Below are 72,089 nucleotides of genomic sequence, written 5' to 3'. Positions count from 1 at the left end.
TTGTCCATTGGCAAGATTCATCCCATGGAGGTGAAGGAGAGTACTTCATCAACTTAAGTGGAAATTCTTACCTCCTGTCAAGGCGAACCACAAAACGACATGGAAGCATCCACAAGCGATACACAACATGATCAAGAAGAGGAAGAAGTACATCGTGATGATCCACCTCAACCTTCCTCGCCACCACCTCAAGGAGATGATAACATCAACGACAACGTGCAAGAATATGTTGATGAAGAAGAAGCTCCATCATCCAACAAGGAGAAGTTATCAAGAGTTTGAGCAAGAGTGGACCGAGATCATCCTTTGAATCAAATCTACGGTGACAAAAAACCGGGAGAATCGCTCGCTCTAAATCTCGCTTAGCTAACTTTTCTGAGGATTATTCTTTCATCTCTAGAATTGAACCTTTGAAGGTTTAAGAAGCCCTACAAGACCCGGATTGGGTGAATGCCATGCACGAAGAGCTACACAACTTCGAGAGGAACCAAGTACGGACACTTGTCGAAAAGCCCGAAGGCGAGCAAAACATCATTGGTACAAGATGGGTGTTTCAGAACAAGCAAGATGAAGATGGACAAGTTTTACGCAACAAGGCGCGTCTCGTAGCCAAATGATACACTTAAGTTGAAGGTATGGACTACGGTGAGACTTATGCACTTGTTGCTAGCCTTGAAGCCATTCACATTCTTCTAGCTTATGCCAATCACCATGATATTACTCTTTACCAAATGGATATCAAAAGTGCTTTTCTCAATGGAGAAATTGAGGAGGAAGTTTATGTTAAACAACCTCCCGGATTTGTGAACCCTAAGAAAGCTAATGATGTTTACAAACTTTGTAAAGATTTATATGGTCTTAAATAAGCCCCTAGAGCTTGGTACAAGTGTCTAGCAAAGTTCTCATTGAAAAGGGTTTTGAGGTTAGTAAAATTGATGCAACCTTATTCACTAAAAGAGTTAATGGAGAACTATTTGTATGCCAAATATATGTGGATGATATTATCTTTGGTTCTACTAACCCACATTTTAGTGAGAAGTTTGGAAAGTTGATGTCAGAGAAGTATGAGATGTCCATGATGTGTGAACTGAAATTCTTCCTTGGATTGCAAATCGAACAATCGAGAGAAGTTACATTTATCTCTCAAACTAAGTACACCAAGGACTTAATCAGGATGTTCAACATGCAAGAATGCAAAGGTATGAGAAACCCCATGCCTACTAGTGGGCATCTTGACCTCACTAAGAAGGACAAACCAATTGATCAAAAGGTTTATCGATCAATGATTGGTTCATTGCTATATTTATGTGCCTCCCGTCCTAACATCATGTTGAGTGTTTGCAGGTGTGCCCGAAACCAAGAAGCACCAAAAGAGTGTCATCTATTGGCTGTGAAAAGGATAGTGAGATACATCATACATACACCAAACTTTGGACTTTGGTATCCCAAGGGATCTTGTTTTGATCTTCTGGGCTATTCCGACTTGGACTATGCCAAAGACAGGGTTGATAGAAAATCCATCTCGAGTACATGTGAAGTTCTTGGGATATCTCTTGTGTCTTGGTCATCCAAGAAACAATACTCGGTATCCTTATATACAGCCGAAGCTGAATACATTGCCGCTGGATCATGCTGTGCACAATTACTTTGGATGAATCAAACTCTTAAGATTATGTCATTCATGTTAGAAAAGTTCCGCTGTTATGTGACAATGAAAGTGCTATTAAAATTGCCTATAATCCTATGCAACATTCTCAAACAAAGCATATCCAAGGGCGGCATCATTTCATTCATGATCATGTTGGTAAAGGAAATATAGATCTCAAGCATGTTCGTACTGACAAACAATTAGCTGATATCTTTATGAAACAACTTGATGAGAAAGTGTTTTGTCATTTGAGGAGTGAGTTGAACATCATTGATTCTTCAAACCTGATCTAGACTCACTCGGATGCATGCAAGGGCATGAGCTTGATTGCCTATTCCTTGATGCCATTTGATATGACTATTTTATATATTGGAAACTATGCTCCCTGTATTGCATCTAACCTTTTGTAGGTACTTGGAAGAAATACAATCCACAAGATTTCCATCAACTTACATCAAAAGCAATCTTGACATAGCCAAGTATTAAGAACCCCTTCTTCGGAGACGAAGGAAGAAGACAAAAAAATCATATCCTTGACTATCATTTGATGAAGTTATTCGCTGTTGTCATTTGGATATATTATGGCCTTCCTTGCATGGCTAACCATTTTAGGTGAAAAGTGAACCAAAACGACATGGATAGCTCCCAACTCAAGATGATCTTCGTCAACTTTGAGGATCCACAACAAGTTCACCTACATTCCACATCATCAACATCATTCGAAGGTATGTACTCATATCCTTGATAAAGTTCTACACCAATTCATGAGGTAAAGCAACTCAAGTGATATGAAGACATTGAAATGCTTAATCGAAAAATGGAACCCCATTTTTGTGCTTAACTATGAATATGACCTATGACCAAGCATCCTTGCTTGACTCCTCAAGTCAAATACTCTAATATAGGTGACCTAGTCACCACCCCACATCTATATGGAGATTATTGTATGGTTCACATTTATCATTTTATACTTACTTGGAACCATTCAACTCTCATCTATATTTAAGTATATTGTTTAACAAATTCTCTTATTTTCTTTCGCAATTGGTATCTCAAAACAATCTTTAGACTATTATGTGCCTAAATTCAGTTAAGGAGTTGATTTTCATTGCAACCCGGTCTTACCGATCTGGGAAACTCGGTCCAAACGATTTCTCCTAGAGGCCTGATTACCATTCTTGGTTTTACAAAACCAAATTGCCTCGATGACTCCGATATTATCACTACCTTCGTTTTCTGACATTTTCTGGAATTTTGTCTTAGGGGGAGAAAGATTATAAATGATCCCATGTTTCATTGCCTTCTAAGATTTATTGAACATTTTGGAAAACAAAACCAGTTTTAGCATCATTTTCTAGGGGGAGAAAACTTCTCTAAGGGGGAGAAACTCTCAATGATCCCACAATATAAGAGGGAGAATTATCCAGGATCCTTAACATAGGGGGAGATAGTTAAAGGAACTCTTATCCATATTAAAGGGGGAGAAAATTCAAATTCAAGGAGCCCTTATAAAAGAGAGAATTATCCAGGACCGCTTTATCTCAATGAGCCCTTACCCTCTGACATTTTTGGCAATTAGTGCGAAAGGGGGAGAAATATCAAAGCTTCCAATGAACCTATTTATAGGGGAGAAATATCACCAATAATCTTACATAAAGAGGGAGAAATATCGGTATGGGGAGATATTTGTTCCTATAGGAAGGTTTAACTTACCTAAGGGGAGATGTATCAAACCTTACATATTAAGGTGGGAGAGATAAATTTTTTTCACTTATCATTGTTATTGGTTTGAACTTGTCTTACCTGACCTACTCCCAATATCTACATGCTATGATTCAGGGGGAGATGAAATTCTTACATATTCATCCTTAGGGGAGAAAGTTCTTATTTCTTTTGGCGACATATCTACCATCAAATCTTATTTTCACTATGTCTTCAATATCTTGGTTCTTTTGAAACTCTTTGCATCTTTACAATATAATACTCTTGTGTTATCTAACATTTGTTTTCTCAAGTGTACCCCTACTGTTAAGATGCTCAAGATCCTCAAGGTAAGTATATGCATCATATCCTTGTTCATGATGATCTCTTGTTTCTTGCACATATTGATTGCAAGAGGGAGTCTTGAACATGGAAGCTCTTCATTCACTTATGTTTGATGCATATATCCAGGATGTACATGACTTGTATTGTCCTTTCTACCAAGTGTGTGCCCATGCATTTCAAAGCAACTATCACTTAAAGGAATTGCACACACTTAGGGGGAGCTTGTACTAGTCATGTATCTCTCAAAGCTGTCATTTTCTTATGTTTCTCCTTATTTGAAGCTTTGATTGTATGTTGTCATCATTTACCAAAAATGGGGAGATTGAAAGCACATATGCTCCCTTGGCGGTTTTGATAATTCATGACAACATACATTGTCTCTTGGACTAACACCTTTACCTAGATATTTCAGGAATAGTCCATAGAGAGCATTGGCTAAAGGAATATGTGGAGATGCCCCTTGATGCAAGAAAGGAATAAGATTGGCTCAAGCTTCAAGCTAGAAGACTCTTCATTTTTTATTTGCGAGAAATCACTTTTGAGTCCATAGGAAATCCAATACTATTAAAAGGGGGTGAGGTATTAAAATGAACTGGTTGCTCAAGTGCTCAAAGTTAGCCACCAAAATACTCATTTTTTCCATATAACCATTTTGTCCAATACCACACACTCAAAATCGGTGCCATCAACTTTCCCATTCCGCACCACCGAGTTTGATCTCAGACAGAACCCTAGTCATTCCCACCAAATTGGTGCAACCGAAACCATGTCGGTGCTATCGAGTTTGGGTGACCGGCTTTCTGTTGCCTCGGTACACAAAATCAGAATTTCCGAGTTTGAGTATCGATGTCACTGAGTTGTGTCATCTGATCGTTAGCCATATTTTCGGTGCAATAGAGTTGTGTATATTGGTTCCACCGAGATTCAAAAGTTTATGCCCTTAGTGCAAGTTGGTACCACCGATGTGAAGACTTTGGTATCGCCGAGTTTGCCACTTTAGGTGTAACGATTGGATTTTGGGGACAACCTATATATACCCCTCCACCTACCTCTCATTCGTAGAGGAAGCACTCAGAACACACACTTCATTGCCAGATCCATTTTCTGAGAGAGAGCCACCTACTCGTGTGTTGAGACCAAGATATTCCAATCCAATCATTTGAAACTTGATCTCTAGCCTCCCCAAGTTGCTTTCTACCAAATCAATCTCTCCTACCCATGTCTATTATGTGAGAGAGTGATTTTGTGTTGAGGAGACTATCTTTAGAAGCACAAGAGCAAGGAGTTCATCATTCTACCACATCTATTACCTTTTGGAGGGTGGTGCCTCCTAGATTGGTTTGGTGTTATTTGGGAGTCTCCTACTTCGTGTTGTGGAGTTGAACCAAGATGTTTGTAAGGGCAAGGAGATCGCCTACTTCGTGAAGATCTAACGTGAGTAAGGCTATTCCTTCATGGGTGGAAGCCATGGTGGAATAGACAAGGACGCTTCTTCGTGTACCCCTCATGGGTGGAGCCCTCCATGGACTCTCGCATCCTTTACCCTCCGTGGTTTGAAGTGTGCACTAACATCGATATACGATAGTGCCACCTATCAGAACCATGCCAAAAATCGCCTTGTCAACCGCTTTGCATTTGATCTCCTAAACTCTACTCCTTTACATGTGTAAAGTCTTTACTTTTTCGCTGCCATATATGTTTACTATCATGTGTAGGGTGTACTATACTTGTTAGTATTGCTAAAATTCTGCCTTCCATAAAATTGGGTAAGGCTAGGATTTTAATATTGACAAGCAGTCTATTCACCCCCTCTAGACACACCTTCTTTCGATCCTACAGTAAAATTTTGTTTTCACTTTTTTTCCAATTCTTGAGTGCTTGCACAATTATGCTAGTGTTATGATTGTGTTTTTATGTTTGAATTAGTGATTGTGACAAGTAAAGCATTTAGGATCATGTTGTGTGATAGTTGCTTTGATCCTGTTGAAAAACAGAATTTTTGCGTCCAGTAGCAGAAATTCTTAAAATCACGAAAGTGTAAAAAGTGTCTGATTTTTTTACAAAAGATTTATGTGTAAATTCCCTAAGTTTTCCTAATGTTTTAGAATTTTTTTGAGTTACATAAGTATGGGTAAAATTCGAATCTTTAGAGGTTGTTCTGTTTTTTTACAGATTATGTTTTCTTTGTGTTGTGTCCTTATTATGATGATTATGTGGTTTGTATCAGGGATTATAAGCCATGGTAAAGTTAGAATATAGTAGGTATAATGTAAAAACAAAATTCGAATAGGTTTTCAACAGAACCTAAAGTAAAGTTTGGTTTTCTTATACTAATGGATCTCACGAAAGTTTTGTTGAGTTTTGTGTGATTGAAGTTTTCAAGTTTTGGGTGAGATCACGATGTATGAAGGAATAGGGAGTGATAAATGCCTAAGCTTGGGGATGCCCCATGGCACCCCAAGTTAATATCCAAATAGTATGTGGCGCTCCACCTGATTACCACTGTAGCCAGACGCTTACCGTGCATACCAGCCCAGGAAATCACTCTGGCATGCACGTTTACAACAGGTATCAGGAACATAGGCATTTCTATTAATGAATATTAGAGTTTTACAAGATGAGCCACAAGGGTGATGGCAGCGTAAAAGCTCTATCTAAGGCAGCATGGTCTTGATGCAGCTCCAATCCACAGGGATCTGACTCGGTTACGGTCCTAGCCCGCGAACACTCTGTCTCCTCGTGTACGACAGATCCTTATGTGAACCTGGCCACGTTAAAAGCCGCTGAGTACTTTTGAATGTTCTTGCAAGAAAACCAAAACTAACATATACACTGAGCAAAGCAATCTATGGAATTCAAGCATGCATTTGTTATTAGAGCAATATTAATCATCATGACATTGCATACCTATCTAGCAAGATAACTTCTAAAGTAAATGCGATAAGGTAAAGCATATTAGGTAAATGATTTGTACTCTGACTATTCTCATGATCCAGTCTGAATCTGATCCAATCCAACTCATGTGATCATCGACCACTCATCTCATAGCCATCCCATGGCTAACATGTCATATACCGGACATCTTCCGATGTCTGCACAAGACGAGTTCTTCCATCATCATCATCGCTCTTACGGTTGATCACCTACTGAGGTCTGGTCGGGCTGTCCAATACCACGGACTCGGCTATTCGAATAGATTTGACACTCTACACAGGTTGCACACTTTACCCACACTATGGAGCACTGACCTTGTGATCCCATTCGGGTGGACCAGCATTACTCCAACGAAACTTGCCTGACCCGTGACTCTTTCATTGTACTCTCGGCAACCACTCTCCCTGGAGTCTTACCCTGGGTGGCCCTATATCCTCATGATACCTGCCACCGTCGTGGCCAAACTGAACTTTCCCACCTAGGGACGGGACCAACTCAACTCAACTGGGCTCACAGGATTATCACCGCCCACCTGATCAGGGTAGCATGCGTGCATAGTCCTCCCTCTTTGGGAGTACCGGTGAAAGGTCACGCGATCAGCCCAAGTGACGGCCGTCCCATATCGGCAAATGTGGTTGCACGGATAATCCCGGACAGGTGACTCGAGATCAACCCATTAGGTTTGGTTTAAACAACATATTTATCAAGCATGGTTGTTGTCAGCAATGACTTAACATAATGATGATTCTACATGAAATAACAACGGTAGAAACACCTCAACCTATCTCCATATTATGAGTCATTAATAAGACAGTATGTAAATGATAGGTTATTACCTTACAAGCTCTAACTGTACATTAGACCCTCGGAACGGTCGCATAAAACCGACAAATAAATCGGTAGCCACCAGAATGGTTTTTACAACACAAATCTGGGACGTTACCGGAATAACTCAACCCCGGCTCAAGACGTCTGGAAAGAGATGACCCACAAGTGTAGGGGATCTATCGTAGTCCTTTCGGTAAGTAAGAGTGTCGAACCCAACAAGGAGCAGAAGGATCTGACAAGTGGTTTTCAGCAAGGTATTCTCTGCAAGCACTGAATTATCGGTAACAGAAAGTTGTGTGGTAAGATGATTCGTAGCAAGTAGCAAGTAACAATAGTAACAACGGTGTAGAAAAGTGGCCCAATCCCTTTTGTAGCAAGGGACAAGCCTGGACAAACTCTTGTAGGAGGTAAAGCGCTCCCGAGGACACATGGGAATTTCTGTCAAGCTAGTTCTCATTATGTTCATATGATTCGCGTTCGCTACTTTGATAGTTTGATATGTGGGTGGACCGGTGCTTGGGTTCTGCCCTTACTTGAAGAAACCTCCCACTTATGATTAACCCCTCTCACAAGCATCCACAACTACGAAACAAGAATTAAGACAAATTCTAACCATAACATTAAACTAGTGGATCCAAATCAGCCCCTTACGAAGCAACACATAAACTAGGGTTTAAGCTTCTGTCACTCTAGCAACCCATCATCTACTTACTACTTCCCAATGCCTCCATCTAGGCCCAAATAACGGTGAAGTATTATGTAGTCAACGTTCACATAACACCACTAGAGGAAAAACAACATACAACGCAATCAAAATATCGAACGAATACCAAATTCACATGACTACTTATAGCATGACTTATCCCATGTCCTCAGGAAGAAAAGTAACTACTCACAAGGCATAATTATGTTCATGACCAGAGAGGTATTGAATAGCATGAAGGATCTGAACATATAATCTTCCACCGAGTAATCCAACTAGCATCAACTACAAAGAGTAATTAACACTACTAGCAACCTTACAAGTACCAATCGGAGTCGCGGGACGGAGATTGGTTACAAGATATGAACTAGGGTTTGGAGATTAGATGGTACTGATGAAGATGTTGATGGTGATGTGTCCCCTCCGATGAGAGGAGTGTTGGTCATGACGATGGGGATGATTTCCACCTCCGGGAGGGAAGTTTCCCCTGCAGGACGACCCTGTCGGAGCTCTAGATTGGTTCTGCTCAAGTTCCGCCTTGTGGCGGCGGCGATTCCTCCCGAAAGCATCCTCATGATTTTTTGTAGAACGAAACCCTCCTTATAGCAAAAGAGGCGAGCCAGAGGGCCAACAGGGAGCCCACAAGCCCCCTAGGAGCGGCCAGGGGGGTAGGCCGCGCCTAGCACGCTTGTGGCCTCCTAGTGGCTCCCCTCTGGTACTTCTTCCGCCCAGTATTTTTTATCAATTCCAAAATAATTCCTCGTTGATTTTCACGGCTTTTGGTGTTGCACAGAATAGGTATATCAAACTTGCTCCCTTTTCAGGCCAGAATTCCAGCTGCCGGCATTCTCCCTCTTCATGTAAACCTTGTAAAATAAGAGATAAAAGGCATAAGTATTGTAGCATGAAGTGTAATAACAACCCATAACGCGATAAATATCAACATAAAAGCATGATGCAAAATGGACGTATCAACTCCCCCAAGCTTAGAATTCGCTTGTCCTCAAGCGGAAACCGAGATCAATAAATATGCCCACATGTTTAGAGAGAGAGGTGTCGACAAAACAAAATACGGTAATGCAGGCATCATGATCATAATTAGAACAACAATATATCATCATATAATCTCGTATGCTAAAGTGATAATTCCTTCACAAAGTAAATTATGGATCAAGAACCTTATTGAGAATTAACAACCAATAGCCTTTAGTTATTGAAGCAATTGCAATTTATCTTAACATCGGAAAGAGTCAAATAAGAGCTTGTAAAGCAAATCCACATACTCAATCATCCTTTCGTCTTCTACAATTGCTACAACTCACGTGGTACTCATGAGATCAAAGTTTCAGTTGGACACAGAGAAAGATAGGGGCTTATAGTTTCGCCTCCCAACTATTTACCTCAAGGGTAATGTCAACAATAATATTTCATGAATACTTACTTCCAAGTTGACATATGAATATAGATCTTTCCCTAGCATATGACGTTAGCCGAGATAAAGGCGAAGTAAGGAATTGGTGTAGATCACCATGACTCTTTCAAGGGACAAAAGTAAAGGTACAAGATAGGCCCTTGGCAGAGGGAAGCAGAGGTTGTCATGCGCTTTTGAGGTTTGGATGTGTGTCCTCTTGATGTGAAGGAACGTCACTTTATATTGCCTCCTGTGATAAAGAACTTTATTATGCAGTCTGTCGCTTTTATATCTTCCTCATCACAGGTTCGTACAAAGCTTATTTTCTACACACTAATAGATCATACATATTTAGGGAGCAATTCTTATTGCTTGAACCGATGACAACTTACTTGAGGGATCTTATTTAATCCATAGGTAGGTATGGTGGACTCTCATGGCAAAACTGGGTTGAAGGTTTATGGATGCACAAGTAGTATCTCTACTTAGTGCGGAAGTTTTGGCTGATAGCAGGTGGAAGCAAGCGTCACATGCTAAGGGATCTCTAGTCATATAACATTGTTCGGAACCAAGCAAACATAATTCATCATGTTGTCTTCCTTGTCCAACATCTACTTCTAAGCATGTAATAGTTTAGTGAGTGTTCACAATCATAGATGGCGTCCAAGATGATATATTTATATGCGAACCTCTCTTTCTTTATTACTTCCTATTAATTGCAGCAATGACCAAGGTCTACGTTTGTCCACCCACGTCAAGTTTCAATCAACATTCTTTTTATATGCGAAGTCATCACTTCCCATAAGATCATTACATGATCTTTCATGCTTTTGTTCTTTTATCATTATTTTCTTTAGATCATGGCATGAATCAAGGCCCTTAACTAAAACACTCTTTATTATAAGACTCACGAACTCGAATACATCGGGGGTGACACAAAGCAAAACTCAAGCCTAAAACACTAAGAACTTTATTCTACTAGAGAAAGATAAAACCAAAAAGGATCGAACTAAGAAAAGGTAAAGGCAAAAGATGTGATGGTGATACGATACCGGGCAACTCCCCCAAGCTTGGCACAAGCCAAGGGGATTGCCCATACCTGTGCTTAGTTGTCTTCCTTTGAAGGTGATGGTGGTGGAGTTGTTGCTGAGTTCTTGAATTTGTTTAATTTCCTCTTGAGCACAAAGTTCTGCTCCATCAGATCGTTAATTTCCTCTTCAAGCCTCAACACCTTTTGGCATAATTCTTGATTGCTCTCCTGCAAAATACAAGAAGGGATAAACAAAATCTTAGGCTTGTTCCTTGAGTCAGGAAGGCTTGAATTTTTGAAATCCACATATTTGTCTCCAGGTTGGGGTAGTGGAGCCTCCTCTTCACCGGAACTTGTTCCTTCCTTCCCCTTGGGATCATAATCTTCTTCCTCGTCAGTGGTCCAACCATAGTGATCCAAGTCCCCATAGACCTTGGGATTAACAAGGTAATCGGCCACATAGCTCTCCCCCTCTGAATCTTGAGAAGACATCTGGTCCTAAATCCGCGGCAGAAATAGGCTCGAAACGAAAAGACAGGATAATGGCGTGATACGAGGGTCAAACCTTCGGGAGAATATATAATGAATTTTCCCGACCAGAAGGAGTACTCCACAAGAAAACAGAGTCCGGGAGGCACACGAGGTGGTCACAAGCCCCCCAGGCGTGGCCAGGGGGCTGGCCCGCGCCTGACAGGCTTGTTGCCTCCTCGTGCGCTTTCCGGACTGCTTTAAATTTTTCTAATTTTCTAAAAATTCTAAAACGGATAAAAATTTCTACTGGAAAAGTTTTGGAGTCGGTTTACTTACCGAATCACATACCTCTTCAATTTTGGAGTCTGAAATAGGCTGATAAATATCCCTTATGTACTCCTTCGGAGTTACGGTATTGATAATATTGCTTTCAACATTTATGGGAGTACCTGAGATATAGTGCTTGATTCTTTGCCCATTTATCATTCTCGGAAAATTACCTTCTATGTTGTTGATCTTGGTGGCACGGGAACGATATACTTTCTCAACAATGTAAGGACCTTCCCATTTAGAGAGAAGCTTGCCTATAAAAAATCTTAAACAAGAATTATATAGCAAGACATAATCACCTACATTGAATTCACGTTTTTGTATCCTTTTATCATGCCACCTCTTAATCTTTTCTTTAAACAACTTGGCATTTTCATATGCCTGAGCTCTCCACTCATCAAGTGAGCTAATATGAAATAACCTCTTCTCACCAGCAAGTTTGAAATCAAAGTTGAGCTCTTTGATTGCCCAATAAGCCTTATGCTCTAGCTCAAGAGGTAAATGACATGCTTTACCGTGAACCATTTTGTACGGAGACATGCCCATGGGATTCTTATAAGCAGTTCTATAAGCCCACAGTGCATCATCGAGCTTCTTAGACCAATTCTTTCTAGACCTATTAACAGTCTTTTGCAGAATTAGTTTAATCTCTCTATTACTTAACTCTACATGACCACTGGACTAAGGGTGATAGGGAGATGCAATTCTATGGTTGACATCATACTTGGCAAGCGTCTTACGGAAAGCACCATGAATAAAAATGTGAACCACCATCAGTCCTTATTTATCTAGGGACTCCAAATCTAGGGAAAATAACTTCTTTAAACATCCTGATAGAGGTGTTGTGATCAACACTACTAGTTGAGATAGCTTCTACCCACTTAGTAACGTAATCAACAGCAACGAGGATATGAGTATACTCGTTGGATTTTGGAAAAGGTCCCAGATAATCAAAACCCCAAACATAAAATGGTTCAATGACAAGTGAATAATTCATAGGCATTTCCTGATGTTTACCGATATTACCTATTCTTTGACATTCGTCACAAGACAAGACAAACTTACGTGCATCCTTGAAGAGAGTGGGCCAATAGAAACCTGATTGCAATACCTTGTGTGCAGTTCTATCTCCCGCATGGTGTCCTCCGTAAGCCTCGGAGTGACACTTTTGTAGGATCTGTCCTTGTTCATGTTCAGGTACACAACGTCTAATAACACCATCTACTCCTTCCTTATAAAGGTGAGGATCATCCCAAAAGTAATGTCTCAAATCAAAGAAGAATTTCTTCTTTTGCTGGTATGTGAAACTAGGTGGTATATATTTGGCAATGATATAATTTGCATAATCAACATACCATGGTGTACTACGTGAAGTATTGATGACATTCAATTGCTCATCAGGAAAGCTATCATCAATAGGTTGTGGGTCATCAAGAACATTGTCCAACCTAGACAAGTTATCTGCTATGGGGTTCTCAGCACCCTTCCTGTCGACAACATGCAAATCAAATTCTTGTAGCAAGATAACCCATCTGATAAGTCTAGGTTTAGCGTCTTTCTTTTCCATGAGGTACATAATAGCAGCGTGATTAGTGTGAATAGTGGCTTTGGAATCAACTATGTAAGATCTGAACTTTTCACATGCAAACACGACTCCTCAAAATTCCTTTTCAGTAGTAGCATAGTTTCTTTGGGCACTGTCTAGAGTTTTACTAGCATAGTGAATAACATTCAACTTCTTATCAACTATTTGTCCTAGAACAGTGCCAACAACATAATAACTAGCATCACGCATGATTTCAAAAGGTAAGTTCCAATCAGGTGGTTGAACAACAAGCATAGTTATCAAGGACTTTTTAAGTGTTTCGAAAGCTTCCTCACAATCATTGTCAAAAACAAAAGGAATATCCTTTTGCAAGAGATTGGTAAGAGGCCTAGAAATCTCAGAAAAGTCCTGAATGAACCTTCTATAGAAACCAATATGACCAAGGAAACTTCTTATACCTTTGATATTTGTAGGGCATGGCATTTTTTCGATCGCATCAACCTTAGCCTTATCGACTTCAATACTTCTTTCAGAAATTTTATGTCCTAAGACGATGCCTTCATTAACCATAAAGTGGCACTTCTCCCAATTCAAGACAAGGTTGGTATCTTTACATCTCTGCAAGACTCGATCAAGGTTGTTGAGGCAATCATCAAAAGAAGACCTGTAAACGGAGAAGTCATCCATGAAAACCTCAACAATCTTTTCACAAAAGTCAGAGAATATAGCCATCATACATCTTTGAAAGGTAGCAGGTGCATTACATAAGCCAAAAGGCATACGTATGTAAGCAAAGTTACCGAAAGGGCAGGTGAAAGTGGTTTTCTCCTGATCAGATTGTGCAACAGGTATTTGGGAGAAACCAGAATAACCATCTAGAAAGAAGAAGTGTGTGTGTTTAGACAGTCTTTCTAGCATTTGGTCGATAAAAGGCAAAGGGTAATGATCTTTCCTAGTGGCCTTATTCAATTTCCTAAAAACAATCACCATACTATAGCCAGTAATAATCCTCTGCGGGATCAATTCATACTTATCATTAGGGGCAACGATAATACCTCCCTTCTTAGGGACGCAATGCACCTGACTCACCCTATCACTTTGAGCAACATGATAGATAATACCTGCTTCCAGGAGCTTTAGCATTTCTTTTCTTACTACCTCTTTCATCTTAGAATTTAATCTCCGTTGATGATGGGCAACTGGTTTGAAATCAGGATCGGTTTTAATTTTGTGCTGGCATAGAGTGGGACTAATGCCCTTAAGATCATCAAGAGTATATCCAATAGCAGCACGGTGCTTCCTCATAGTTTTTAGTAACTTCTTTTCTTCATGCTCTGAGAGGCTAGCACTAATAATAACAGGATATATCTCTTTTTCATCAAGATAAGCATACTTAAGAGTATCAGGTTACTGCTTAAGCTCAAACACAGGATCACCCTTTGGTCGGGGTGGATCTCCAAGCAGTTCAACACGCAAATTATTCTTAAGGATAGCATGTTGCTCAAAGATAACTCTATCTATCTCATCCCTTTCATCCATATGCATATCATTTTCATGCTCAAGAAAGTATTGCTCTAAAGGATCAATAGGAGGAACATCAATAGAAGCTAGGGCAATAATTTCATCCTTACTAAGCAACTCTTTTTCATGAGGTTGTCTACCAAACTTGGAGAAATTGAACTCATGTGACACACCTTCAAAGCCAACAGTGAAAGTTTGCTTCTCACAGTCAATATGAGCATTGACATTATTGAGGAAAGGTCTGCCAAATATGATGGGACAAAAGCTATCTTGTGTGGTGTCAAGAACGAGAAAATCAGCAGGATACTTTGTTTTGCCACACAAGACTTCAACATCTCTAACAATTCCCAAAGGGCTGATAGTATCTCTATTGGCAAGCTGAATAGTGACATCAATAGGTTCCATCTGAACAGGTGCAATCTCATCTTTAATTTCATCATATAAAGATTGAGGTATTGCACTAACACTAGCACCCACGTCACATAAACGATGATAACAATGATCTCCTATCTTAACAGAAACAACAGTCGTGCCAACAACAACCCTATGTTTGTCTCTAGCATGTGGTTTAGCAATTCTAGCAGCATATTCACAGAAGTGAATATCATGGCCATCAACATTGTCAGACAGGAGATCTTTGATAATATCAATGCTAGGTTCAACTCTAATTTTCCCCTACGTATCACAGTTGAAACTTTGGAATGATCCTTTATCCTAATAGGGAAAGGTGGTTTCTCAATGTAAGCACTAGGAACTATAGGATCATTATAAGCGATGACTTTCTCTTCAACTGGATTGGGTTTAACTACATTGACTTCTAAGGGAGGATGATATTTAAACCATTTCTCTTTAGGGAGATCAATATGAGCAGCAAATGATTCACACAATGAAGCTACTATCTCAGAGTCAAGTCCAAATTTAGCGCTAAAATCACAAAAAGTATTTGTTTCAACAAAGGATTTAACGCAATCAAACTTGAGATTCATACCTGACTCCATACCTTCGTCAAACTCCCAATCTTCAGAGTTGTGTTTAATTCTTTCCAATAAATTCCATTGGAAGTCAATATCTCTCTTCATAAAATAACCGGTACAAGAAGTGTCAAACATGGTGCGATTATCATGAGAAAGCCGAGCATAGAAGTTCTGAATGATAATTTCTCTCGAGAGCTCATGGTTGGGGCATGAATATAACATTGGTTTAAGCCTCCAACAAGCTTGAGTTATACTTTCTCTGTCACGAGGCCAAAAAATTTAAATATAGTTACGATCACGATGTACCAAATGCATAGGATAAAACCTTTTATAAAATTCCAATTTCAATCAGTTGTAGTTCCATGATCCAGTATCATCACATAGCCTATACCATGTCAATTCTCTATCCCTCAAAGATAAGGGAAAGACATTCTTCTTGACATCATCCTCGGGAAACCTGCAAGCTTAAATAAACAACAAACTTCATCTACATAGATTAGATGCAAGTCGGGATGTGATGTTCCATCTCCTGTAAAAGGATTAGCCAGCAGTTTCTCAAGCATACCCAAAAGAAATTCATAGCAAATATTTTCAGTAGGTGCAGAAGGTTGAGGAGAAACCCCTTGTGCTTCCGTTCGAGACGAGGATACCCCGAACAAGCTCCTCAAAGGATTAGTTTGCATAGTAACAAGTGACAATAAATTTCAGCACACTATAAAAATATTTCCTTACCAAATTCCACTTACCAAAGGCGCTTCACTCCCCGGCAACGGCGCCAGAAAAGATTCTTGATGACCCACAAGTGTAGGGGATCTATGGTAGTCCTTTCGATAAGTAAGAGTGTCGAACCCAATGAGGAGCAGAAGGATCTGACAAGTGGTTTTCAGCAAGGTATTCTCTACAAGCACTGAAATTATCGATAACAGAAAGTTGTGTGGTAAGATGATTCGTAGCAAGTAGCATGTAACAATAGTAACAATGGTGCAGCAAAGTGGCCCAATCCCTTTTGTAGCAAGGGACAAGCCTGGACAAACTCTTTTAGGAGGTAAAGCGCTCCCGAGGACACATGGGAATTTCGGTCATGCTAGTTTTCATCATGTTCATATGATTCGCGTTCGCTACTTTGATAGTTTGATATGTGGGTGGACCGGTGCTTGGGTGCTGCCCTTACTTGGACAAACATCCCACTTATGATTAACCCCTCTCGCAAGCATCCACAACTGCGAAAGAAGAATTAAGACAAAGTCTAACCATATCATTAAACTAGTGGATCCAAATCAGCCCCTTACGAAGCAATGCATAAACTAGGGTTTAAGCTTTTGTCACTCTAGCAACCCATCATCTACTTACTACTTCCCAATGTCTTCCTCTAGGCCCAAATAATGGTGAAGTGTTATGTAGTCTACGTTCACATAACACCACTAGAGGAAAAACAACATACGACGCATCAAAATATCGAACGAATACCAAATTCACATGACTACTTATAACATGACTTATCCCATGTCCTCAGGAACAAAAGTAACTACTCACAAAGCATAATTATGTTAATGACCAGAGAGGTATTGAATAGCATCAAGGATCTGAACATATAATCTTCCACCGACTAATCCAACTAGCATCAACTACAAAGAGTAATTAACACTACTAGCAACCTTACAAGTACCAATCGGAGTCGTGAGACGGAGATTGGTTACAAGAGATGAACTAGGGTTTGGAAATGAGATGGTGCTGATGAAGATGTTGATGGTGATGAGTCCCCTCCATTGAGAGGAGTGTTGGTGATGACGATGGCGACGATTTCCCCCTCCGGGAGGGAAGTTTCCCCAGCAGGACGACCCTGACGGAGCTCTAGATTGGTTCTGCTCAAGTTCCGCCTCGTGGCGGTGGCTATTCCTGCCGAAAGCCTCCTCCTGATTTTTTTCTGGAAAGAAACCCTCCTTATAGCAAAAGAGGGGAGCTAGAGGGCCAACAGGGAGCCCATAAATCCCCTAGGCGCGGCCAGGGAGGTACGCCGCGCCTAGCAGGCTTGTGGCCTCCTGGTGGCTCCCCTCTGGTACTTCTTCTGCCCAGTATTTTTTATAAATTCCAAAATAATTCCTCGTTGATTTTCACGGCTTTTGGAGTTGCGTAGAATAGGTATCTCAAACTTGCTCCCTTTTTAGGCCAAAATTCCAGCTGCCGACATTCTCCCTCTTCATGTAAACCTTGTAAAATAAGAGAGAAAAGGCATAAATATTGTACCGTGAAATGTAATAACAGCCCATAAAGCAGTAAATATCAACATAAAAGCATGATGCAAAATGGACGTATCAGAAAGCAGCACACATCATGAGGCGGTGTTGATAAAAAGAATGTAGCAGTTCCCTAAGACGGCCGAAGAACAGCTCACAGCATAGGGTCACTGCCACGGAAAGAAATTCAACAGCTGGCCGCGACGGCCGAAAAGCAGCTCAGAACACGAGCTAGCTGTCGACGAGAGAGCTACAAAGTCGGCATCAACCCCGGACGTCCAAAAGCAGCTCAGACTCGGACGTGGTGCCGTCATTGAAGAAAATGCGAGCAAGGGTTCGTCAGAGTCACGTACCACACGTTACTATACATACAATCGTAAGCATATTAATTGAACATGCAAGAACAACACACAGCAAGCTCTAGGGCATATGCCAGGTGGTCGGCTTGGCTAGTGTCGAAGAATACTCCCGGAAGAGGTGCAGAGAGTCCGCAGAAAGGATCGCCGGATACCGCTCTCTCTCTCGAAGGGGGCTGATTGGAAACAAGGACAGAAGGGTCATTTTCACAGTGTAAACACCTTGTGAAATTTTTACCAACATGATGGGCTCGACGAGACGAAGATGTGAGCATTGGTTTCACCTCGATCGGAGTCATGGTTAAAAAGATACGGACGAAAGAAGATCAGGGACCAATCTGGAAAATATCCTCTCCAACAGGTCCCTGGGCTGAAAAATAGAAAACGTATTGCTGGAAATGCGCTTCTGCTTAAATGAAAGCGTATTTACCAAAATACGCTTCCACTTAACAGCTGGACCAGGTCTTCTCTCACCAACAGGTGGGGTCGGGGCCCACCTGTCGGGTCCCCTCTCTCTCTCTCCTCAGGCGACGCACGGGCCCCACTTTATCCACTCCTTTCTCTCTCTCTCTCTCTTACATGCGGGCCCCGCCCCAACTCCTGTCTCTCTCTCTCCTGCTTCTTCTTCAACCTCCCAACAGGGCTACACGTAAGATCTGGCGTCGGTCCTCGCCGTCGCTACGCTACTCTGGGAGGCCGGCCGACGGGCGCAGAAGAACCACCGCACCTCACCGCGCTCGAGGGTGGCCGCGGGGTCACGGGAGATGGACCACAGCGCCACCATCATGGGCTGGTGCACGGCGGGGCGAGGAGTTGCAGTGGGCGGCGGCGGCAGGGCCTTCCTTAGCGGGGTCGGCGATCACACATTTTCCAGAGGGGTCTCGGGCAGGGGCTAGGCAGGGAGGAAGGGGCCGATGTGCTCTAACTTGAGCCAGAGCCGAATGCGGCAATGGAGGCCATGGCGGGCAGAGAGCTCCTTGAGCTTGAGTGGGAGGGGCTTGGGGAGCTCTAGGCTTGGTAACGAGGAGGGGGGCTCGGCTTGCTCCTTAAATAGCCTCAAGGGAAGCTTCTGGACATCTCTCGCCAGCGTCCGAAGTTCCCGAAGGACCGGCATTGCTCCAGTAGTCGGCAGAGGTGTCCATGGCGAGGAACGGAGGGGGGGAGGCCCGCACGATCACGGGCTAGCTACTGTACATGGAGGGGACGCGAGAGGTAGAGGGAGTGGACAGGGCCGGGGTCCAAATGCACACAGCTTGCATATGGCGCGCTCTTCCGGTGATCACCACGTGCACAACTCGATTTGACACATTCTGCGTGTCCAATCATGTCCAACAACACCCTCACTGCTCCAGGAGATAAGAATGGAAGTTGGAATGAGTTGGGAGGCTTTGGGGAAGAAGGAACTTGCCAAAACAGATCCTGATATGAAGGAGTTTGTGGTTGTTTCTGGGGAAATGAGTGGATAATTGGAGTTGGATCTTTGTCAAAATGAAATAGGATAGGAAGAACTATAAGCTTGCAAAATTTGAAGTCTTTTGGACCCTGTTTGTATACACTTCCTTCACAAACCACAAAATGGTCTAGAAACTAGAATTTGAAGCTGGGCACAAATGGCTAAATTAATTTGGCTCAAACTTGCGGAAACATCATGATTTGATCAAATGAAGATACTCGAGAAGTTTCAGCTCAATTAGAAATTCCTAGAGGGTAGTTCCTTCACAAAGCTTCCAAATGGGCAGAAACTTAGGAAAATTGCTGGGAAAAGATGGTAATAGGGATTGAGATGATTTTTGGTATTCACTAGTGATTTAACAATCTAAACCATCATGAAAAGTTTCAGCTTAAGGAGATCAAGGAATAGAGCACGTGCTTTGCAAATTTCCCAACTAGACAGAATTTGCAATTTGATGTTGTGCTCAAAATTTGAACTAGGGAACTTGGTATTTTGATGGAAATGATCATGACATGGATAGGAGAAGCTCTACAAATTATTTGGGATTTTGTCTGGCTACCAAAATGGTAGTTCCTTTAGAAAGTGCCCAAAATGCTATATTGGCATTAAATAGGAAAATGCAATTTTCCCTTATTCTATGATGGCCAATATTTTATGGGAGCTCAATATGATCACACAAAATATCTCTACAAATTTTCATGAGCTTTGGAGATGTATAGCTATTTTCCTAGATTTAATTCCTTTAACTGGCAGAAACGGAAATTAATTCTAAATCAATAATATTGCAAATGACTTGGCAATACTTTTGCATATCCAGGGTTCAAAGATGAAGGATGATCATTGGGAAAAGGTTCAGGGCAAAAGAAATTGGGGTTCCTTTGAAACAGGAGAGATCAGGGTTTCCCTTCCGGCAATTCGGAAGGTAGGGTTTTGATGGCAAAACCCTGAGAAAAGGTCTTGGGTGGAACGGCTAAACAGGGAAGAATTTAGGGAAGGCAAGGCTAGATGACCATCTTCACATTCCCAGGGTGAAAGAAATCTGATAACCCAAGAAAAAGACGGGGGTCAAATCCCGCAAATGAAAAAACCTCAAGGAGGGAAAACCAGGGTGTTACAAACCTACCCCAGGCTTACCTCCCTGGGTAGAGGGGACTTACCTGTGTGTGACTTGGATCCATCAGTTGTCCTTCCTTCATTGATTCTCTCACTTTATAACTGCCTCTTCGGAGGGACCAAGTGTTTTATTTGCACATGGCTTTCTTGAATCCTTCTCTTTCTTGTCGGGTATACCCTTTATTCTTATAGTGGTCTTGCGGGGTAGGATAGCGGGTACTGCCAACCAACATCGTGGTTCAGGGCCTGGAAGTATCTGCTTCGGGATTTATTGTAATGCTTCGGATCCTAGATGTCACGGGTAATTCATCCTTTCCTGGTACCAGGCTCACGTACTCGCATGTCCTTGAGTGAATGGGAGTGGCTTCCTTTTTGCCATGTCAGAATGTTCAGTCTGGCGGTGTGTTTCGTATTGGTGTTTCTCGCTGCCTCAAGCATTTTGACCTTGTCCTTAGGTTATTCATGACTCAAGGAATCAACATGACTGAGCTATTGCTGCTATATCCTTGACTGAAACGTCAGGCATGATCACAAAAATAATCATAGACAGTAATCTCTTATGATGTCATGTTGTCTACGAGTTGTTGTTGTTGTTGTTGTGCTTTGAACCATTTGATCTTAATGCCTTGTTCAGACTTTCCTGTTCATGGGGATGGCTCTGTCATACATATAGCCTCTACAGTCCTTGTTGTGATCACTGAGATGTGCATAGTATGCCTATCACTTGGTGTATCTTTTAGGGCATAGCTTCTTATCTGGGTTGATGGTCCATATTCATGAGGAGTGCGGCAAGCTTGTTTGTGGCCGCATATGCAGGAGTCTCACAAGGGTTGGTAATGTCTCTTTGTTTGTGAAACGGTATCTTGTTGACCGTCACGAAGGTCGTTTGCCCACGACTTCTTTGGTCTTGAGGACTCCTTTGATGTACTTTTCATGTTACACCAACACCATTCCTTGATTGTTTTCCCTGAGCGTTAGCTTGTTCTCACAACTTACCCTTGTGTATCTCGTAGGGGTTGTTGTGCTCATATTCTTCTTTTAAACATAGGGCTGGCATTTCTATGAACGCGGTCATTCCCGGGTACGAGTGGCTCGCATGAATTGATCCGTTAAACATATGAAAATGTAGGATAGATCCTTCCATCACCACTGCGTTCTGAAGCAAATGTTTTCCCAGACTAGCTCATGCTCCTGACAAGTTTGTTGTAGGCACGATGGCGTGTTGAAGAAGACTGAATTCTTTATGCTCGAAGCTTCTGCTAGAGTAGCGTGCTGAAGACGACTGGTTATCATACCTCAAAATCTTTCCTTCATGTGGCTTGCTGCGGAAGGTCGGGTTCCTTACGCCAGAAGCTTTCTGTGGTAGCCTGTTCTGGAAGATGGGAGTGTCGTATCCCATAAGAATCTTTAACCGAGTGGCGTACCAAGACAGTGTGGTACCATAAGCTCTTTTTGGTAGCTTGTGGGAGAAGGCTAGGTTACTTATTCTAGAAGCCTTTTTGCTATGATGTATCGTCGGTCCTAGAGCCGGTTCTGGCTTCCTTTTGAATTATCCGGAATTTTACCCATAGTAGATCCATAACTTGATACAGGCTATACCTTGGCTGAAGATATTCCATACATCGCTTGTCCTTCCGCTCGTCTGGTTGTTGTTGTAAAGGTTGCATGACTGGTGCAGACCTCATGTGGACAATTGATTCGGAAGGCCATATGTTCAAACCAGGTGTTGTCGATAATAAGCAATTGATGGATAATTCCATCTGGTTCAGCTGAGCTTCCAAGCATGTTGGGTGCTTCTTGATTTGGACAACCGTGAACTTATCCATATTCCTTGCAAACCTTGTTCACAGTGTCCAGAAAATTTTATATTTGCACCGATGTGCTTTAAGATTTTCCTTGAAATTTGTACCAACGTACCAGAGTTTTTTCGTTGCTTTTGGGTCACTTGCATTCTTGAAATATGTCCTTGGTGAAGAATAAATGGCTCTTGAGGTTACTCAGAAACGACTCAAGGTTTACGTTACTGACTGAAATAATACGTGTATTTCGGACGGAATATTTTGTCCCTACGGATGTTCATTCTCGGTAGTTCATTTGATTGTTTCCTTTGGTATGATCGATTCTGAAGCCAAGTCTCTTAGGTATATTCGGGCCTTATCTGTTGCACACGATTCTACTTCTGACCCATTCGTCATTCTTGGCAGATCCGGCGGTAATGTTCTCAATATCAGGAAATTCGCATGGCTTGACTTTGGTTGAAATGGGGATTATTGGGTATTATCCCGGTTGCATGCTGATTTTCTTAGACAACTCTTGCAGATGGATCCAGTCAGAGCAGGAAAATTAAACTGACAAAAGAAACGAGAACCGCAAGAAACCAGAAAGCAAATAAGCTCAAGTGTTGCGGACCTTAAACATGGCCAAGGATCCACTAGTATAACAAATATAGCGCACTTGATGCATTTCTAAGGATTTAGAAGTGAAACTGCACCATGCTCCTGATAGCACTGGTGTCAAGCTCCTACTACTTCCTGAGGGAACATCACTCTTGACACAGGATTATAGCCAAAGTGGCTTAGTCAATGTTCCTAAGGTTGTCGAGGAGAGATAAAATTTATAAGCGTTTCCCAAAGGAAACTAGAGTGAGAAGAGGAATGTCATGGCTAGCAAGCAGGGGTAAGGATATCTGGTTGACCTAGGGGTTTCAGGGCTCACGGGTCGTTGCCGGGTGCAAGCATTTCACACCGGAGGCAAGGGCCACGAGAGTTGGGGTCTGATGGAGCCAAAAACCTATGGGGTTGCCTTATGATCAATAGTAGCCGTGCCAAGTGGCAAAGATGGCTGAAATCCATCTAGGCTTTCTACTGAACACAAGACAGTGAGGTCTGGCTAGGGTAACCTATAGTCAGCCTGGATGCTCTGGTACCATTCGTTGTGGCACTCCGCCTGATTACCATTGTAGCCAGACGGTCGCCGCGCATACCAGCCCAGGAAATCACTCTGGCATGCACATTTACAACAGGTATCAGGAACATAGGCATTTCAATTAATAAATATAAGAGTTCTACAAGATGAGCCAGGGTGATGGCAGCAGAAAAGCTCTATCTAAGGCAACATGGTCTTGATGCAGCTCCAATCCACATGGATCTGACTCGGTTACGCTCCTAGCCCGCGAACACTCTGTCTCCTCGCGTACGACGGATCCTTATGTGAACCTGGCCACGTTAAAAGCCGCTGAGTACTTTTGAATGTACTCACAAGCCAACCAAAATTAACATATACACTGAGCAAAGCAATCTATGGCATTCAAGCATGCATTTGTTATTAGAGCAATATTAATCATCATGACATAACATACCTATCTAGCAAGGTCAATTATCAAGGTATAACAGGGTTATCTCGCAAGTTAACTTCTAAAGTAAATGCGATAAGGTAAAGCATATTAGGTAAATGATTTGAACTCCGACTATTCTCATGATCCAGTCTGAATCTGATCCAATCCAACTCATGTGGTCATCGACCACTCATCTCATAGCCATCTCATGGCTAACATGTCATATACCGGACATCTTTCGATGTCTGCACAAGACGAGTTCTTCCAACATTATCATCGCTCTTAAGGTTGATCACCTACTGAGGTCTGGTCGGGCTGTCCAGTACCGTGGACTCGTCTATTTGAATAGATTTGACACTCTGCAGAGGTTGCACACTTTACCCACACTATGGAGCACTGACCTCGTGATCCCATTCGGGTGGACCAGCATTACTCCAACGAAACTTGCCTCACCCGTGACTCTTTCATTGTACTCCCGGCAACCACTCTGCTCGGAGTCTTGCCTTGGGTGGCCCTGTGTCCTCATGACACCTGCCACCGTCGTGGCCAAACTGATTTGTCCCACCTAGGGACGAGCCCAACTCAACTCAACTGGGCTCACATGATTATCACCGCCCACACGATCAGGGTACGCGATCAGCCCAAGTCACGGTCGTCCCATATCGGCAAATGTGGTTGCACAGATAAGCCCGGATAGGTGACAAGAGATCAACCCATTAGGTTTGGTTTAAACAACATATTTATCAAGCATGGTTGTTGTCAGCAATGATTTAACATAATGACGATTCTGCATGAAATAACAACGGTAGAAACACCTCAACCTATCTCTATATTATGAGTCATTAATAAGACAGTATGTAAATGACAGGTTATTACTTTACAAGCTCTAACTGTACATTAGACCCTCGGAACCCTCGCATAAAACCGGCAAATAAATAGGTAGCCACTAGAACGGTCTTTACAACACAGATCTGGGACGTTACCGGAATAACTCAACCCCGGATCAAGACGGCTGGAAAGCAGCACACAGCATGAGGCGGTGTTGATAAAAAGAACAGCTCAGAGCATAGGGTCACTGCCACGGAAAGAAACTGAACAGCTGCCCGCGATGGCTGAAAAGCAGCTCAGAACACGAGCTAGCTGTCGAGGAGAGAGTTATAAAGTCGGCATCGACCCCTGACGGCCGAAAGCAGCTCAGACTCGGGCGTGGTGTCGTCATTGAAGAAAATGCGAGCAAGGGTTCGTCGGAGTCACGTACCACACGTTACTATACATACAATCGTAAGCATATTAATTGAACATGCAAGAACAACTCAGAGCAAGCTTTAGGGCATATGTCAGGTGGTCGGCTTGCCTGGGGTCGAAGAATACTCCTGGAAGAGGTGCGGAGAGTCCGCAGAAAGGATCGCCGGATACCGCTCTCTCTCGAAGGGGGCTGATTGGAAACAAGGACAGACGGGTCATTTTCAGAGTGTAACCACCTTGTGAAAATGTTACCAACATGACGGGCTCGATGAGACAAAGATGTGAGCGTTGGTTTCACCTCGATCGGAGTCACGGTTAAAAAGATACGGACGAAAGAAGATCAGGGACAAATCTGCAAAATATCCTCTCCAATAGATCCCTGGGCTGAAAAATAGAAAACGTATTGCTGGAAATGCGCTTGTGCTTAAATGAAAGCGTATTTACCAGAATACGCTTCCACTTAACAGCTGGACCAGGTCTTCTTTCACCGACAGGTGGGGTCGGGGCCCACCTGTCGGGTCCCCTCACTCTCTCCTCAAGCGACGCACGACCCCCACTTTATCCACTTCTCTCTCTCTGTTACATGCGGGCCCCTCCCCAGCTCCTCTCTCTCTGTCCTTCTTCTTCTTCAACCTCCCGACAGGGCTACAGGGAAGATCTGGCGCCGGTCCTCGCTGTCGCTACGCTACTCCGGGAGGCCGACCTACGGGAGCAGGAGAACCACGGCACCTCGCCGTGCTCGAGGGTGGACGCGGGGTCACCGGAGATAGACCACAGAGCCACCGCCACGGGCCGGTGCGCGGCGGGCGAGGAGTTGAAGTGGGCGGCGCCGGCAGGGCCTTCCCTAGCGGGGTCGGCGATCGCGCAAGATCCAGAGGGGTCTCAGGCAGGGGCTAGGAAGGGAGGAAGGGGCCGAGGTGCTCTAACTTGAGCCGGAGCCGAATGCGGCAATGGCGGCCATGGCGGGCAAAGAGCTCCTCGAGCTCGAGTGGGAGGGGCTTACGGAGCTCTGGGCTTGCTAACGAGGAGGGGGGCTTGGCTAACTCCTTAAATAGCCTCAGGGGAAGCTTCTCGGCATCTCTCGCCGGCGTCCGAAGCTCCCGAAGGATCGGCATTGCTCCAGTGGTCGGTAGAGGTGTCCCTGGTGAGGAACAGAGGGGGGAAAGGACCGCACAGAGGGAGTGGACGGGTCCAGGGCCCAGATGCACAGAGCTTGCATATAGCACGCTTTGCCGGTGATCACCACGTGCACAACCCGATTTGACACCTCCTGCATGTCCAAGCAAGTCCAACAACACCCTCACTGCTCCAGGAGATAAGAATGGAAGTTGGAATGAGCTGGGAGGCTCTGGGAAGAAGGAACTTGCCAAAACATATCCTGATATGAAGGTGTTTGTGGTTGTTTCTAGGGAAATGAGTGGATAATTGGAGTTGGATCTTTGTCAAAATGAAATAGGATAAGGAAGAACTATAGGCTTATAAAATAGGATAGGAAGAACTATAAGCTTGCAAAATTTCTATACACTTCCTTCACAAACCACAAAACGGTCGAGAAACTAGAATTTGAAGCTGGGCTCAAATGGCTAAATGAATTTGGCCCAAACTTGGGGAAAGATGATGATTTGATCAAATGAAGATACTGGAGAAGTTTCAGCTCAATTGGAAATTCCTAGAGGGTACTTCCGTCACAGAGCTTTCAAATGGGAAGAAACTTAGGAATTTTTTTGGGAAACGATGGTGAGAGGTATTGAGCTGATTTTTGGTATTCACTAGTGATTTAACAATGTAAACCATCATGAAAAGTTTCAGCTTAAGGAGATCAAGGAATAGCGCACTTCCTTTGCAAATTTCCCACCTGGACAGAATTTGCAATTTGATGTTGTGCTCAAAACTCGAACTAGGGAACTTGGGATTTTGATGGAAATGATGAAGCTATGGATAGGAGAAGCTCCACAAACTATTTGGGATTTTTCCTGGCTACCAAAATGGTAGTTCCTTTAGAAGGTGCCCAAAATGCTATATTGGCATTAAATAGGAAAATGCAATTTTCCCTTATTCTATGATGGACAATATTTTATGGGAGCTCGATATGGTCACAAAGAATATGTCTACAAGTTTTCATGAGCTTTGGAGATGGATAGCTATTTTCCTCGGTTTAATTTCTTTAATTGGGAGAAAAAGGAATTAATTCTAACTCAAAAATATTGCAAATGACTTGGCAATATTTTTGCATATCCAGGGTTCAAAGATGAAGGATGATCATTAGGAAACGGTTCGGGAGGCAACTGGGCAAAAGAAATTGGGGTTCCTTTGAAACAGGAGAAATCAGGGTTTCCCTTCCCGCAATTCGGAAGGTAGGGTTTTGACGGCAAAACCCTGAGAAAAGGTCTTGGGTGGAACGGCTAAACTGGGGAGAATTTAGGGAAGGCAAGGCTAGATGACCATCTTCACATTCCCAGGGTGAAAGAAATGTGATAACCCGAGAAAAAGACGGGGGTCAAATCCCGCAAATTAAAAAATAAATCAGGGAGCGAAAACTAGGGTGTTATAGAGTACCAAGCAACTAATCTTGGGGATGCCCTAGAAGGCATCCCCTCTTTCTTCTAACAACCATCGATAATTTTACTTGGAGCTATATTTTTATTCATCACATATCATGAGTTTTGCTTGGAGCGTCTTGCATTATATGAGTCTTTGCTTGATTTGCTGGTTAGTTTTTCATAATAAACCATGCTGGACACACCCATTTAAGAGAGCCAAATTATGCTATGATTTTTTAGAATCGCTCTTTATGCTTTACTTAATTTTTTTTAGAACCATGGAATTGCTCTAGTGCTTCATTTATATCTTTTTGAGCACGATGGTACTCTTATTTTGAAGAAATTTTCTCTCATGCTTCATTTAGATTATTTTGAGAGTTAGTATAAATTTGGAAGAAATCATCTCTTCCTTCACTTATATTATTCTCAGAGTTGAAAATTTTAAAGAAACTTGTGCTCTCATTCTTCACTTATATTTGTTGGAGAGCTTGTTATTTGCAATGACAATTTGCTTCAAATGAAATTAGTCTTTCATTAAGATCATTGAATGTTAAACTTGATTGTTTGCAATAGTTTTGCGACATGAAGATAGTGATATGTGAGTTATGGTGATGAGTAATTATGCTTTAATGGGAATATTTGTGTTAAGATTTTTGGTTCCCTATGCATGCACATGCAGCCAATAATTTTGCTATGAAATTACATCCTACGTGTGTTGCACTATTGAGTGTTAGCTATGTTTAATGTTTGCTTATGATGGTTTTCGTTCCTTGGTTGGGCGCTTCTCAATCTATTTGCTAGCCTTCACTGGTATTAAGCTGGAATACTGCTTGTGCATCCAAATCCTAAACCCAAAGTTGTGCCAAATGATTCCGCTGTACCTACATATATGCGGTATTTCAACGCCGTTCCAAGTAAATTTGCAAGCACCAACTCTAATGCTCAAAATAAATTTATGTTTTGTGTGCGTGTACCTCTCATGAAGCGACGAGGGGTGACCGATATCTTCCATGTTAAATAGGTTATTCTCAAGATGAGTGTTTATTCACTTATCATTGCACAAGAGTACGGCGGTAATAGGGATGCCCAATCCCAAAATGCAAAGAAAATTTATATTATGTTGTCTAATAATAAATTCCTTTGAAAGTGTTGGTATGGACGGTACCCGTGGATGCGGCTAGCCATGAAGTGCGAAAGAATGGTTGAAAAACGAATAAAGTTTATTTTCAGTTTGGGAACCGCTTATGATTTGTTGAGCATGGAAGATATTGGGAACTCCTAGTCGTTTTCGTTGATAGAAAAAGCATAACACCAAAAACATTTTATCTCTAAATTTTTCACTTTGAGATTTGGCACCTCTACATATCTCTACTTCCCTCTGCGAAGGGCCTATCTATTTACTTCATGGTATTTTTTATTTTGAATTTGAGTCTCCATCTTCTCTTATAAAGCACCAACTTAGGAACACTATTACCAACCGCTTATGATTTGTTTATTGCTTCTTGGGCTGTTATATTACTTGTGGTACCGTATTTATGCCTTTTCCCTCTTATGTTGCAAGGTTTATTTGAAGAGGGAGAATTCAGGCAGCTGGAATTCTAGACTGGAAAAGGAGCAAATCCTAGTCCACTATCCTGCACATCTCCAAATGCCCTGAAAATTTACGTGGATTTTTTCTGGAATATATTAAAAATACTGGGCGAAAGAACTACCGGAGGGGGGCCACCAGGGCCCCACAAGCTTGCCCACCGCCACCACCCCCTAGTGGCGCAGGGCAGGCTTGTGGGCTGCCTGAAGGCCCACTAGCCCCCCTCTTTTTCTATATGAAGCGTCCGGACCTGGAAAAAATCATAAGGGAGCTTTTTCGTGGTTTCGCCGCTGCCACGAGGTGGAACTTGAGCAGATCCAATCTAGAGCTCCGGCAGGACGATCATGCCGGGGAAATTTCCCTCCCGGAGGGGGGAATCATCGTCATCGTCATCACCAACACTCCTCTCTTCGGAGGGGGGCATCTTCATCAACATCTTCATCAGCACCTTCTCCTCTCCAATCCCTAGTTCATCTCTTGTAATCAATCTTCGTCTCGCGACTCCGATTGGTACTTGTAAGGTTGCTAGTAGTGTTGATTACTCTTTGTAGTTGATGCTTGTTGGATTACTTGGTGGAAGAGTTTATGTTTAGATCCTTGATGCTATTCATTACACCTCTGGTCATGATTATGATTATGTTTTGTGAGTAGTTACTTTTTTTCCTGAGGACATGGGATAAGTCACGCTGATAATAGTCATGTGAATTTGATATTCGTTCGATAGTTTTATATGATGTATGTTGTTTTTCCTCTAGTGGTGTTATGTGAACGTCGACTACATAACACTTCACTATATTTGGGCCTAGAGGAAGGCATTGGGAAGTAGTAAGTAGATGATGGGTTGCTGGAGTGACAGAAGCTTAAACCCCAGTCTATGCGTTGCTTCGTGAGGGGCTGATTTGGATCCACTAGTTTAATGCTATGGTTAGACTTTGTCTTAATTCTTCTTTTGTAGTTGCCGATGCTTGCGAGAGAGGTTAATCATAAGTGGGATGCTTGTCCAAGTAAGGGCAGTACCCAAGCGCCGGTCCACCCACATATGAAACTATCAAAGTAACGAACGCGAATCATATGAACATGATGAAACTAGCATGACAGAAATTCCCGTGTGTCCTCGGGCACGTTTTTCCTCCTATAAGACTTTGTTCAGGCTTGTCCCTTGCTAGAAAAGGGATTGGGCCACTTGCTGCACCGTTGATACTACTTGTTACTTGTTACTCTTTGTTTCTACGTTTCACCTCGCTACACAATCACCTGTTACCGCTACTTTCAGTGCTTGCAGTTATTACCTTGCTGAAATCCGTTTATCAGAGCCTTCTCCTCCTCGTTGGGTTCGACACTCTTACTTATCGAAAGGACTACGATTGATCCCCTATACTTGCGGGTCATCAAGACTCTTTTCTGGCGCCGTTGCCAGGGAGTGAAGCGCCTTTGGTAAGTGGAAATTGGTAAGGAAACATTTATATACTGTGCTGAAATTTATTGTCAGTTGTCACTATGGAAACTCTTCCTTTGAGGAGTTTGTTCGAGGTATCTTCATCACGAATGGAAGCACGAGGAGTTTCTCCTCAACCTGAGGTACCTACTGAAAATAACTTTTATGAAATTCCTTTGGGTATGCTTGAGAAACTGCTAGCTAATCCTTTTACACGAGATGGATCTTCACATCCAGACTTTCATCTAATTAGATGAGGTTTGTGGTTTATTTAAGCTTGCAGGTTTGCCCGAGGATGAGGTAAAGAAGAAAGTATTTCCTTTATCTTTGAAGGATAAGGCGTTGACATGGTATACGCTATGTGATGATGCTAGATCATGGGGCTACAATCGGTTGAAATTGGAGTTTCATCAAAAGTTCTATCCTATGCATTTACTACATCATGATCGGAACTTTATTTATAACTTTTGGCCTCGTGACAGGGAAAGCATAGCTCAAGCTTGGGGGCGGCTTAAATCAATTCTATATTCATGCCCCAATCATGAGCTCTCGAGAGAAATCATCACTCAAAACTTTTATGCTCGGCTTTCTCATGAAGAACGTACCATGCTTGACACTTCTTGTGTCGGTTCTTTTATGAAGAAGGATATTGATCACAAGTGGAATTTATTGGAGAGAATCAAACGCAACTCTGAAGATTGGGAGCTGGAGGAAGGTAAAGACTCATGTATGAATTTCAAGTTTGATTGCGTTAAATCTTTTGTTGAGACAAACACTTCTAGACATTTTAGCGCTAAGTATGGACTTGACTCTGAGATAGTAGCTTCTCTATGTGAATCTTTTGCTTCTCGTGTTGATCTTCCCAAAGAGAAGTGGTTTAAATATCATCCTCCTGTACAATGCAACATAGCCAAAACCAATCTAGTTGAGGAGAAAATCATAGCTTTTAGTGATCCTGTTGTTCCTTGTGCTTACAGTGAGAAACCACCATACCCTGCTAGGATGAAGGATTATTCTAAAGCTCCAACTGTGATATGTAGGGGTTACATTAGACCACTTGCACCCCTTGAGGAGATTAGATTTGAACCTAGTGTTGCTATTATCAAAGTTATCTTAGCCGAAGACATAGACGAGCATGTTATTAAATTCTGTGAGGACTCCGCTAGAATTGCTAAACCTCACGCGAAAGACTAGCACGGACCTATAGTTGGCCTGCCCGTTGTTTCTGTTAAGATAGGAGATCACTGTTACCATGGTTTATGTGATATGGGAGCTAGTGTTAGTGCGATACCCCGTTCTCTATATGATGAAATCAAAGATGAGATTGCACCTGCTGAGTTAGAACCCATTGATGTCACTATTACGCTAGCTAATAGAGACACTATCCGCCCCCTGGGAATTCTGAGAGACGTAGAAGTCCTGTGTGGTAAGACGAAGTATCCTACTGATTTCCTCGTCCTTGGTACTGCACAAGATAGCTTTTGTCCCATCATATTTGGTAGACCCTTTCTCAACACTGTCAATGCTCACATCAATTGCATTAAGAAGACTGTCACAGTAAGTTTCGAGGGTGTGTCTCATGAATTTAACTTCTCCAAGTTTGGAAGACAACCCCATGAAAGAGAGTCGTCTGGTAGGGATGAAATCATTGTTCTAGCCTCTATTGCCTTACCTCCCACGGTTCCTTTAGAGGAATATCTGCTTGAGCATGAAAATGATATGCATATGCAGGAGAGAGATGAGATAGATAGAATTGTCTTAGAACAACATCCTATTCTCAAGAATAATCTGCCTGTTGAACTGCTTGGGGATCCTCCCCCACCAAAGGGTGATCCTGTGTTCGAGCTTAAACAGTTGCCTGATACTCTTAAGTATGCCTATCTTGATGAGAAGGAGATATATCCTGTCATTATTAGTGCTCTCCTCTCAGAGCGCGAAGAGAAGAAGTTACTAAAAACTCCGAGGAAGCACCGCACTGCTATTGGATATACTCTTGATGATCTTAAGGGTACTAGTCCTACTCTATGTCAGCACAAGATTAAAACCGATCCTGACTTAAAACCAATTGCTGATCATCAAAGGAGATTAAATCCTAAGATGAAAGAGGTCGTTAGAAAAGAAATATTAAAGCTTCTGGAAGCAGGAGTCATTTATCCTGTCACTCATAGTGATTGGGTAAGTCCAGTACATTGCATACCTAAGAAGGGAGGTATCACCGTCGTTCCTAATGATAAGGATGAACTAATCCCACAAAGGATTATTACCGCCTATAGAATGGTGATAGACTTCCGGAAACTGAACAAGGCAACCAGGAAAGATCATTAACCTTTGTCGTTCATCGACCAAATGCTAGAAAGGCTATCAAAACACACACACTTCTGCTTTCTAGACGGTTATTCAGGTTTCTTACAAATACCTGTTGCAGAATCTGATCAAGAGAAAACCACTTTCACCTGCCCTTTCGGTACGTTTGCCAATAGACGTATGCCTTTTGGCTTATGTAATGCACCTGCCACCTTCCAAAGATGTATGATGGCTATATTCTCTGACTTTTGTGAAAAGATTATCGAGGTTTCAATGGATGACTTCTCCGTTTACGGGTCTTCCTTTGATGATTGCCTCAGCAACCTTGATCGAGTCTTATAGAGATGCAAAGAAACCAACCTCGTCTTGAATTGGGAGAAGTGCCACTTTGTGGTTAATGAAGGTATTGTCTTAGGACAGAAAATCTCTGAAAGAGGCATTGAAGTTGATAAGGATAAGGTTGATGCAATTGAGAAAATGCCCTGCCCCACAGATATCAGAGGTATACGAAGTTTCTTAGGTCATGCTGGTTTCTATAGAAGGTTCATTAAAGACTTCTCTAAGATTTCTAGGCCTCTTACCGACCTCTTGCAGACGGATGTTCCTTTTGTTTTTGATGAGGATTGTGAGGAAGCCTTTGAAATACTTAATAAGGCTTTGATAACCACACCTATTGTTCAACCACCTGACTCGAACTTGCCCTTTGAAATCATGTGTGACGCTAGTGATTATGCTGTTGGTGCTGTTCTAGGACAAAGAGTTGACAAGAAGTTGAATGTCATTCACTACGCTAGTAAAACTCTAGACAGTGCCCAAAGAAACTATGCCACTACGGAGAAGGAATTTTTAGCAGTCGTGTTTGCATGTGAAAAATTCAGATCTTACATAGTTGACTCCAAAGTCACTATTCACTGTGATCATGCTGCTATTAAGTACCTTATTTAGAAGAAGGACGCTAAGCCTAGGCTGATCAGATGGGTTCTCCTGCTACAGGAATTTGATTTGCACATCGTTGACCTAAAGGGTGCTGATAACCCTGTAGCAGATAACTTGTCTAGGCTAGAGAATGTCCTTGATGACCCACAACCAATTGATGACAGCTTTCCAGATGAGCAATTAAATGTCATCCGCACTTCACTTAGTGCACCGTGGTATGCTGATTATGCAAACTATATCGTAGCCAAATACATACCACCCAGTTTCACCTATCAACAAAAGAAGAAATTATTCTTTGATTTGAGACACTACTTTTGGGATGATCCTCACCTTTATAAGGAAGGAGTAGATGGTGTTATTAGACGTTGTGTGCCTGAACATGAACAGGGACAGATCCTGCAGAAGTGTCATTCCAAAGCCTACGGAGGACACCATGCTGGAGATAGAATTGCCCATAAGGTATTGCAATCAGGTTTCTATTGGACCACTCTCTTCAAGGATGCTCGTAAGTTTGTCTTGTCTTGTGACGAATGCCAAAGGATAGGGAACATCAGTAAGCGTCAAGAGATGCCGATGAACTATTCACTTGTCATTGAACCATTTGATGTCTGGGGCTTTGATTATATGGGACCCTTCCCGAGTTCCAATGGGTACACTCATATCTTAGTGGCTGTGGATTACGTTACTAATTGGGTAGAAGCTATCCCCACTAAAAAAGCTGATCACCACACCTCTATTAAGATTCTTAAAGAAGTCATATTCCCAAGATTTGGAGTCCCTAGATACTTGATGACTGATGGCGGTTCACACTTCATTCATGGTGTTTTCCGTAAGATGCTAGCTAAGTATGATGTCAACCATAGAGTTGCATCTCCTTATCATCCTCAGTCTAGTGGTCAAGTTGAGTTGAGTAATAGGGAGATCAAGTTGATCTTACAAAAGACCGCCAATAGATCTTGAAAGAACTGGTCTAGCAAACTTGACGATGCACTATGGGCTTATAGGACTGCTTATAAGAATCCCATGGGCATGTCACCGTATAAAATGGTTTACGGTAAGGCATGTTGTTTACCTCTTGAGCTGGAACACAAAGCTTATTGGGCAATCAAAGAGCTCAACTTTGATTTCAAACTTGCCGGTGAGAAGCAACTGTTTGATATCAGCTGGTTAGATGAATGGAGAGCCCAGGCATATGAGAATGCCAGGTTGTTCAAAGAAAAGGTTAAGAGATGGCACGACAAACGAATACAGAAACAAGAGTTCAATGTAGGTGATTATGTCTTGCTATACAATTCTCGTTTGAGATTCTTTGCAGGAAAGCTTCTCTCTAAATGGGAAGGTCCCTATGTTGTCGAGGAAGTATATCGTTCCGGTCCATCAAAATCAATAACACGGAAGGAAATTTTCCTAGAGTGGTAAATGGGCAAAGAATCAAGCATTACATCTCTTGTACTCCGATAAATGTTGAGAGCAATATCATCAATGTCATAACTTCACAGGAGTACATAAGGGATGTTTATCAGCCTGTTTCAAACCTTGAAAACGAAGATGTATCTGTTTCGGCAAGAAATTGGACTCCGATACTTTTCCAATAGGAAATTTCCTCAGTTTTGGAATTTCTGGAAAATTAGAAAAATGAAAAGCAGTCCGGAGAGAAAACGAGAAAGCCACAAGGGCCCACTCTACCACCACCCCCTGGTGGCGGTGGGCAAGCTTGTGGGCACCTCGTGTGCCTCCCGGACTCTGGTTTCTTGCGGAGGACTCCTTCTGGCCCAGAAAAAATCAATATATAGTCGCTCGAAGGTTTTGGTCTTTGTATCGCATAGTTTTCCTCTGTTTTCGTTTCGAGCTTGTTTCTCACGCAGATCTAGGTCATCATGACTTCCTCAAATGCTCCTAAGGACAAGATCTTTGAGAAGGTCATCAATTCCTACCTCACGGAAGTACTGAAACACCCTCAATCTATCAAGCTGAGTGAGGGGATGTTGCACATCCGTGATGTTGAGGGGCCTAAGAAGACCAGAAGCATGGAGACGAGGCTCGAAGCAATGGAGCAACAAGTCTTCAAGTGCCAAGGGATGGTTGAGCATGGACTCAACGCCAACCACACGATGATCACGGAGTTCACTAGCAATCACAAGATGGATGCCATTGATATTGGGAAACACCTCTCCAGGCTCTACGATAGGGTTGACCAACTTCAGGGCCAGATCTATGACCTGCAGAATCAAAACTGTGAGTATGAGTACAGATTTAAATCAATTAGGTTGGCTGCAGATTTGAGGATTCCGGCGACTCGTTCATCCTACTATGATGGAGCACCTATGCCTTGGAAGACGGTGGATCAGACTACTCCGACAACAACAACACCACCACCAAAGGAAGACAACTAAAGCATTGGTACGGGCAATCCCCTTGGCTTCTGCCAAGCTTGGGGGAGTTGCCCTGGTATCGTATCACCTTTATATCTATTGCTTTTACCTTTGTTTTAGTTCTTTCCTTTTTAGTTTTTATTTCTTCTTTTAGAGGAATAAGTCTTTAGTTTTTAGTTTGAGTCTTTTGCTTTTGTCTCTCCCCCGTTGTATTCGAGCTTACGGGCTATATAATAAAGAGTGTCTTAGTCAAGGGCTTTGCTGTGTGCCATGATCAAAAGTATGAAAAGAACGATAGCACGAAAGATCATGAGACGATCTTATGGAAAGTGATAGCTTCACTTATGACAAGTATGATGATTGAAACTTGTTGAGAATAAATTAACATAGACCTCAGTCATTGTTGCGACTAATAAGAAGTAATAAGGAAAGAGAGGTTCACATATAAATATATCATCTTAGACACTTTTTACAATTGTGAGCACTCACCAAACTATTACATGCCTAGGAGTAGACGTTGGACAAGGAAGACAACATCATGAATTGTGTTTGCTTGGTTCCAAACAATGTTATATGATTAGAGATCCCTTAGCATGTGACGATTGCTTACACCTCATATTAGCCAAAACTCCCGCATCAAGTAGAGATACTACTTGTGCATCCATAAACCTCCAACCAGTTTTGCCATGAGAGTCCACCATACCTACCTATGGACTGAATAAGATCCTTCAAGTAAGTTGTCATCGGTGCAAGCAATAAAAATTGCTCTCTAATATGTATGATCTATTAGTGTGTGGAAAATAAGCTTTGTACGAACGTGTGATGAGGAAGACATTAAAGCGACATACTGCATAATAAAGTTCTTTATCACAGGAGGAATATAAAGTGACGTTCCTCCGCACTAAGAGGACATGCATCCAAACCTCAAAAGCGCATGACAACCTCTACTTCCCTCTGCGAAGGGCCTATCTTGTACCTTTACTTTTTACCCTTGTAAGAGTCATGGTGATCATCACCAATTCCCTTTTTGCCTTTGTCTTGGCTACCGTCGTATGCTTGGGAAAGGTCTATATTCATATATCAACTTGGAGTTGAGTACTCATGCTTTATTATTGTTCACTTTACCCTTGAGGTAAACCGTTGGGAGGCAAAACTATAAGTCCCTATCTTCCTCTGTGTCAAGCTGAAGCTTTGACACCATGAGTACCACGTGAGTTATAACAATTGTGGAAAACAAAAGAGATGATTGAGTATGTGGGTTTGCCTTACAAGCTCTTATTTGACTCTTTCTGATGTTGTGATAAATTGAAATTGCTTCAATGACTATGGACTATTGTTGGTTACTTCTCGGTAAGGTTTTTTGCTTCATGCTTTGCTTTGTGAAGGAATTGTTACTTTCCCATGAGAATCTTTATGATGTATTGCTGCTCTATGTGTGATCATGATGCCCTCATGTTCGTATTATGTTTTATCGACACCTTCGTCCCCAAACATGTGCACATGTTTGTGGAACTTGGTTTTCGCTTGAGGACAAGCAAGGTCTAAGCTTGGGGGAGTTGATACGTCCATTTTGCATCATGCTTTCATGTTGATATTTATTGGTTTTTGGGCTGTTATATTACTTGTGGTACCATATTTATGCCTTTTCTCTCTTATTTTGCAAGGTTTATTTGAAGAGGGAGAATTCAGGTAGTTGGAATTCTGGACTGGAAAAGGAGCAAATCCTAGTCCACTATTCTGCACATCTCCAAATGCCATGAAACTTTACGTGGATTTTTTCTGGAATATATTAAAAATACTGGGCGAAAGAACTACCGGAGGGGTCCACCAGGGCCCCACAAGCTTGCCCACCGCCACCACCCCCCTGGTGGCGCAGGGCAGGTTTGTGGGCTGCCTGAAGGCCCACTAGCCCCCCTCTTTTGCTATATGAAGCGTCCTGACTTGGAAAAAATCATAAGGGAGATTTTTTGTGGTTTCGCCGCCGCCACGAGGCGGAACTTGAGCAGATCCAATCTAGAGCTCCGACAGGACGATCCTGCCGGGGAAATTTCCCTCCCAGAGGGGGGAATCGTCGTCATCGTCATCACCAACACTCCTCTCGTCGAAGGGAGGCATCTTCATCAACATCTTCATTAGCACCATCTCCTCTCCAATCCCTAGTTCATCTCTTTTAATCAATCTTCGTCTCGCGACTCCGATTGGTACTTGTAAGGTTGCTAGCAGTGTTGATTACTCTTTGTAGTTGATGCTTGTTGGATTACTTGGTGGAAGAGTTTATGTTCAGATCCTTGATGATATTCATTACACCTCTGGTCATGATTATGATTATGTTTTGTGAGTAGTTACTTTTGTTCCTGAGGACATGGGATAAGTCATGCTGATAATAGTCATGTGAATTTGATATTCGTTCGGTATTTTGATATGATGTATGTTGTTTTTCCTCTAGTGGTGTTATGTGAACGTCGACGACATAACACTTCACCATATTTGGGCCTAGAGGAAGGCATTGGGAAGTAGTAAGTAGATGATGGGTTGCTGGAGTGACAGAAGCTTAAACCCCAGTCTATGCGTTGCTTCGTGAGGGGCTGATTTGGATCCACTAGTTTATTGTTATGGTTAGACTTTGTCTTAATTCTTCTTTTGTAGTTGCGGATGCTAGCGAGAGAGGTTAATCATAAGTGGGTGCTTGTCCAAGTAAGGGCAGTACCCAAGCGCCGGTCCACCCACATATCAAACTATCAAAGTAACGAACGCGAATCATATGAACATGATGAAACTAGCATGACAGAAATTCCCGTGTGTCCTCGGGAGCGTTTTTCCTCCTATAAGACTTTGTTCAGGCTTGTCCCTTGCTACAAAAGGGATTGGGCCACTTGCTGCACCCTTGCTACTACTTGTTACTTGTTACTTGTTACTCTTTGCTTGCTACGTTTCACCTCGCTACACAATCACCTGTTACCGCTACTTTCAGTGGTTGCAGTTATTACCTTGCTGAAATCCGTTTATCAGAGCCTTCTGCTCCTCGTTGGGTTCGACACTCTTACTTATCGAAAGGACTACGATTGATCCCCTATACTTGTGGGTCATCAATGAACAAGTTAAGCATCATTCCACATAAAAAATTCTGTTTTTATCATTTACCTACTCGAGGACGAGCAGAATTAAGCTTGGTAATGTTGATACGTCTCGAACGTATCTATAATTTTTGTTTGTTTCATGTTGTTATATTATCATTCTTGGATGTTTTATAATCATTTTATAGCAACTTTATATCATTTTTTGGGACTAACCTATTGAAATAGTGCCCAGTGCGAGCTGCTGTTTTTTCCTTCATACAATATCAATAACAGATGATGTCCAAATGCCACGAAACTTTTTTGAAATTGTTTTTGGGCCAGAAGGAAACTTGAGGGCCAAGGATGCCAGCCTGGGCAGGGCCAAGAGACCCGCTAGGCACCAGGGCATCCATGGGCCCCTAGCGCTCCCTAGTGAGTAGTGGGGGCCTCGGGCACCCCTCCATCGTATCTAGGCTCTATAAATACCACAATATTACAGAAACCCTAGAATCAAAGACGAAAAATAATTTCAGCCGCCGCAAGGTCGAGAAGCCATGAAATCCAATCTAGGGCCTGTTCCGGAGAAGGACACGATCAAGGAGGGGTTCATCATCCTCATTGGTGCTCCTCCGATGAAGCGTGAGTAGTTCATATCAAACATATGGGTCCGTAGACAGTATCTAGATGGTTTTCTCTATCATTTTGCTTCTCAATACAATTGTCTCTTGGAGATCTATGTGATGTAACTCTATCTTTTGCGGTGTGTTTGTTGGGATCCGATGAATTGTGAGTTTATGATCAGATCTATGAAATTATATCCATGCTTGATTATTATAGCCTCATATTTATTCTTTGATATTTGGGTTTTGTTTGGCCAACTTGATCTTTTTACCTTGCAATGGGAAGAGGTGCTTTGTGATGGGTTCGTTCTTGCGATGCTCAATCTCAGTGATAGAAAGAGACATGACACACACATATCGTTGCTATTAAGATTAAAATGATGGGGTCTATTCCTACATTAGTAGATCTTGTCTACATCATGTCATCGTTCTTAAAGCATTACCCCGTTTCTCCGTGAACTTAATACACTAGATGCATGCTGCATAGTGGTCGATGTGTGGAGTAATAGAAGTAGATGTAGGCACAAGTCAGTCTACTTGTCTTGGACATGATGCCTATATACATGATCATTGTCTTGGATATACTCATAATTATTCGCTTTTCTATCAAATGCCCAATAGTAATTTGTTTACCCATCGTTTGCTATTTTCTCGAGAGAAGCCACTAGTGGAACCTACGCCCCCGGTTCTATTTTACATCATGTATTAGCAAGATCTATTTTACTATTCGCGCTTCTAATTTATTTTCTCTTTTATTTTAAGATTTATATTATCAAAAACCCCAAAAATACCTTGTGTATTTCTATTATCCATCACTTTATTTGCATCTATCAATCTACCATTTTACCGTTCTATTTTACCCACGGGGAATTGACAACCCTTACACGCGTTGGGCTGCGAGGATTTGTTATTTGTGTGTAGGTACCGCTTACATAGCCTTGTGGATCTTCCTACGCGATTGATACCTTGGTTTCAAAACGGAGGAAATACTTGCCATCGCTGTGCTACATCACCCTTTAAGCTTGGAGGAAACCAATGCAATCAGCGGGGAGTCAATGCCCATCTGGAGCCCTGTCCCGGTGCCCTGTCGAAGGGGGGATCGATCATGGAGGGCCTCTACATCAACCTTGTTGCTCCCATGGTCATGTGTGAGTAGTTTATGCAGACCTATGGGTCCATAGTTAGTACCTAGATGGCCATATCTCTCTCTTCATCTTCAATACAATGATCATCACATATTCACTTTACTCTATCCGATGTAATTCTTTTGTGCGGTGCATTTCTTGGGATCCGATGAATTGTGGATTTGGGTTCATATTATTCATGATAAAGTGTGAGTCTTCTCTGAATTCTATTATTAGTCTTATTTGCATGATTATGATAGCTTCGGAAATATCTCCTATCTATAATAATAGTTTGGCCAACTAGATTGATATTTCTTCACCGAGAGGGGTGCATTTTAGCGGGTTCAATCTAGCGGAGTTCTATATCCCAGTGACAGAAAGGGACAAGGACACATCTTCGTATTGTTGCCACTTGGTATAAAATGATGGGGTTAATTCATATTGATTGAGTTCTCTTTGTCTACATCATGTCATTGTTCTCCAAGCATTACTTTGTTTTACATAATACACTAGATGCATGCTCGATAGAGGTCGATGGGTGGAGTAATAGTAATAGGTGCAGGCACGAGTCAGCCTATTTGCTTACGAACGAGATGCCTATATATACATAATCATTGTTGTGAATATCACATAACTATGCGCTTTTGTATCAATTGCCCAACAATAATTTGTTTACCCACTGTATGCCTACCGCATGAGAGATGCCATTAGGGAAAACTATGTCCCCCGTGTCTATTCACTTATAAGTTTAAAAATGCTACAATTACCTTGCTGCCTTTATTTACTTTTCATTTATTTTTCTATTATAAACTATCATCTACACACTTTACTTGCTTGCAAATAATGAGTCCAAGGGGATAGACAACCCTCTTTCCCGCGTTGGGTGCAAGTGTTTGCTTCTTTGTGTGCACTCTCTCAAGACAGGGTATGGTTGTTACTCCTATTGGTTCGATAAACCTTGGTTCTCTACTGAGGGAAATACTTATCCATATTGTGATGCATCACCTGTTCCTCTTCATGGAAAACCCAACGCAGATCACAAGTATCAAGCTTGCATGTTTAATTCTGTAAGTTCCAAGTAGTTTGAATGCTTGATATGGGTTCTAGGCCTCTATATGAGTAGTTTTTATCAATATGACAAAGTTGTGTTGACATAATTTTTTCATCCAAAAATTTCAAAATTTTGTTCCTAGAAAAATGAACATCTTCACGATAGGTTCCTCAAGCGGGAGCTCCTAGGGAACCGTTGGGAATGCCCAAGATCATGATAGCAACCTCTTTCGTGTCACGGAAGTTTGGCCATGTGAACGACCACATACACCTTTCATGAGCGATCTGGGTTTCCACCAAGATTTCATACAATTCATTGCAAATTATGTGCTACCCAACTTCCTCGCAAATGAGTGTGATCAATACTATCTCCTTACGAATTCCTTTGTGAAAAACTTATATTTCATGCATGTGTTTGGTATTCCCATGGTACACTTTGATTTATATGTTGCACACTATGAAATACCATTCACCCAGTTTTACCAAATATGCTTGATTCCCTCTGACAATGGGTTAAGTGATCCTAAGCCGGAGGAGTTCGAGGACTTCATCCTTAGTTTAAATCTGGGAGAACGTAAGGGTGTTTCAATGCCACAACCACTGGTTTGCATTTTTTGCTGTGCACTACTTTGCTTTATTTATGGAAAAAATAACTGCTATGGAGTAGGGTGGCGGTCTCAATGCCCCAACCCCCATTATAGTGCCTCATGCATTATTTGGTGACAACACAGACAACTTAGGAGTTATCATTGTGTGCCGCCTGCATGGTAATCAGACGAGGGGAAAGATCCATGGTGGTATTCATGCCACTCATTTAGAAAAACACTTTAATGACAATATACACCCTAATGATTACTTGTTACCTCAGGTTTATCTAGATCATCAGTCTATGATAGAACACCACTTTATTGATAACCCAAGACTCCGCACCACATTCATTATAATGTAGTATATGCCGAGAGGATTCATGATGTTATTTTGTTGTTGGCACCTCCGTTGTTTGACTATCATGCCAGGCACGGATGTGTCATCATGCCATCAGACATAATTGCTTACCAAAACAATTTTGTTGTAGCGGAGGCTGAGGTCTAGGATTAGGACACTCGAGTGCCTTAGTGAGAACCCACAAGTATTGTGGCTCGCAACAGTCTTCGCGGGCAGTATTAGACCTAGATTTATTGATTCGACACAAGGCATGCCAAAGAATATTTATTGATCTTAGAAGCTGAGTTGTCAATTCAGCGACACCTAGGATATCCTGTGCAACAAATATTTTAGTATAAGAGCAAAATAGTAGTAGTAACGGTAACAACAGTTTTGTAGTGATTGTAATAGTGGCAGTAGCAATAGTAACTTAGAAAGATTCAGTATATGAGAAGTGTAGGCGCATGGACCGGTTATGGTAATGATTTAGGTGACATGAATGTTGTAGGAGTTACACACTAGAGCGACACAGAACTAGCTGCAATTCATCAATATAATGTAGGCATGTATTTCGTATATAGTCACGCGTGCTTGCGATAAGAACTTGCATGGCATCTTTTGTCGTATCCTCCCGTGGCATCTGGGTCCATAAGGAAAGTATGGCATATTAAGGTCCCCTTTTAATAGAGAATTGGAACAAAGCATTAAAACATGGTGAATACATGAACTTCTCAAACTATGACAATCACTAGAAAGAATCCCTATTATTGTCAACTTGGGTATGCATATCATAATACATAATAGGTGCATACAACTTGCAAGATAGGATCTAAACACATTCATATTCAGATAAAACATAGTAGGTTTAGACTTGAAATCATGGCACTCAGGTCCTAGTGACAAGCATTAAGCATAGAAAAGTCATAGCAACATCAATCTCATAATATAGTGGATACTAGGGATCAAGCCCTATCTAAATAACTCGATTACATGATCAATCTCACCCAAGTCAAACCGAATAGAGAGTGAATAATTAACATTGAAAATTAGCATGAGTAGGATATGAACACTCTGAATTTAAATATCATGACGGCTACATTGGTTTTGAATCAACTACATGTTTGCACATGGGCCACGTCAAATCGCTCGAATTACTCAGAGGGAAATACCATGCTACCATACCACATCTTAACCATTTTAATGCATGTTGACACATAAGATAAATCATTAACCACTCCTACCTATTTAAGCATGGCATGAGCAATTGTAATCTCCAATTGTCATTATAAACATGTTTACTCATAATATGATTGTCAGTGCACTAAAGACTGGGGTGCCCCAGACTTGTGCACGGGCGCAAAGAGCCCCTGGCGGCAGGACATGGCAGGACCCAGACAAGATGCACCCCAAGATTACCAAGGCCCCGGCAAGTCTGCATTGCCAGGAAGATAATCAAGGCCACGCACATTTGGTGGGCACGATGAGCTCACCAAGTACAATACCTCGGCAAATATCCCTTGCCAGGATGAAAACTGAAGCCCCCGACAAGCTTCCTTGCCGAGATGAAGACCCAAGGTCCCGGCAAGCTCCCTTGCCGGGATGACGGGGCTAGGCATTGGAGGTCAACCGGCCTCGCCATAGTGCCACCGCCCCCTAAGTTCCAGTGCATTACGCATGCACCAGCGCAGGCGTCCAGGTGTCGAAACACCTGGACACATGTCTTCACCAACACATTGCTGACAAGGACAAGACGTGCATTTAATTCACCTGACAGCGGTAGATGGATAAGCACCGCTCTAGGTTCACTGTAACTTCTCCTGAACCTACCACCGAGCACTATAGGTGACCCCTTTTCCTATAAAGGAGGCACTTAGCTCATTCACAAGGGGTTAGACTCTTTGGACATTGGCCAGAGGACGGTTATCATCAGTCGCTGTAACAAACAACAAACGCTTAATACAACCAGACAAGCATGACGTAGGGTTTTACTGCGTAAGCGGCCCGAACCTGGGTAAAAATGCTTGCCGGATGCTATTCATTAGTTCTCTCTTGACGTCACCGTTCCCCGCCCTACGATCACAAGGGTTTCACATTGATTCCCATAGGTGTCGACCTAGCCTCGTCGAAATCTTTGGCACGCCAGGTAGGGGGTACGGAGTTGTGTGTGAATGAGAGCACGCTCAGCACCGGATTCTTCGAAGTTTTGGCACTATGCCGCGTTCCTCGAAAATGGGGTACCGCGGCGGACGCTCTGTTCTGCTACGACTTCCCAAGGTCTGCGCGAGCACGGGGCAGGGAGGTGGAGGCTCCAAGGGCGGCGCCTTCAGGATGATGCATCGCTCGTGGCCAACGCGCAGCTGTCGAGGGAGTGCCACGACGCTTCACAGAGGCCTCGACGAATACTCCGGCGGAAGCACCTCCACGGGGCGATGCATAGTCGTTGAGGTTCTCCACACGGTCCCGAAGCCCCAGCGCACACTACAGCGCGAGTGTTGCGCCCCTGAGAGCGTCGCATCATCGCCCAAAGACGCGCTCGGGGGCTCCGCAAGCACGGCCTAGCAAGAGAAAAGCAAAGGGATTACACCCTGGCCGACTTTTTCTCCAAACGACGGTCACGGACTGTCGGCAAGAAGTCTTTATCGGATAAAAGGCCACTAGGAGCGGTGATTTCCTGCCTACCGAGGGCTCCGACACCCCGACAAAAGATTCAAGCGCCATGCAACCACGACGTGAACACATAAATTTTTGAGTTTAAGATTCAGATCTGAGGTAGATAGATTCTTTGTTTTTTCCCTTCGAAAGTTTCCTTTCTTTGTGTGTGGAGTTTGCGTGTACTAGGACCTTCCCAAAGTTTAGTGCACCTTGTCTTTGTTTCGAACTCGTTCAAACGACCTGAACGACTACAGAGAGCCTTCAAACAGTTGTGAACCTGATCAGCAGAGCAAGCGGCTACGTAGCACCCGATTTTGTCTCAAGCTGCTCTTGGCGATTTCCATGGTTGCACTGAACGCGGCAAGGAGCCTTGTCGGTAGTTGCCGGCAAGCTCCGAGATTATGCAAAGGAGAATCATACAAAGAACGGAATCAGAAAAATGGAAAACAATCTTTTCATTCATTCGAATGGATACATTTGACTCCACTTACGAAGCGTTATTATCCTAACCTAAAGACTCTGTCTTTTGACTAGGATCAACCTACGTGGAGGAATTGGAGTTCATGAAGACAAGGCGTGCCAAGGCCAGCGGTACATCCACGCTGGCTCCCCAAGCGTTGTACCGACAGAAGAGGGTTCGGCCTCGTCAACCCGCGAGAAGGGGGCGATGGATCCGGTTGAGGTCCCCCCTCCTGGGCGGGGGCGGGGCGTGACCGGGCTGCGTCAGTGCAGGAAGCACTCAGTCCCAGCCGGGGGAATCGCCGTTCGATTCAATTCCCCCGGGATTGTGACTAGGCCCGGCACCGTCACCGCCACCTTCCGCCTCGTTGCCGTCGCTCGAAGCGGAGTTCTCAATGCCGCCTGAGTGACCTTCGCAGCAGCCGAGAAGCACACGTGGGGGCCCCTAAAGCAACATGGAGGACCGCCTCAGGAGCAAGACCTGGGGAAGGCGGAGGCGTTGGAGTAGCGCTCCGCCTCCCCCGACCTCGGCCTCCACGACGGCCGCGTCCCCTCACCCTTCCTCCGTCGCGGGCGCTCGAGCCGTCTTCCACTGTGGCGCCCCTAGAAGCTGTGGCATGATCCGAATGGGATCCTCTCGCCGCCCTGGCGGCTGACGGTGGCCGACCTCGTCCCCTAACCATGGTTAGGGGCGGGTGCCACCTGCAGACAGAAAAAGATTGTGAAGACCAAGGCTGAGGAGTTGGTGGATTCAAAAGGAGTTGGGTGAGCAAAACCCCCCGCAAACCCTCCCAATTTATAGGACGGGGAGCGGGGGCTAGCCTCCCTTACTCCAGAAGCCACCACCCTTCTCGCCCAATCGCCCGAGCTTACGGGAGATCAGAGAACCGCCTTGCTGCACCAATAGATGCACGGGCGGGCCCAGCCACTACTGTGCCTTTCAAGGCCACGTCTGCCACCTGTCCATTCAAAACTGTGCATGCCACTCGCGTGGCAGAGCTGTTTCAGAAGGCGGAGAGGCCACTCCGCGCATGAGCTCCCACTTCACGCATTCGATGCATGGCGTGGGGAAAAGCAACTGCTAGCAGATCCAGCCATGAAGGCCCATGCACCTCTTTGGGCCTGGCCCAACAAAGCTCCGCACGCGTGTGTGGCCTAGGCCCGGGGGCTCCTGTCGGTGCACTAAAGACTCGGGTCCCTAGTGCCCCAGACTTGTGCACGGGCGCAAAGAGCCCCTGACGGCAGGACATGGCAGGACCCACACAAGATGCACCCCCAAGATTACCAAGGCCGAGGCAAGTCTGCCTTGTCGGGAAGATAATCAAGGCCACACCCATTTGGTGGGCACGATGAGCTCACCAATTACAAGACCTCAGCAAACCTCCCTTGCCGGGATGACATACGAAGCCCCCGGCAAGCTTACTTGCCGGGATGAAGACCCAAGGCCCCGGCAAGCTCCCTTGCCGTTATGACGGGGCTAGGCACTGGAGGGCAACCGCCCTCGCCATTGTGACACCTCCCCCAAGTTCCAGCGCATGCATCCATGTGTCGAAACACCTGGACACGTGTCTTCACCAGCACAATGCTGACAAGGACAATATGTGCATTTAATGCACCTGACAACAATAGATGGATAAGCACCGATCTAGGTTCACTGTAACTTCTCGTGAACCTACCACCGAGCACTGTAGGTGACCCCTTTGCCTATAAAAGGAGGCTCTTAGCTCATTCACAAGGGGTTAGCCTCTTTGGACATTGGCCAGAGGACGGTTATCATCAGTCGCTGTAACAAACAACAAAACACTTAATACAACCAGAAAAGCAGGACGTAGGGTTTTACGTGTAAGCGGCCCGAACCTGGGTAAAAAGGCTTGCCGGGTGCTGATCGTTAGTTCTGCTCTTGACGTCACCGTTCCCCGCCCTACGATCACAAGGGTTTCACGTCGATTCCCATATGTGTCGACCTAGCCTCGCCGAAAATGATGAATCAAGATCAAATGAGCTAAACATATTTACAAAAGCGAATAACAAGAAGAGTTCATACCAGCTTCCTTTGCTACGACCGCTTCATAAAATATCATCATTATTGCCTTTCACTTGCACGACCGAATGATATGATAATAATAATAGTGCAAGTGTGTCGTGGACTAAGGTGGAATATGCAAAACAGTTTATGCAAACGAGAAGGCAAGTTAATATTGGTTATTTATTGATTAACATTAATGCATATGAGAACCACTCGACATTTTCATCGTGGTCTTCTCGTTTCAATTACTGAAGAAAGGAATATAAATGTGGATAAACACGCTGAAATAGTTTTGGAGTTTTTGGTTTTTGAGAAAGAAGGAAATAAACAAAGGAAAAGCAAAACCAAGAAAAAATATTTACACAGGAAAGCTCCCAACATGCAAGAGAAATATTTTTGGGTTTTCTTTTAATACTACAACTAACTAAATAAGAGAAAAACCAAAAAGAAGCAATAGACTTGGGGTTTCCAAGTTTTTCAAACGCACAAGCACAAGGTTGCAAATAAAGTTAACATGGATATATAATGAAAAAGGATGACCATCGATAATTAATATTAAGTGTGTGAACATGAATGTAATATTGGTGAGTAATACGTACTCCCCCAAGCTTAGGCTTTAGGCCTAGCTTGGTAATCACCACAACTAGTCTCAATAGTAGTCAAAGTGATAGCTCGTGTAGGTGTTCTGTGCCGCCTACTCAGGGAAGCAAGCAACCTCCGTAGCTGCATTGTCCTCCTATGCTTCTCTCTCATGAACGTAATACCTCCTTTTGTTCTGAAAATCAAAGAGAGTAGGCACAAGAAAAGTAACATAGACAAGGTTATATTTATCAAATATTAAGTTATACTCATAACCTTGGGAACCATCGTTAGTAAAATCATGACGCCCCATGGCTTCAAAATCTAAATATCTTTCAGACAGCAAAGGCTCATTGAATCGAGGTGAAACTCCTAGTTTTTCATCTACATGGGAAGCATAAAATCGTCCATACATGTTACCTTACCACCATTAAGATGCTGTCTCCCGGCAACACTTTCCCCAAGGTTATATTATTTAGTACCCTTTACCTTAGTATAAATGATGCTTAGGCTAGGGACACACAGTGCACTACAATCTTGCTTCCCCATAATACATTTCCCATTAAATAATGCAAAGTAGCGGATAGATGGAAATTGGATACTCTTTATTCTCTCTTGCGTCACTCCCTTATCGTGTCCCACGCAAAGACTCTCAAGTAACATATTATAATCATATTTTAGTAGTTTTTCAACTGAGCCCCATTGTGGAAGTTTGCATGCATCGCAAAATTCTTCCACAGTCATGATATCAGATTTATTATAGAGATTAAACAATACCCTAGAAGCATGGGAATGATATTCAAATGTTTGTGTGAATGAACGTGTAAGCTCATAGTGTTTGTAGCACTTATCAGCAAGGAAGTCGGTGCGATCGGTATTAGAAATGTATTTATCAAATTTCTCCTTAATACATGCACCTCTCATGAACTCATCACACTCCCAATGACTTGATTTCGCATCGGCCATGATTGTCAAACTTGCTCTAGGTTCACCATATGCTTGTCGCACACAGCTCCCGCTTGACAACTCACTTGAAGTACATCTCCTTGAAGAACTCCTCGTAAGAAAGTTCATCTTCCTATGATAAAATTTCTGAATTTTCTAGGCTATAAAATTATGTCAATAAAACTTTGTATAAATTATAGTGACTACTCATATAGATGCCTACAGGACATATCAAGCATTCATACTACATGGAACTCGAAGAATTAACATTCTAGCTCATTTTCATTAGCACCAAGTGCATCAAAATACAGACCACTAAAACATAAAATAATTGGAGGAATGGGAGAGTCACACACCAAGTAACAATCCCCCAAAACAGTTTTGAAAACGGAGTTGCAATCAAAGAGATAGAAAATCTCAGGTTGAGGAGCAACAACACGAGAGCGATAGAGATAGAGATAGAGAGAGAGAGAGACTTTTTGCTGGAGATAACAGATGACATGGGATGAATGGATAAGACTCGGGTCCTATGGGCCCCACAAGCTACCACGGTGCGCCCTGCTGGCTTGGGCCCCACATGTGCACCTCTGTGATGTTTTTTGAACACCAAATTTTTTAATATTCTAGAAAAATTCATGTTATTTTGTTTGCATTCTAAGAATTATTATCGTTGGGTCATTTTATTGCATGGAAAACTCATAAAAGCGGACATGGCATTATATTTTACTTAACTACGAATGATCAGAGAGTAGAGTAATGATACACGGAGTTGTGCTTACTAAATTCAGCGACCACATGTCTTTCAAAAAGGAGTAATTAATAAGGTTGGTCAACTTTTATTAATAACCGTTTTTGATTCGCATGAAACTGATGAATTATTGTATAACACTAATGTCACATCCCTAAACCTTAAGCTAGATAGCATTGTGCTCATGTCTTCTTTGCATTTGCATCCAAGAAGTTCCAACAAAAACAACAAAGTGGCAAAGGAAAAACTCTAAACCCTAGCCACCATTTCAATTAAAGGAAAATTCAACTAGTTCAAAATCAATGAACCCAAAATGGCCACAAGAAATGTTCAAACTTTCTGATAAATCATGAAAGTAAATGAGCATTAGAGAAAACTATTTTCTTGACACTTTAAGCATTTTAAATAAATGCAAAAGCCACTCGTTTCAAATTTAAAAATTTGAAATCAGAAACTATAATTTTCCAAAAATGTTGAAAGTCTTGGAAATGAGTGGGGATATTATAACAAATATTTCAGGAGGTCAAAATTAGTTTTTACTTTTTGTTTTGGAGCTGAAATAATTAGCAAAGCAATAAATAGCAAAACACAAAAACAAAAGCAGAAGAAAAAGGAAAAGACTTACCTGACGCCCAAGCCAGGCCCAGCCCATCTCGCCGCTCGTCCCCTTCCCCGCGCCAGTAGGCAGCAGGAGGTGGCCGCTGCCTCCTCCGGCGCGGCCACGCACCTGCGTGCCTGCCTGGCCGCCGGTTCGCGCTGGCGATGACGGGGATAAGCTCCCCAGAGCCTTCCCTATCCATTCCCCGCCTCGGTTCTTCCCCTCCGCCCGGATCTCCTCCCCCTCCTTGCTGCCGCCATTAGAGCCGAGCTCGAGCTCGAGCTGGCCATGCCCCTGGCCATAGGATCTCCTCCGCGAGCACGCCATTAGCTCCGCCTCGTCGCCCTGGTCGTCTCTGCAGAAGCCGAAGTCCCCTCGAGCCCTGCAACGCCCGCAATGCCGTCGTCTTCTTCCTCCGGCCGCCGGACCTCTCCCGTCGATTCGTCGCCCCCAGGCCTTCCCCGAGCCGTCTGAGCTCTTCTCTGCACTCCCTGTGAGCATGCGGCGGTTTTCCCTAAGCTTTCCCCGTCGATCCCCTCCTCTAGCCCTAGTTTCACCGGAGCCCGACGAGCACCGCCGCTGCCGCTCGTCGCCGGTAGCCCTCCGATGTCCAGCTCGTCCTCCCGTGAGCACCAGAAGCTCCAGGACGACGCGTAGATGCCGTAGCAGCTAAGATCTAAGCGTGGATCCCTCTGATTCAAAGCCCCGACGATGTCCGAGCTTCGGTCGCCACTCCGGCTCGTCGCCGACGCCTCTTCCGGCGACCCTAGCCTCCCCAGTTGGTCCTGCCAGATCGGCCACTTCGCGAGCTCGCTTTAGCTGCCAACCGCGTGCGTTTTCATGCTGTGCAGCACCGTCTAGGTCGCCTCCGGCGAGCCCTCCGCCGCGGGTTTGGTCGCCGGCGACCACCCTCCGGTGGCCGTCGACGTGGCCGGCCATTAGGGCCTAATCGCCCTCCTCTGAGTCGCTGACAGAGGGCCCCACGCCTGGTCAAACCCCAATTAGGGGCTGGTCAGCGCGGGATTAGTCCCAGAGAGGCTGACCAGTGGGGCCCCCCTGTCAGGTTTGACCTGCACAGGTCGGCTGACCTGCTGACGTCAGCCTGATGCAATGAATGGAATTTCCAGTATAAAAATAATTCAGGAAATTGCTAAAAATTGCAAAAATCATAGAAATTAATCTGTAACTCCAATGAAAATAATTTATATATGAAAAAGTATCAGAAAAATTCAAGGATTCTGATTATGCTATTTTCAGCTATGTTTGAAAAAGTTACAGAACCCTAAATTGTGAAATCAGGAATAATTCAATTCTTTAATCACTTTATAAATGGAATTTGCAAAGATATCCAAATTTCATTATAAATGCAATGATCACACACTGCCCTAGATATAAACCAGTACCATAACATGACATTTCATGCATGTTAACATTAGGTTGATCTGAGCATCAGGTCGAATCAATTAAACCGGTATCCGAAAATATCCTTTTGAATTGCTATTCGAATATGATTCAAATCAACTCTAAACCTAAAACATCTTGATTATAATAACCTATCACTTTGCATTCTCATGCCATGCTCATGCATCATTTTGATTGCATATGATTGTTATTGAATGTTGCCGTTTATTTCGGTAGGCTCCGCACCCCCGGATTCCACCGAATATCCGTCCGACGGATATCGTTCCTCCTCTGAGCAACAAGGCAAGCACCCCTTTTGATCATCCCGATAACACCTATGTTCTTGCTCCTGCACCTATTTAATGCATTAGGATCAAATGCTTCAACTGCTTTTGCCACGATAGTTGGACCCACTTCCTTTGCATGACTTAACCTTGTGACAGTAAATAGCCGAACCTTGCAACCTAGCATACCTGGTAGTTGCTTGAGCTATGATGTGCCTTATCCTGCTATGCATGCTATGCTTAGAGTTGTGTATGGTCTGTCATCTGGGAGATGAACAGAAATGTGGAATGTGTTCGGTAAGCAAAGGTCGTGTGTTGAACTTGATTTGGTAAAGGTACCGGTGAAAGGCTGTGTAGGAGTACATGGCGGGTTGTTTCATTGGAACCGTCCTTAGGAACTGAGTTCCGTGTATGTAATCCAAGACTAGATACTACCACATGCTGGGCCCTGAAATATGACCCCGCTCGGCCTATTAATCGCATAGTACTCGGTCCAGGAGTTGCAAGTAGTTTCTGGTGTTTATAGTAATGCTGGAGGCCGTGCATGGTGCTGACCTGAGAGGTGGACCGTGATGTGGTAGGCAGTGGCACGGTGCACCAAGTGGCACCCGGATGGTGGGCTTGGGAACCCTGCGCACATCGTTTGAGGCCGTGGCGGAAACCTCGGCCGGACTTCCGTACGGGTTACTCTCAGATAGGCGATAAACCTGGACTAGGTACTAGTGTGGTTAACGGTCGTGGCCGACTCCCTCGCTGGGCTTCCGCTTGAAGGTTGCCGAGGTGCATGACGTGCACATGGCGATAAGTGGCGAGAGCGTGTGTGACGAAGTACACCCCTGCAGGGTTATGATCTATTCGAATAGGCGCGTCCGCGGATATGGACTACTTGGAGACATATGTTGTTCCTAGATAACTTCAATGGCTACTCATAAAATTGTCAAGATAAGCGTGAGTTTCGTGGACGGCAATTCCGTATGGAGACGGGATGATTCCACGATAGTGTATTGTTGTGGTGTTAGTGGACTCGTGTGCGAGAAATCAAGTTGTCAAAACTAATTTCAAAAAGCAAGTTGTCTAGCCACGAGTCAAATGCTGGCTTCCCGCATGAAACCCCACAATACCCTTTTGATACCTTGCATAAGTAGTTAGTTCTCCTAAAGACTTGCTGAGTACCTTCGTACTCATGTTTGCTTAATAAATGTTGCAGAGGTTGTTAATGACCCTAATGGAGGGTTCTTCGTAGACATCGACGACGACGAGTAGTTGGTGTCCCAGCTACGATCTGGCCCTACGTCGGCTCTATAGAATAGTCAGGCCATGTGCCTTCTAGTTGCTCTGTCTGTACCCAGACAGTTTATAACTCTTCCGCTGGCTTGTATTGTATGACTGCTATTATGGGTCGCGAGACCCTTAATGCGTAATAATATGTGTGTGGCTCTTCCGAGCCTCTTAAATAAAGCTTGTATGTTTATGGTTATGTTGTGATGCCATCGATGTATCTATACATATCGGTATGACATGCGTACGTGTGTCGTACTTGATATGTATGGGGTTCGAATACCTAGTCGTGAACTTTAGTAGCACTCCTTACAAGGAAATGCCCCTTTGTGATCCAACGAGCCTTGGTAGTTCGCTACTGCTCCGGACACATTGGTTGACCGGCATGTGTCCTTCTTAGCTGCTGTGTCTGTCCCCTTTGGGGAAATTTCACGCGACGTAATGGAGTCCTTGTAGCTTGCTACGACTCGTCTACGTTCGTTGATGACCGACACCTGCTTTGTTGGGTCATGTATGCCTGTCCTTGTGCGGAACTGCCACTTTGGTTTATGGCTAGACATGTCGATCCGGGTTCTTTGACATTGGAATGCTAGCAACACTATCGCATACGTGAGTCAAAAGACGCAAACGGTCCCGGCTAAGGTAAGGCTGCAGCCGTGGAGTTAACCGTGCGTGAGACCACAAAGGGATGCGATGTGTTACAGGCTGGATTCCTATGGCTTAGGATCGGGGTCCCGACAACTAAGTTACCTCCATGGGGATTTCCATATCCTCAACAATAAGAATATCATATTTATTCTTGGTAATAGGAAGAGAAAATTTGAACCCTCCAATAATGATTGTGGCAATTGGCTCAATGACATTAATTTTATTTATTGAAGCTTGTTTCTTTGGAAAATGCACCATATGTTGTTTGCCATTGACATGAAAACTAACCTTGCTTTTGTTACAATCAATAACAGCCCTTGTAGTAGTTAAAAGGGGTCTACCAAGAATAACTGAATGTTGTCGTCCTCGGGCATATCAAGTATAACAAAGTTTGTTAAGATAGTAAAATTTGCAACCATAAGAGGAACCTCCTCACAAATCCCAATATGTATAGGAGTAGATTTGTCAGCCATTTTCACAGATATCTTAGTAAGTGTAAGCTTATTCAAGTCAAGTCTTTTTTATGAGGATAGAGGCATAACACTAACACTCGTTCCTAAATCACATAAAGCAATTTTAATATAACTTTGTTTAATGGAGCAAGGTATTGTGGGTATACCCAGATCTCCCAACTTCTTAGGAACTCCACCATCAAAATAATAATTAGAAAGCATGATAGCAATTCCAGATTCAGATATCTTTCTTTTGTTTGGTAATAATGTCCTTCATATAATTAGCATATGGAGGCATCTTCAATATATTATTCAAGCGAGTGCGGAAAAATACCAATCTAATCATTTCAGCAAAGTGTTCAAACTCCTACTCGTCCTTACTCTTGGAAGGCTTACGAGGGAATGTCATGGGATTTTGAACCCATGGTTCTCTTTCTTTACCATGTTTTCTAGCAACAAAGTCTTTCTTCCCATAACATTTATTTTTAGGATATGGGTTACCATTATCTTCTGCAGGTTCTATTTCCACATCATTATCAGGTTCTTTATTATTATCTCGTTGAACATCTATTTGAAAATCATGGTTATCATTCTCATTCTCATTATCACTAGGTGCATGTTCCCTACTAGATTGTGTCTCAACATCTGAAGTAGAAACATCATTATTTTCCTCACCAGGATTTTCTATAACGAGATCACAAAAAGCATGCAAAGTCCTATCATTTTTCTTTTCCTATTTCTTTTTAGTTTTATATGGACTAGGTTCATCATCATTAACTCTCCAAGATTATTGTTCAATTATTTTACAATGACCTTTAGGATAAAGAGGATCCCGAGTCATTCTACCTCCTCTAGTCATTACTCTACTAGCATGGTCATTCACGTGTTTATTCAATTCAAAAAGAAAATCATTTTGTGACTTAGCAATTGGGTGTAGTTGAGTATGAACCATGGACGCATCTTCACCTAGGCCATTAACATCATTAGAAATTCTAAACATCAAGTCACGCAAGCAATCTATCATCATACCATTACATTGTAATGGATCTTTAACATAATTATTGAAGTGCTCCTGCTTGACAACGTAATTATCAAATTCATCCATGCATCGACTAGGCATTTTGGTATAAGGTACACCTGCATCAAATATATAGAGAGGATTTACCTCTAGTACATGTGTCGAGGTGTCAAGTCCGTGTATTTATTTGATAGGTGGTAAATTGTTGACATCTTCAGTTTTAATACATTTTTCTTTCATAGATCTTATAGCTTCTTGCATATCTAAAGGACCCAGGAATAGAATACCTCTCTTATTTTGAATAGGTTCTGACGGTGGTCCAGGAAGTGTCCAATTATTAGCATTTTGCAATATATTATTTAATAATTCCTTAGCTTGTTGAAGAGTTTGTTCCCTGAAAACACAACCGACACAAATATCTAGGTAGTTCCTAGAAGCATCGGTTAGTCCAATATAAAATATATCAAGTATTCCATTTTTCTTAAGAGGATGATTAGGCAAAGGTCTTAGTAGTTGGAGGATCCTCCCCCAAGCTTGAGGGAGATTCTCTTCTTCAATTTGCACAAAGTTAAATATTTCCTCTAAAGCAACTTGTTTTTTATGAGCCGAAAAATACTTCTAAGAGAAGTAATATATCATATCCTGGGGGTTACACACATATCCAGGAGCCACAGTGAGGAACCACTCCTTAGCACCACCTTTGAGCAAAAAGGAAGAAGTTCAAGGACAAAGTCGTAGCGCATCTTTTCCTCATGAGTAAGCAAAGTGGCAATATAATTCAATTTAGTGAGGTGTCCAACAACAGTTTTAGTTTCATACCCATGGGAAGGATCAAATTATACTATAGTGATTAAGTCAGGATCAACAAAGAATTCATAATCTTTATTAGTAAAACATATAGGAAAAGTATCAAATTTAGGATCATGTTTCATTTTCTCCATCATAGATTTTTCTTCCAGTTTGCATAGTAGTTTATTCAAATCATCTCTATCATTAGAAGAAAAAAAGTCTCTACCTATATCCCCATCCAAATCATAACCCCTAGGTACATCAGGAAATTCATCTCTATTAGGAGAGCTGGGCATAATAGGTGATTCAAAATCTTCATCAGTTTGAGCAATTTCAAGTTCTCGTGCTTTAGCAACATGAGCATCAACTAATTCATTCAATGGCACAATTTCAGTTTCATCAAGTATATCCATGGTATCATCATTAATTTCAGAAGTAGCATCATCAAGTAATTGTGACATACGAAAATGACAAGTAGGTGGTGGTGTCATAAGTTGATTCAAAATAGTAGGTGAATCAAAAGCAGAGCTAGATGGGATTTCCTTACCTCCCCTCATCTTAGATGGTACGATCTTAGTTCTAGTATCTTTTAGATTCTTCATAGTGGAAAGTATATATCCTCAAGTGAACACAATAAATAGAGCTATGTTGTAGGCAACAACGCCAGAAAATGGTCTTGATAACACATAAGTATAGGGGATCGCAACACCCTTTGTGGGTAGTATTACACCCTGATTTATGGATTTGACACAAGGGGAGCAAAAGAATATTTATTCGTCTTAGCAGTTGAGTTGTCAATTCAGCCACACCTGGGATATCTCTCTGCAACAAATATTTTAGTAGCACAACAAAATAGTAGTAGTAATGGTAACAATAGTAGTTTTGTAGTGAATCTAATAGTAGAAGTAGTAATAGTAACTTAGCAAGATTCAGTATATGAGCAGAGTAGACGCATGTGATGAGGACATCAACACCATTGTTACACCCACAGCCCCAGCTGCTATACATACTGGACCAGTTACTAGAGCTCGTGCATGCCAATTGAATTACCAGGTACTTTCGTTTCTTGGGAATACTTCTAATGTTCATGAACATATGATGCTGCCTAAGTTAGATACTTTTGTTGTGCTCATGAATGAAGGACCTAGCATGGACAAGAAGGATATCCGTTGGAGCGGGATCAAGCTTGGAGAAGAAGGTGCACATGCGGGAGAGAACAATGGAGCTTCCACTGGTGATTTTCGCACTTTAAAGCCACCATAAGGAAAGCATGATGGATTTGGACGAAATATTCACGACATCACTTTATAAATTTTGTCCATAGGCTATTATAGGTGTTACGCCACCTTATTTTTGGGCCCGGCCCATGTAATTTCAAAATACCATAATATAGGCTATTTTTAGAGTCCGTATGTGTGGGGAAACCAAGTTTAGGGCTGTTTTCGGACCCCTCCTCCAAGGGTCACGAAATTGCCTCTCTATTCCCTCATATATACAGCCCTTAGAGCATCGTTCAGACTTGGGTTTTGTTTAGATTACAAGTTCGCCATAGCTGCAACTTCGCGTTCTTCATTTGTGTTCTAGGACCAGACAAAGGCGTCACAGAACGCCACCTTCATCAATAAAGCTTTCCTCTTATATTCGCAATATCTTGATTGCATCTTAGTTTCTTGCTTGTTCTTCGTTTGCGTGCAGGAAACATACCTTCGTGGTCAGGTTGATCATGCTCCGGCGTGGTCAATAACCTCTCGGAGTTGGTTTAGCGATTGCTAAGGCGCGACGTCCTCACACGTTCGTAGTCGAATCGTCAAAGTCGTTTCTACCAAAACGATATCCACGATCTCATCGAAAGACAGGGACAACTTCGCCTTTATCAAGTGGTATCAGATTTCCAGGTTGCTCGGTGAGATTTTACCATTTTTTCATAGTTAGATCGCATCTGTTCTTCATACCTATCGTCCATGAAAAAGCCATAAAAAATAGGGTTAGATCATCATATCCGAACCAATCTGAGCCTTTGCATAGTCTTTTTAGTAGTTTTCTTAGTTGAATTTGCTGTTACATAGTCGTGTCGAGTTGCTGGTCTTAGTGTCTAGTCCATTAGAGTTTCGAGTTCTATTCACAGGTTGTCACGCCGCCGCCGCACCGTCTTTCATCGCTGCCATATATGGCCTCCACGCTACCATCATCGCTGCTTCCATATACCACCTCCATGCTACCATCATCGCTGCTGCCATATACCACCACCACGCCACCATTAGCCTTACTGCCATATACCTCCACCATAATACCCACCACAATCCTAGTCTGCATCCTTTTCATCTTAGGTTAATTTTGAGATCTTTTTGAATTCGGTTTCGCGTTTCCTTACCTGAGTAGGTTTCGAAGAAAAAGTCTGACACGCTTTCCGAAGCACTTTTTAGGCCAAAATTTTGAGGGATGAAATTTTTTCCCTATCATTTGTTAGGCTTTTTAGAGAGTTTTGATACACTCGCCATCATAGTAATTTTTGTCGCAATTTTTGGTCGTCGCAGCCCCGAATTGCTCCAGGAATTCAAAAAAAAATATTTTCAAAACTTTTGTCGTGCCTATCCTGTTTTTTGTGCTTCGGAAGAGTTTTGAGACACTCGCCATTATAGTGATTTTCTGAAGAAAAAAAGGAGAAAAAAATCAGAGTGGCCATTCCCTTGATTAGTACGTGTCGTTGTGACTTCGTTGGTGTTCTAGGTTCGCGTCTCTAGTACGGTCTAGCCTAGAACCAGCACGGTACCGTCGTTGAGCGTCTTTTCAATTTTGCATCTCTGAACTGATTATTGCTGACCCTTCTTGCTACCATATTATAAGCCTTCCCAGCTCCACATACATCTACATCTTGTGTTTGACACCACCTGGCAATCGCTCTATCCAAGCTTTGAGAGTTTGACTACATCGGTTGCCGATCGCCACCTGCTGCTGGGTAAGAATTGGTAAGAAATTGAGATTTGCTTGACGGATTTGTGACACACCACCACCACTTCCTAGTAGTCTGTAGGTTCATATTCTTCTGTGTTCCTATTGCTCCTAACCATGCCAGGATCACACGACGAGGAGATCGACTGGGAGAACCTGACCAACCGGGAGCTCCATGATAAATTTCAGCAAATGATGTCTGACCAGGTACAGGATTTCGTGACCACCTTTGGAGAGGCCATGGACAAGCTCGAAGGTATGGGGAAGAAATTCAACACCAAGATGAACTCCAAGTTCAATGAGGTGTTGGCCCGATTACCACCACCAGTTGCAGCTGTTGTCCCTCTTCAACCACAACAATGGCTACGAGCGCGACGCGTGCGTGTCGGCCAAGTGCAGAATTTTGGTGTTGTTGCTCCTACTGTTGTGGCTGGTCCTGCTGCTGCTCCTCCTGCTGCTACCATCGAGGTTTCTGTGGTTGGTCAGAATGAGGAGTATGATGATTATTATGATGGTGATTACGATAATGAGGGAGAGGTTGCTCCAGCTCAGCACGAGGAACAACAACCACCACAACAAGCCGCCGGACGTCCACATGGATACAATCGCAACGGTAGGGATGCACCACACCCTGAGGTACAGGATCATGACCATCTCCCTAAACATAAATTGAATATTCCTACTTTTGATGGTCGATATGTTCCTGATATATATTTTACTTGGGAGTTAGAAACAGAGCAACATTTTACATGCTTGCAATTTCCTGAAGATAGACGTGTTTCTGCTGCTGTTTGTTCTTTCACTAGTTTTGCTTGTGTTTGGTGGTCTGAATATTGTAGAATTCATCATGCTAATATTCCAACTACTTGGCCGGCTTTGAAAACTGCTATGCGTACTCGTTGGGTTCCACCATATTATCAACGTGAATTACTTCAAAACTTGCAGCGTTTAAGACAAGGGACAAAGTCTATAGAAGAATATTATTAGCAATTACAAATTGGCATGATTAGATGTGGTATTGTTGAGGACAATGAAGCTATGCTTGCACGTTTTATGGGTGGATTAAATAGAGATATTCAGACTATTCTAGAATATAAGGATTATCACAATATCACTCGTTTATTCCATCTTGCTTGCAAAGCTGAACATGAAGTGCAGGATCGACAGGCATTGGCGAGAACTAATTTTTCTGCAGGTCGCAATTCCTCATGGATGCCATGAAGCACATCTACCTCCACACGTCCTCCTGCATCAGCACCGCCTCCTTCAGCCGCCAATTCAACCAGAGATACCAGGTATCAAGCCCCTGCACCACACTTCACCAAGAGCACACCTTCTGGGGCCGCACAAAGCTCTTCTTCATCCATGGCATCCACAAGTCAAACACATGAGGTTATTTGTCGTCGTTGCAAGGGTGGAGGTCATTATGCGAGAGAGTTCCCATCCAAGCGCGTGATGATTATTACTGAGGATGGTGGATATGACTCCGCCAGTGATTATGACGAGGAGACCCTAGCTCTTATTGCAAGTGAAGAACGGGGTGTTGATGATACTGAACAAGAGACACATTACATGGCTGCTGACTACGCTGACAGGTATGAAAGCTTAGTTGCTCAACGTGTTTTAAGTGTGCAGGTAACGCAGGCTGATCAAAATCAGAGGCACAACTTGTTCCATACTAAGGGAGTGGTAAAGGAACGTTCTGTTCGCGAAATCATCGATGGAGGGAGTTGCAACAACTTAGCTAGCATGGAGATGGTGGAGAAGTTGTCTGTCGCCACCAGACTACATCCTCATCCTTATTATATCTAGTGGTTCAACAATAGTGGCAAGGTTAAGGTAACACGCACTGTTCGTGTGCATTTTAGCATTGCTACATATTCTGATTTTGTTGATTGTGATGTGGTACCCATGCAAGCATGCTCCGTTTTACTTGGTAGACCATGGCAATTTGATAAAAATTATGTACACAATGGTAGAACAAATCAGTATACTCTTGTTCATAAGGATCAAAATATTACTTTGCTTCCTATGTCTCCTGAACATATTATGAAAGATGGCATTGCTAGAGCTAGTAAAGCAAAACAAGACCTACATAAGAGTGAAAATCAGATTGTAGCAAAGGAATTTGAGCAACACAATAAGCCTACTAAATCATCATCTAGTGTTGCCTCTGAAATAAAACTGAAGAGTGGTTGTTTACTTGCCACTAAATCTGATATTACTGATTTGGATATTACTACATCTGTTTGCTATGCTTTCGTATGCAAAGAGGTATTATTTTCATTCGACGACATGCCACCCTCTATGCCTCCTGCTGTCATTAACATTTTGCAGGAGCTCGCAGACGTCTTTCCACAAGACGTGCCACCGGGATTACCTCATATTAGAGGTATTGAGCATTAGATTAACTTAATTCCCGGTGGATCGCTACCCAACCGTGCACCATACCGTACCAATCCAGAGGAGACGAAGGATATTATGCATCAAGTACAAGAGCTTCTCGACAAAGGTTATATACGTGAATCTCTTAGTCCTTGTGTTGTTCCTATTATTCTAGTGCCGAAAAAGGATGGTACATCGCGTATATGTCTTGATTGTAGAGGCATTAATAATATTACTATTCGTTATCATCATCCTATTCCTAGGCTAGATGATATGCTTGATGAATTTTCTCCAAAGTTGATTTGCGTAGTGGATACCATCAAATTCGCATGAAATTGGGAGATGAATGGAAAACGACATTTAAAACTAAGTTTGGCTTATATGAGTGGTTAGTTATGCCTTTTGGATTGACTAATGCACCTAGCACTTTCATGAGATTAATGAATGAGGTTTTATGTGCTTTCATTGGACGATTTGTGGTAGTGTACTTTGATGATATACTGATTTATAGTAGATCTTTGGAGGAACACTTGGATCATTTGCATGCTATTTTTACTGCTCTACGTGATGCACGTTTGTTTGGTAACCTTGGGAAGTGCACCTTTTGCACAGACCGAGTATCTTTTCTTGGCTATGTTGTTACTCCACATGGAATTGAAGTTGATAAAGCCAATATTGAAGCTATTGAGAGTTGGCCGCAGCCCAAAATGGCCACACAAGTGAGGAGTTTCCTTGGACTCACCGGGTTTTATAGGCGTCTTGTGAGAGATTTCAGCATCATTGCTGCACCTCTCGATGAGATTAAAAAGAAGGATGTGCCTTATTCTTGGGGTTCAACACATGAAGAAGCCTTCATGGTTTTGAAAGATAAGTTAACACATGCTCCTTTACTCCAACTTCTGATTTTAATAAGACATTTGAGCTTGAATGTGATGCTAGTGGAATTGGATTAGGAGGTGTGTTATTACAAGATGGTAAACCCGTTGCATACTTTTCTGAAAAAATTAAGTGGGCCTAGTCTGAATTATTCTACTTATGATAAGGAATTATATGCTCTTGTTCGGACTTTGGAAACATGGCAACATTATTTATGGCCCAAAGAATTTGTCATACATTCTGATCATGAATCTTTGAAACATACTAAAAGTCAAGCAAAACTGAACCGTAGACATGCTAAATGGGTTGAATTCATTGAGACTTTCCCATATGTCATTAAACACAAGAAGGGTAAAGAAAATGTTATTTCTGATGCTTTGTCTCGTCGTTATACTATGCTTTCATAACTTGACTTTAAAATATTTGGTTTGGAGACCATCAAAGATCAATGTGCATGATGCTGATTTTAAAGATGTGTAGAACATGGAACAAGTTCATCATTAATAATGGATTTGTGTTTCGAGCTAACAAGCTATGCATTCCAGCTAGTTCCGTTCGTCTTTTGTTGTTACAGGAGGCGCATGGAGGAGGATTGATGGGACACTTTGGCGTAAAGAAGACGGAGGACGTACTTGCTAGACATTTCTTTTGGCCAAGGATGCGACGGGATGTTGAGCGTTTTGTTGCTCGCTGCACGGCATGTCAAAAAGCTAAGTCACGACTCAATCCTCATGGTTTATATATGACTTTGCCTGTACCTAGTGTTCCTTGGGAGGATATATCTATGGACTTTGTTTTAGGTTTACCTCGAACAAAGAAAGGGAGGGATAGCATATTTGTTGTCATGGATAGATTTTCTAAAATGGCACACTTTATACCCTGTCATAAAAGTGATGATGCCGCTAATGTGGTTGATTTGTTCTTTCGTGAAATTATTAGCTTGCATGGTGTGCCAAATAAGATTGTTTCAGATCGTGATGCTAAATTTCTTAGCCACTTTTGGCGATGTTTATGGGCTAAGTTGGGGACAAAATTACTTTTTAGTACTACATGTCACCCCAAACTGATGGACAAACTGAAGTAGTAAATAGATCTTTGTCTACTATGCTTAGGGCTGTTTTGAAGAACAATCTAAAACAGTGGGAAGAATGCTTGCCTCATATTGAATTTTCTTATAATCGTTCGCTGCATTCTACTACAACGATGTTTCCTACCTCGTGCACCTATTGATTTGTTACCTCTTCCATCTTCGGAGAAGGTTAATTTTGATGCTAAAGAACGTGATGATTTGATATTAAAGATGCATGAGTTAACTAAGGAAAACATTGAGCGCATGAATGCTAAATATAAACTTGCTAGAGATAAGGGTAGAAAACATATTGTCTTTGCACCTGGAGATCTTGTTTGGTTGCATTTGCGTAAGGATAGGTTTCCTTATTCCCGCAAGTGAAAGCTAATTCCACGTGCTGATGGTCCTTTCAAAGTGTTAGAGAAAATAAATGATAATGCATATAGACTAGAGCTGCCTGCAAATTTTGGGGTTAGTCCCACTTTTAACATTGCAGATTTGAAGCCATATTTGGGTGAGGAAGATGAGCTTCCATCGAGGAAGACTTCAATTCAAGAAGGGGAGGATGATGAGGACATCAACACCATAGTTACACCCACAGCCCCAGCTTCTATACATACTGGACCAGTTACTAGAGCTCGTGCACGCCAATTGAATTACCAGGTACTTTCGTTTCTTGGGAATACTTCTAATGTTCATGAACATATGATGCTGCCTAAGTTAGATACTTTTGTTGTGCTCATGAATGAAGGACCTAGCATGGACAAGAAGGATATCCGTTGGAGCGGGATCAAGCATGGAGAAGAAGGTGCACGCGCGGGAGAGAACAGTGGAGCTTCCATTGGTGATTTTCGCACTTTAAAGCCACCATAAGGAAGACATGAAGGCTTTGGACGAAATATTCACGACGTCACTTTATAAATTTCGTCCATAGGCTATTATAGGTGTTACGCCACCTTATTTTTGGGCCAGGCCCATGTAGTTTCGAAATACCATAATATAGGCTATTTTTAGAGTCCGTATGTGTGGGCAAACCGAGTTTAGGGCTGTTTTCACACCCCTCCTCCAAGGGTCACGAAATTGCCTCTCTATTCCCTCATATATACAGCCCTTAGGGCACCGTTTAGACTTGGGTTTTATTTAGATTACAAGTTTGCCATAGCTGCCACTTCGCGTTCTTTGTTTGTGTTCTATGACCAGACAAAGGCGTCACAGAACCCCACCTTCATCAATAAAGCTTTCCTCTTATATTCGCAATATCTTGATTGCACCTTAGTTTCTTGCTTGTTCTTCGTTTGCGTGCAGGAAACAGACCTTCGTGGTCAGGTTGATCGTGCTCCCGCGTGGTCAATAACCTCTTGGAGTTGGTTTAGCGATTGCTAAGGCGCGACGTCCTCACACGTTCGTAGTCGGATCGTCAAAGTCAACTCTACCAAAACGATATCCACGATCTCATCGAAAGACAGGGACAACTTCACCTTTATCAGCATGGGATGGAGATGGCTAATGATTTAGATGACATCAATCATGTAACAGTTACACACTAGAGCGACACAAAAATAGCTACAATTGGTGAATATAATGTAGCCATGTATTCCGTATATAGTCATGCATGCTTGTGATAAGAACTTGCATGACATCTTTTGTCCTACCCCCCCCCCCCGGGTGGCAGTGGGGTCCATAAGGCAACTATGTGATATTAAGGCCTACTTTTAAGAGAGAACATGAATAAAGAATTAACACATGATGAATACATGAACTCCTCAAACTATGGCAATCACCGGAAAGAATCCTAATTACTGTTACCTTGGGGTATGCGGATCATAACACGCAAAAGGTGCATACAACCTGCAAGATAGGATCTACACACTTTCATATTTAGTGAACTCATAATAGGTTCAGATCTTAAATAATGGCACTCGGGCCATAGTGACAAGCATTAAGCATAGGAAAGTCATAGCAACATCAATCTTAGAACATAGTGGATACTAGGGATCAAGCCCTATCAAAATAACTCAACTAAGTGTTCAATCTCAACCAATCCCATCACCGTCCAGCAAGCCTGCAAAGGAATTATCACTCCCAATGGTGAGCATCATGAACTTGTTGATGGAGAAGGTTTGGTGATGATGACAACGACGAATCCCCCTCTCCATAGCCCCAAAAGACGAGCCCTCCCGAGGAAGAACATGAGGTGGATGCAGCTCTGTCTCGTAAAACATGATGAAAACTTCTCTTGCATTTTTTCTGTGATATTTTGAATTTGTAGGACTGGAATTAGGGTCAGGGGGCCACATGGGCCCCACAAGCTAACAAGGCGCGCCCAAGGGGTGGGCGCGTCTTGTTGGCTTGTGGCCCACAGACATCCCCCCTCCAGCAGGTCTTCGCTCCATAATTCTTAATATATCCCAGAAAAAACCCACCAAAACTTTTGTCTAATTCTGTGAACTTTTATTTCTGCACAAAAATAACACCAAGGTAGTTCTGCTGAAAACAAGAGGAAAAGAAAAATAACATCAGTCCGGGTTAGTTCCATTCAAATCATACAAATTAGAGTCCAGAAGAAGAGCAAAAGTGTTTGGAAAAGTAGATATGTTTGCGACGTATCTGTTAGAGCATATATCTCCATATGTGGTTTGGGTAATTGATGACAATTCCTGTGGACTAATGGTTGCCTTAAGTTATATTTATAGGATTTGTCCATAGGCACTTCTTGAAGTCCATCTGTTGGGTTCAAGGAGTTTATATGATGACCAAGATGGTATTCAAGGTATTATCAAAAGAATGGTCATAGAGACATGCTGCCTCTTGAGCTTGCGTTGGTTTTTCCCTTGAAGAGGAAAGGGTGATGCATCATAGGAGCAATAAGTATTTCCCTCAGTTTGAGAACCAAGGTATAAATCCAGTAGGATAATCGCGTCAAGTCCAGAGTACCTGCACAAACACAAAAGAGCTTGCACCCAACGCTATAAAGGGGTTGTCAATCCCTTCAAGATTGATTGAAAAGTGATATCTGAAGGTGGAAAATGCAACGATGTAAAAGAGTAAGGCTGAAAATATGGTGTGAAGTAGACCCGGGGGCCATAGTGTTCACTAGAGGCTTCTCTCAAAATAGCAAATATTACGGTGGGTGAACAAATTACTATCGAGCAATTGATAGAACCGCACAAAGTCATGACGGCAATGATCATACATATAGGCATCACGTCCGAGACAAGTAGACCGATACTTTCTGTATCTACTACTATTACTCCACACATCGACCGCTATCCAGCATGCATCTAGTGTATTGAGTTCATGACGAACAGAGTAACGCTTTAAGCAAGATGACATGATGTAGAGGGATAAACTCAAACCAATGATGAAAACCCCATCTTTTTACCCTTGATGGCAACAACATGATGCGTGCCTCGCTACCCCTTCTATCACTGGGTGAGGTCACTTCACGGTATGAACCCAAGACCAAGAACTTCTCCCATTGCAAGAATCATAGATCATTTTGGCCAAACAAAACCCACAACTCGAAGAGAATTACAAGGATATGAAATCATGCATATAAGAGATCAGAAGAAATTCAAATAAGATTATAGATAATCTGATCAGAAATCCACAATTCATCGGATCTCGACAAACACACCGCAAAAGAAGATTTCATCGGATAGATCTCCATGAAGATCATGGAGAACTTTGTATTGAAGATCCAAGAGAGAGAAGAAGCCATCTAGCTACTAGCTATGGACCCGAAGGTCTATGGTGAACTACTCACGCATCATCGGAGAGGTCATGTTGTTGATGAAGAAGCCCTCCGTATCCGAATCCCCCCTCCAAGTGGGCACCAGAACGTGCCCCAGATGGGATCTTGTGGAGACAGAAGCTTGCGGCGGCGGAAAAGTATTTTCGTGGATCTCTTGCGCAGATTTGGAATTTTTCTGAATTTATAGGCGGAAGAGGTAGGGAAGACGTGCCATAGGGGGCCCACAAGCCTGCTAGGTGCGGGCTCCCCGACCGCGTCTAGGGGGCTTGTGGAGTACCCTGCTGGCCCGTGCCTTGGTTCTCAAGTCTGGCCGTATCTTCTGTTCTGGAAAAAATCTTTTCGGAAGTTTTATTCCGTTTGGACACCGTTTAAAATCCTCCTCTGAAAAGGGTCAAAAACACGGAAAAAACAGGAACTGGCACTTGGCACTGAGTTAATAAGTTAGTCCCAAAAAAGATATAAAAGGCATACAAAACATCCAAAGTTTGACAACATAATAACATGGAACTATCAAAAATTATAGATACGTTGGAGACGTATCAAGCATCCCGAGGCTTAACTCCTGCTCGTCCTCGAGTAGGGAAGTGATAAAGACTGAATTTTTGATGTGGAATGCTGCCTAGCATAGTTGTCCTTTGTAACTTATTTCATGTGACATGAATGTTCAGATCCATAAGATTTAGAACAATAGTTTGCTATAGACATGAAAACAATAATACTTCAAGCAAACTAGCCAGGTAATCATGAACTTTCGAAATAACAAGGCCAAAGAAAGTTATCCCTACAAAATCATATAGTCTGGCTATGCTCCATCATCCCCACACAACTAATTTAAATCATGCACAACCCCGGTATTGGCCAAGTAATTGTTTTTGCACTCTTTCTTTCTCAAACCTTTTTCAACTCTCACGCAATACATGAGCGTGAGCCATGGATATAGCACTATAGGTGGAATAGAGTGTGGTGGTGGTTGTGAGACAAAAAAGGAGGAGATGGTCACATTGACTGGGCGTATCAAAGGGCTATGGATATGCCCATTAGTAGATATCAATGTGAATGAGTACGGATTTCCATACAAAGGATGCACTAGAGCTATAAGTATGTGAAACATCAAAAGGAGAACTAGTGGGTGTGCATCCAACTTGCTTGCTCACGAAGACCTACGGCAATTTGAGGAAGCCCATCCTTGCAATATACAAGCCAAGTTATATAATAAAGATTCCCACTAGTCTATGGTGGTGACAAAGCAACAAGCTCTCAATCATGAAGATCATGGTGCTATTATGAACTACAAATGTGGAAAAAGATAGTAGCATTGTCCCTTCTCTCATTTTCTCTCTTTTTTTATTTGGGCTCTTAGGCCTCTTTTTTCTCTTTTTTTTATTTGGGCTCTTTGGTCTCTTTTTTCTCTTTTTTTTATTTGGGCTCTTTGGCCTCTTTTTTTATTTCCTCACATGGGACGATGCTCTAATAATGATGATCATCACACTTTTATTTACTCACAGCTCAAAGCTTAGAACGATGATGACTCTATAGGAAATGCCTCCGGCAGTGTACTGGGATGTGCAACGATCTAGCTTGGCGTATGACGTTGAAACATCTCGCTAGCTATCTTACGATCATGCAATGGCAATATGAGAGTGACGGCACAAGTCATGAGACAGAACGGTGGGAGTTGAATGACAATATATCTCGGAATGGCTATGAAAATGCCATAGTAGGTAGGTATGGTGGCTGTTTTGAGGAAGGCATAAGGTGGGTTTGTGCACCGGCGAAAATTGCGCGGTACTAGAGAGGCTAGCAATGGTGGAAGGTGAAAGTGCATGTTTACCATGGACTCACATTAGTCATGAAGAAATCACATACTTGTTGCGAAAGTTTTTATTAGTAATCGAAACAAAGTGCTAAACGCATACTCCTAGGGGAAGGGTTGGTAGGTGTAAACCATCGCACGATCCCGACCGCAACACAAAGGATGACAATCAATAGATCAGTCATGCTCCGACTTCCTAACATAGCGGTTCACCATACGTGCATGTTACGGGAATCACTAACTTCAACACAAGTATTTCTAGATTCACAACACCCTACTAACATAACTCTTAATATTACCAAATCCACGTCTCAATTCTAATTGAGAGGAAACAAACTTTTCTTTCTACTCAATGCACATGAAGATGGAGGTTTTTGTATCCTCTTTGGGTACCTATCACCTTTGGGACTTTCATAGCACAAACCAACTACCAAGTCACGCACCGTCGTGCTCTAAAAGATCTAAGTGAAGCATGTAGAGCAAAATTATCTAGCTCAAAAGATATAAGTGAAGCACGATGAGCATTCTAGCAAATTCACGATGAGTGCATGTCTCTCTCAAAAGGTGTGCAGCAAGGATGATTGTGACACAACAAAAATAAAAGACTCCTACGATACAAGACGCTCCAAGAAAAACACATGTCATGTGGTGAATAAAAATATAGCTCCAAGTAATGTTACCGATGGATTGAAGACGAAAGAGGGGATGCCTTCCCGGGGCATCCCCAAGATTAGGCTTTTTGGTGTCCTTGAATTTGGCTTGGGATGCCTTGGGCATCCCCAAGCTTGAGCTCTTTCCACTCTTTATCACTTTGTCCATGAGAACATCACCCAAAACATGAAAACTTCACAACACAAAACTTAAACAGAAACTCGTGGTATCATTAGCACAAGAGAACAAAACTACCACCTCTTTAGGTACTGTAGAAATCTTGATTTCTATTTATATTGGTGTTAGATTACTGTATTGTCACTTTTCCATGGCTAGTACCCCCCGATACTATCCATAGTTTCATCAAAACAAGCAACCAACTCAACAAAAATAGAATTTGTCAAAGACCAGTCTGTAGCAATCTGTATACTTCGTATACTTCTGGTACCTCAAAAACTTCCACAAAATTACGAATGCCTAGGAAAAGGCATATCAACTAGAAGCAAAAAGAATCAACTCAAAATCTCTTTCTGAATAAAAATGAAAAATAATCTCATGAGCGAAAAGTTTCTGTCTTTTTCCAGCAGGATCAAACAACCATCACCAAGACTAGTCATAAAGGTTTTGCTTGGCTCAAACACAAAAAGAAACACAAAATACACTATCATAACATAATTATGATAGCGTGGACACAACAAAACAGAAAGAAAAATATAAATTCATTGGGTTGCCTCCCAACAAGCGCTATTGTTTAACGCCCTTAGCTAGGCATAAAGCGATAGAATCACGTATCGTCGTCTTTGGTGCTCAAACCATAAGTAGCCCTCATCATAGATTCATAAGGCAATCTTATTTTCCTTCTAGGAAAATTCTCCATGCCCTTCTTCAAAGGAAATTTAAATCTAATATTCCCTTCCTTCATATTGATGATAGCACCGATAGTCCTTAGGAAAGGTCAACCAAGAATGATAGGGCATGTAGGATTGCAATCAATGTCAAGCACAATGAAATCCACGGGTACATAGTTCCTATTTTCAATAATAAGAACATCATTGATCCTTCCCATGGGTTTCTCGACAGTCGAATCCGCAAGATGCAAATTAAGAGAACACTCCTCAATCTCATTAAAACCCAGAACATTACATAAAGACTTTGGAATCGCGGAAACACTAGCACCAAAATCACAAAAAGCATTGCATTCATAGTTTTTGATTTTGATTTTGATAGTAGGTTCCCACTCATCATGAAGCTTTCTAGGGATAGAAACTTCCAATTCAAGTTTCTCTTCAAGAGATTTTATCATAGCTTCGACGATATGATCGGTAAAGGCTTTGTTTTGGCTATAAGCGTGTGGAGAGTTTAGCATGGATTGCATCAAGGAAATGCATTCAATCAAGCAGCAAATATCATAATTGAATTCCTTGAAATCCAAAGTAGTAATTTCATTACTACTCAAGGTTTTAATATCTTCTACTCCACTTCCAATGCTTTTAGCATCAAGATAGATGGACTCTGAATCATTGGGGCGTTTTTCAACCAAAGTGGATTCATATCCAGCCCCATCATCATTAGGTTTGACACAAGAAAAC

The sequence above is a fragment of the Hordeum vulgare genome, chromosome 5H (genome assembly GCF_904849725.1).
Source record: "Hordeum vulgare subsp. vulgare chromosome 5H, MorexV3_pseudomolecules_assembly, whole genome shotgun sequence".
Taxonomy (NCBI): domain Eukaryota; kingdom Viridiplantae; phylum Streptophyta; class Magnoliopsida; order Poales; family Poaceae; genus Hordeum; species Hordeum vulgare.
The sequence above is the reverse complement of the archived record's forward strand: the minus strand, read 5'-3'. Positions refer to the sequence as shown.